Below are 72,089 nucleotides of genomic sequence, written 5' to 3' on the forward strand. Positions count from 1 at the left end.
CCCATGACAGAGCAGACTTCTGCAAGAACCATGGCCCATGCAGAGGAGTCCACACTGGAGAAGATTTTCTGGCAGGACCTGTAATCCTGTGGGGAACCCATGGTGGAGCAGCCTACTCCTGAAGGAGTGTACCATGAGGAAAGGACCCATGCTGGAGCAATGCTTGAATAACTGCAGCCTGTGAGAAGGACTCACATCGGAGCAATTCATGAAGGAGAATCTTTTGTGGGAGGAGTCTCACACTGGAGTAGGGGAAGAGTGTGAGTAGGAAGAAGCAGGGGATGAAAATTCATTCTCCATCCCCCTGTGCCACCTGGGAGGTAAGAGGTACAAATGTCAGGAATGAGGTTAAGCCTGAAAGAAGGAACTAGGTTGGGACAGGTGGTTTTGGATTTGTTTTTGTTTCTTCCTATACAACTCTATTTTTAATTGCCAAAAAACTAAATCAATTTCCCTAAAGATGAGTGTATTTTTCCTGAGACAGTAACTGGGGAGTCATCTCCCTGTCCTTATCTTGACCTATGAGCCTTTCTTCTTATTTCATTCCCCTGTCCTGCTGGCGAGGGGGAGAAAGAGAGTGGCTTGGTGAGCACCTGGTGCCCAGCCAAGGTCAGCCCACCACATTGCAGCATGGTGTATAGAGTATATATGGTATGGTGTCATGGAAAACATACTTTGTCATTTTTTATATGGCTGGAGTGGAGAGGTTCATATCGCTTTTTATTATGACTCTTTTGTCTAAGTAATAGTGACATCAGAGCATTTCAAATTTGTGTTATAAATTAATATGGCTTACTCTCTACTTTCATTAGCTTTTCAAACTACATTTAGAGAGCCGCAATTCTGCATCTCTCTTAGTCTTTCTGCGAGTAGTGAGTTCATTTTGTGCTACCTTGTCAAAGGTGACAACCATATGAAAAGCTTTGTGTAACTTGTCTCTCCTTCTGTTCTCTCTTCCATCTTTGATTCTCCCTCAAGTTCTTGAGTTGTGAGTTGTTTCACATCATCCCATTGCAATAGGATCATTTTGCAGAACATGGGTGGCCATTCAAGGACCCTTCACCTGGAGTTTCATGTCATTTTTATGGGATAAGGGCAAATGACCTCAGAATTAGAGATGGATGGCAGGGATTTTCTTAGGAGTTTCACAGAGTTTGGGGTATCTGGTGGGACCAAGCACATATTGTTATGTGCAGCAAGAAGCTGCTGGGAGTTACCACAGCTTACAGCAGGGCCTGGAGTGTTAAGGAAATCCAACCTGGTGTTCATCAAGTGGGCAGCTTTCAGGAGCAGCTCCATAGCAGCGAAGTCGCCTGTGAATACATCCAATACATCTCACTGTGTATTCTCACTGATTTCTAAGTGCCAAAGAGGGGGAAGTTTTGCCATTGATATCATAGCTTGTTACAGTTTTCCAATGAATAAAAATGGATTTTTTTCAATTTAATGGTGTTTTGCAATATGCAGATTTCAGGACAAATCCATAAACCTAATTTATAAGAAGGCCCAGATTACAAAACTTATGAATCAGTGCCTACATTTGCAGTGGGCGGCACGGCAAAAGCTTAAAATCATGAAAACATAACTCCATACTCCTAAGTGCATTCAGAGCTGTTAAATGTTTTAAACAGCTAGTGGCTAACTAGAATGAGAGCAGAAATGTGAAATCATCCAGATAAGACTTACAGAGTGAATACACTAGAATTCAGTGTTGGGGAAGATAGACTCTAAATTCAGTGAAGTTAATACAATTCTATTTCATGTTTAAAGAGTAAAATACTCAAAGCAAATGCTACTTGTACTCTATGAGGCATAGCGTTACCTTTCCTCTTTGAGAGATTAGAGTCTTGAAAGCCTACTCTGAATTTTACAACTCACATCGATTTTCAAATTAAAAACATTTAAGTGCAGTCTCTTTTGAGTGAGGGACAACATGATACTCAGTGTGTTAATGTATTAATACAACACGCAGTGCCAGTAGTACTTCAGAAGTACAAAATAATAATATGCAGAAGTCCATATGCTGAGACAATCCACGTACCTTTAACAATGCACAAAACACTCCTTAGCACAGAAAATTAGTGTACTTGAGTGGGTGTCAAGATGTTATAGCTGTACACTGGTTTTTCCCAGGTCAGACAGCAAACAGAACACATAGTCTTGAAAATTAAATGTGTTTTTTAAAAGTCCCAGTTGTCAGAAGCACCAGTGGAATAATTTAACTTTAATATGCAAATTTTAAATGGAAAGTTGGGTCTTCAAGATATGGGGGAAGGGTCAAGGTATTTCGAAAAATTCACAAAAATGCTTACTATTTTTTATGTGAAGAAGCATTCAATATGTGACATACTTTCAGCTAATGGAAAAGCTTGAGTTCCACAGAGCTTATGGGTTGCTATTCCGTGTGACATGTACATTCCTGATGTTCCATAGGATTTCTCCTTCAGTCAGAGATCTTGGCCTCCTTCCATGGGAGGGTTAAGGACTAGCATTCCTCCTTAAGGCTAGAAAGCAGAAATAAAAACTGACTGACTGAAGCTGATGTGCTTACTAATTCAGTCTTCAAATGTGGGCTTTTATGAAGACACGACTTCTTGCAGAACAAATAAAATCTTCAGTGAAGGGTGGTGATTATTTCTCTTTCACTTCAGAGAAAGACTTTAGTAGCTCAAAAGCTCACAAAAAAGCAGTAATAATCACCCTTCATAGATGAGACATCCTATAGGTAAAAAATGCACAGTTGTCACCTCTCTGAGTCTTCAGTTGTGGAGTTGACAACAAAGAGAAAGTCTAAGATTCCCCTTCCATTTAGACACATCCTAACTTCTTTATGTCTTTCTTTTTCCCTCTTCTTTTCTCGTAGCCTTTAAAGTGCAGATCAGCAGGAAGAGATTTCTCTCTTGTAGGAAAAGGTGAGAGATTACCTCCATGGAACCTCATGTGGACCAACAGAGCTTCTAAAAAGGTCTGCTGAAGGTCCTTTTCTCACTGTACAAAGTCTATTTTGTCTCCCTTTGGTTTTTGTGGCAACCATGCCACATGGGTGGAACAGTATCTCAGTGTTAAGGACATGTCCACTCAGGATGAAACAATTTCTCTAACAAAAGGGCAGCCTCACATCAAAATTCAAATCCTTTTGATAGCAAAAAAGGGCAGTGAGTAGAAATAACCAAGCAAGAACAAGTATGAACACAGGTTGGGGGATGAGCAGACTGAGAGCAATTCTGCCAAGAAGGATTTGGGGGTGTTGGTCAAAGAGAGGCTGGACATGACCTGCCAATGTGCCCTTGCAGCCCAAAAAACCACTCGTACTCTGGGCTGCATCCAAACCAGCAGGGCCAGCAGGGTAAGCAAGGGGATTCTGCGCTTCTACTCAGCTCTGGTGAGAGCCCACCCAAAGTGCTGCATCCAGCTCTGGGGTGCTCACATGAGAAGGACATGGATCTGTTGGAGCAAGTCCAAGGGAGGACCACAAGGGATGGCACACCTCACCTGCAAGGAGATGGCAATTAGAGCCTTACATTACCTGACTTTAAATAAATAAAAGTAAAAAGAAATATATAAATTTATCATACGGAAGTTTTCATATTTTATAATTGCAATTTTTTGTTACAATGCAATTTATCAACAATGTAATTATTTTTCTCTTTTTGTGTTAATTAAAAGCTACTTTTGACCCTGAACTTAGATTAAACATGGCATGTAGATGAAAACCTATGCATTTTTTATCTCCAAATTCTTTGGCTGTTTTGCTTTTGCTTTAACCTCAAGTCAAGATATTTAACATTAGGGAATATTTTTAAAACTTTATTATTAGCATATAAATATTTATTTCTGCTTAAAAATGATGTTGTGATGATTAGTCTATATTTGTAGGGCACTTTGGAGATTTTCAGACCAAGTATTAATTAAGTGCTATTATTTCTATGCCTAGTTTCCCTATTTTCTAAGCCTTTGAGGGTAGTAAATAAGATCAAAGGCTTTTTTAAGGAAAGTCTTGAGGAAAGACCTTAGGCCAGTTATGAAGACTGCATGCTTTTAACAGCTAGATAACTCATCCCCTAAATTCTGTCTATTCATGGTCACTGCTATCCCACTCTCTTCTCCATTATGGTGAGACTGATGTAATTAAGGTGGAAGAGATGAGTAGTTCTGCACGTTCTTTGAATTGCTTCACTTTTCAACAGCTTTTCTGGGTTGTTGATGTTCTTCTTGATTCAGCTTGGAGAATTAAATTCAAAGATGGTCAAATCTCTGAATTCTGTGAGAAAAATGCATCAGTTTTCATTTCAAAAGATAATCTTTCCTTTAAGCAATTTTTAACAATAAGAAATATCTTCTGAGAAATTTTGAATTTAATAGCAATTGGATTTGTTTTATTTTAAGTTGCATAACTGATTATATTTTCACTATTTCTTAACTAGTCTCTGACGGCATTGCATAAGACATAAAGCTGTAAATAAATACTAATACACCACAGTATGTTTAATAATTTAAACTCTCTTTTATATAAATAGAAAAGAAATAAATATACCTGCTACTTACTTTGAAATAAATGTCCTTATTTTCTCCATTAAATTAATTTCTGTTTGTATTGAAAAGTTTGGACAGAAATTAAAAGAAAACAATGGGGAAGTAAATATAGCTGTCATAGTTTATCTTATTTTATCTTCCAATCATTTTTCTATGTCAATGAAAATAGCCTAAATGAATTTTCCCCCTCCCACACCAAAGCCAAGACTCTCAGTAGCTCTGATAATTTTGTTGCTTCCAGTAACATACTACTCTGGGGAAGGAAGAAACCTCTGGTTATATTATTGCAAAGTTAAACAAGCTGCCATCTATGGAAGATATAAAGTTTTCATGAGTATCGCTCCATCTTTTACAATATGTATTAAATGAGACCTGAGGAGGTTTTTGTAAAGCAAGAAGAAAACCAATGGATCTTGAGGAAGGATGGTTACCAGAGCAACCTATAAAACATTGCTTTACACTATCAAGTAAGAATATAGCTTGCGCTGCTGATGATAATTGTTTTTACTTACAACCCAAAGGTTATTTATGCAGAAATCTTGTAACATGTTCTGGCATCTTGAAAAATATGTAACTTCACAACAGCTACCAACAGCCAAGGAATAGAATGTGATTCTGAATTATTTAGAGTGTGATTTCTGAACTAGAAAATCTTTTCTTAGAGAGAATTTAAGATTTTAGACCTTTTAGTAATGAAAGATCAGAAAGTGGAGGTAGAGAACATACACCTCCTTGAAATAAAAATAATATGTCATTATTGGTTTGGAGGTTAGGTTCTGTAATGCTTGTAAGATACCTGAGTAGACTGGATTGTTATGTTTCACAATCCTTCCTCATTCTCAACTCAAAGACAGTCTTAGAAAGTACCTCAAGTATTCACATCTTGTCCAATTTCTGGAAAAAGAACTGACCAGACCTAAAGCAATGAGGGTATTTAGAATGCCTCTGTGTGGGCCTTTCTCACTGAAACAAAACTGATTTAGGGAATAATCAGATCAAATTGTAGTATGTTGCCATGATTCTTGTCTTCTTAGCACCACACAAATTGGTACAGTTCAAGATCTCTAACAACCCAAGTTTACAGTCATGTTTATTCTAACTTCACTAGTCACCAACCAGCTGGTGAAGAAACACATGCATGAAATCTTGATCTCCAGTAAGCTATAATTTAGGCAAGTGCTGTTACTACAATATTCAGGCAGAACAGGAGGTAGAAGCTGTCCTTTCTGAGAGCACTGCCATAATTGTTATATCACACTAGTTGTTCTAGTTTTTTCATATCTGACCTGTGTGTTGTCCTTTTGGAAAGAACTTTTCTTCTGCTTGTGCTGCATCTGCTTGTGTATTCAGTGGGGACAATTCCTCCCTTTGTTTTGCTAGTTGTTTTTGGCCTCAGTCAGAGACAGCTTCTAAGTTAAATGGACATCTGGCAACTTTACTCCTCTTCAGAATTATCTGAGAGCAAACTCATTTAGCAGGTGCACGCAAAGCCACTGACAAGTCATTGACCAATGAAAAAGAAAGAGGTCAGCCTAGACTGACATGAGCACCCGTCCAAGCAAGAGTGTGAAACAGAACACTGACAATCAGAACACAGTGTCTGAAGCCAGACACATATTTCTAGATGTGCTATTTCATTTTTTTAAACTACAGAGATTAGTATGTCAGAAATAGAAACTAAAGACAAAGATGTACGAGTACTGAATTTTCCATTTATACTTCTGTACTCTGCTACAAAATGTATCGGTCTAAGAAAAAAAAGGCCAAAAAAAGGCAGTAATCTAAATGAGGCATCTTCAGTTACAGTTTATAAATTTCAGATATGCAATCTGCCTATAACACAGAATGTGTCCAGTTATTTATGAAAGAAGAGTAGGAATGGGACACCTGAGTTTGGTAAACAAAACTGTTTTGGAACTGTTAAAATAGGAAGAAGACAAGATTTAGGATAATGGTGGGGTTTTACATGATAAGTAGTATAAGAAAGAGTATCTTTAAATATGCAGGCAGCAGATTCTGATCATAGAAGTGATGGTTTTTGGTGAAAGCATTATTTCATGATGCACACTGGTTTTGGTGCATTAGTCAAAATTTAATAATAATTATGCAACAATAATTTTTGGAGCATGTTATACCAGATCCTGTTGACTGTTTTTAAATTTGAAGACATTCAGACTGTGATTCATACACTCAGCTATTTGATTCATCTAATGAAGAAAATCTGATCTTGTAATAGGCATGCGTTGACACAGAGGAAATAAAGTAATCATTGTAATGCTCTTCTAGGATGATATAGAGACATCTGCTATCAAAATCCTCCTAATATTGCTCTCAATTCTGTCTAGAACAAATATTTTGAAAATTCTGAGTTGATGAGAACACTTGGAGCTATGATTCATTCCTAAACACCAAGTGTTTAGAATTTTGCACGAATGTCTTCAGATGAGCTAAAGAGAGCAGAATGTTGCATAAAACTTCATTAAGAGTATAAAAATATGACATGCCATAGGAATAAGTGTGGCTTGGACTCTGAATGATCCAAGCATATCACAGAATAGTAGATCATTAAGGGGTTGGAATGGACCTTAAAAATCATCTAGTCTTTCTGTTTAGAGATAAATGTCATAGGCCTAGGAATAATTTCTCCTAGATGCAAGAAAACAAAAATTTTTAGTAGGAAAATTGTAGTATCATTAAGAAAACATTTATTCCTTTCCATTATCAGCTCAAAAGGAGACTACAAGGAGCGAGGTAGTAGTAGGGAAAGATGGTAAGAGAGTCCCTGTGGATGTTCCTTCCACAGAGAAGGACCAAATGACGTTCTCTAAAGTCAGAGCCCACCTAAATTAGTCAGGACTTGATCTAAATTACAGTAGTCCCAAAGTAAATATCTTGTATTTCTGTATGTACACACAAATGTCTCTATTACTATTATTGACACCTTTGCTACTAAATCCAAAGGAGAAATGGAGCATGTAAGTTTAATAGCCCTGTAAATGCACCATGAGACAATCCGGGACCAAATGCTATTCATTTGGCTCTCACTAGACTGCACCAGAGGGAGTTATCCCTAAGCAGAGAGAACATGAGCTCCTCTGTTCCTTTTTTGGGCCTGGAGGACCAAGCATGATCATCTGGAACCTACACATTTGGCAGTGTAGTGTTCTGGTACATGTGTGATATGCAGATTCAGAAAAAAAGGGCAAGTGAAACTTCTTTAGGAATGCAACATGATTTTTTTTTAGAGCACCTCGTGAAGTGGGGCTTTGTGAAAGAGAGAACTGGAAAGCTTTAGAAATGCAGTAACTAAAATTAATTTAAATAGACATATAGGGTTCAGACATGCAAATCTCAGCTAATCAGCCTGAACTTCCTTCAAAGACAGTGGGAAAAAAAAGGGACACTTGTAGATAGTGTATTATAGTTTGTTCTAATACCTCTTTAAAATGAAATAAATCACACTTTAGAAGTGTTCATTCTCTCCATTGACTGCAACTCACAAGCCTACTATATACATCTAGACAGTGAAAACACAGAATGTGTGACTAGCCCCATAGAATAGTCATGGAGAATGAATTCTCTCAGACAATAACTTGCTAGACCATTTTTCTAGATTACTGTTGAACTATGATTCTGAAAACCAATCTTTTCCTGGAGTTCCTCATGAGTGATGGTGTAGTGGAGTGTCTGTTGATGATCTTACTACCCGTACCACACGTCTACTTCCTGTAATTTGCAGAAGTTCAAATGCCTTTTCATTTTGTCTCTACAGCAGACAGAAAATTTTGGAAAATTTGTCATCTGAAACATAGGTGAAGCTTTCTTGGGGGTACTTTTTTAGGGAACCTACTCCTGAAAGTTCCTCAGAAATTTTCTGGAAGTATGCCTAACTGAAACTAAAATCTGAAAGGTTCAGAATGACCGTAAGTCACTGAGGACTACCTTAATCTCTATCCGTGCTGTTATTTTAAAGGTATCTAGAACAACTATATGGACAAAACTTGGGACTAAATTATTATGTTACCACTTTGCCTTTTCTAGTGCCTTAGAGTCTGTTGTCAGCTGTGCAGTGTCCCATGTGCTTAGGTCTAGATTTTTTTTACACATCAAGATAGTTGATTCAGTGACACTGCCAGGATCTTATATAGGTATCTTCACACTTTTAGTATTTTTCAAGTAGCTACTAATTTTTTATTCACGTCTATACACCTTTATTGGACATAGAAATATTTTCTTAAAATAAAATTATTGCATTTCATTGCCAGTTGTTCATAGTGAAGTGTCTCTTTATTTCTATTTACTATTTTTCATACCATAAACAACTCTTTAATTCTGAACTGTTAAGGACTTATGCAACTTCAAAGAGTTGAGTATAGTGTTTGCCACATTTTAAATTTTCTTATTTTGTCTGTAACTACCTGATTTATATTTATTTGGTTTTGTTGATTTATATATGTTCATCACTGATGTCAATTAAAAATCAATAAACTCATGTGATGCATGACTTCATTTGAGATATTGTTCAGTTAGAAATACATCTATACAGGGAAAGAATGGTCTAATGGAAGAACTAGTTAATGAGTCCTAATACAGTTTCTGGAACGGAGTAATTCTGATGGACCTTGAGCATTTCTATAAGGCTCAGAGTTTATCTACAATGAGAAAGCCGCCTTCAATGTATTGTAGACAGAGAATCTGGCAATCAGTCTTGTGTCTTGGTAGCAGTACAGCTACATTCTTCAGAGCTTACAGGGGGCTACAGTAGCCACTGAGAAGACAACTAAGTTAGCTTAACTATCAGCCTTGATACTGCTATAGCTATAGGAAAGCCATGAGAAACAGACCTTGCTTGTGCTCTTCGTGGAAGGTCATACAGGAAAGTAAAACATGTAAAGTATTATGTGATAGATTATACAAAATTCAGTGAAAAATTGTTAGTAGACTTATGATGTTAATAAGTTCATGTAATAGAGTAAGATAGACCATCTAAGTTCTGTATATGAGTTATTGTCATTAACTTCATCAGGTGAAAAAAAGGATATCTGAAAACAGAGCAACCACAGGCTGGTGAGTTTCAATTAAATATAATTTGTTACTAGTTTTCCATGCTTTTTATTTCCTGTCTTCTAACCAATATTCTATCTTTATTTTCTGTTTCTGAGGAAACTTCTTTGTTTCACAGTAAGCTGCCTCTGTTGAGAAAGACAGGTTGAGGCAGGGTGAGACTGTCCAACCCATATTGTGTTCTCCGCATAGAAGTAGAAAATCCAAGCAAAGTAGTGTGTGATGGTATCCTGGACTGACTTACACATGTGTCTACTGAATTAAAGAAGCTGAAAAATATTTCCTGTTAAGGTGCAAAAAAGCAACTTGGGAGCTTAAGTTGCCCCTAGTGTGCTTGTTTCTGTGAAGGCACATCCTGTGCTATATGTAAACCATTCCTTTTTTTTCTTCAAGGAGCAGGCAGCTGAGAGACAACTGTGGATCTGAATGTACCTCCAATGACTAGCTCTCTCTCTCCTTTTCTCTTGTCTTGTTCTCTTCACTTTTGGTTCAGTTTTATTCTAATTGCCAAATTCATCTTACCTGTTTCTTCACTCACTGAAAGATTATATGCTTGCTACAGGGGATTTTTGTATTGTTGGAGTTGAAAAATGTATGATTTACTTGGCACACCTAATGGAAAAGCACTTACATAAAGCCTGGTGAGAGAAGCTGGTTTTTGCATCCATACCCTGTTGTATTAAGAGAAAGGATGCATGGAGGAAATTTTAAGGCATTTGGAACATCAGCACATTGCAGGGAAAAATAAAATAATTTCTGTAATCTCCAGTTCTTTACATCTACTTCCATGTGCCTTCCTGATTTGACACTCTGCCAAAACACAGTCCTCCAGAACATGAAATGTTCGGACTTTCACTGCTTCTTTATTAGGGAAGTGTTGATTTGTCTGTCAGATTACACACATGGCAATCAGTAGGACTGTGTGACCTGTTATTTGTCAGACTTATTAAAGTGATTGATAGCTTAAAATCTGAGTGTATAGAAGTGGTCTCTACAAGGAATTGTTCCAAGAAATTCTGATATTGTACACATTTTTATATATCACCACACCATATTATTTCTCCATAGCAACTCCATTTATGCCTCATTAAAATTCTATTTCAATGACATGTTTTTCTAGTGCTCAGCTTCTTAAAAAGATCAGGTTAACTTGCATGTCGACTAGCAAGGCATACCTGAGGCAGTTATGAGCTATTGCATAACTCATAACCCTCAATTTGCATTTAACATGAATACAGTTAATCAATAATGTTCCTCAAACATGAATATTATGAACAAAAAAGGATGTCAGACACACAAATAGGCATCAAGCAGATACAATGAGCTTAAATGTCTATCAGTGGCTCAACTTTTATTGGCAATTAATATATCTATTAAGTCTATGTTGTAAATTTTTGGTACACTAGTAATGGTGTCTTTACTTTCAAAAAAATGTATTTTGTTTTAAGCATATTCACAGTAAGATCAATAGAACATAAACAATTTGTTTATATAGGACCAGAAACCAAAGTTCTATCATTTATATTTACCAATTCACTGATATTGTTAAACAAAATTTATAGTTCATTTTTTGCAATTCCTGTTTCATGAGTTTTGGGTTTTCATTTTTTTTTTTTTTTTTTATTAAGAGAGCAAACAGAAATCTTATAATCACTTAGTGGGGAATTCTATCCAAGTTCTCAATATTAGACACTACACATTTCACTAGTTAAATTATTTCTCCCCATAATTTTGTCTTTGCAATTCTGAGCCAATCTAAACCATGACAGTAAGAAAAAAATTTAAACCGAAAAATTTCATAAGAGAACATTTGGAAAATGATGTGACAAAGGCAAAAGGTAAAATATTTTGGTATAACTGTGGTTGCTTCTTTTTTCTCATATAGCCATTATATGGGTAATTATACATGTAGGAGGCTGCATAAATTTGGTACACAAATGTTTAGACAAGAACAAATGATGTGGAAAATTGTTGTTCATAATGTTAAAATAATAATGTTGAAATGGAAGGATTGTGTGGGGCAATCAAAATATCTGTCTCATTTCTTATTCATCACTGTGAAAATCAGTTTTCTTAGAAATGGTTTGTGTGATGTGAAGAAGGTTAACATAGGAGTTTTAGTGTCCAGAAATGAGCACTATGGTTGTTTCAAGCCAAATGAAACCCTAACTAAGAAAATATCTGCATGACAAAGTACTGTGGAGATTATCATAAAGAAGAAAAATGTGAAACTTGGAAAATAAAAAACTACTTTGGCCATGTTAAGTGAATTTCTAAATGGAGAACTAGAATGAGGTATTTAAAGGGAATTCAGTAGGAACTGAAGGAGGTAAATCTGTAATGATGAGGAAAATCTGCAAGTTCCCAAAGCCAAACCCTGAAACTGTAAACATGGCTTTTCTCAGGGAGAAATCCTGACAAGAAAATGCAAATATATCCTGCAGATTCCCAAACAAAGAGCAGAAGATTGACAAAATATATGCAAGCAGAGGGATATGAGTGAAGAATCATCCACAAAAGCCTTAGATAATCAAATCAACTCTGGCTTTTAAATGTTGATAAAAGATAGTAATATTTTCTATTTCAGCATTTCTGTGCTAAGAGTGCATAAGCAGTTTAAGAAACTGAAGAGCCAAGAGAAGAAAACAAAATGTTCTTCCAACTTTTCAGTTTAATGAAATCTGGTACTGAAAGCCACATAGTACAGAAATTTAAAAAATCCATATGTAAATAGACTCACTTTCTGTTCATAGAATACTATGAACAAATTACATGCTCATGGAGATCAGTGAATACTGCAGTCTCCCATTTCTGCATCTTACAAATATGATGATGACATGGTGTTGTGCCTGCAGCAATCCCATATACAAAGTATCACTTTCTTACCTGAAATATGGTATGAATTAATCCTACTTTATTCGGGAACTAAAGAAAGCAAACTGTATCTGAAATTCTACCACATTCAGATTGCACTTCACATGAATGGTATCTTGCCACTAAGTGTTCAATATGAGGCTGATCTACCAAGGCGAAATCTCAGAGGTATTTCATAGAATCAGAGAACAGTTTGGGTTGGAAGGTATCTTAAAGATCACCTAGTTCCACCATCCCTGCTGTGGACAGGAACACTTCCCACTAGACCAGGTTGCTCAGAGCCCCATCCAACCTGGCCTTGAACACTTCCAGGGATGGGACATCCACAGCTTCTCAGGGTCACATGTTCCAGTGCCTCACCACCCTCACAATAAAGAATTTCTTCCTAATGTGTAATCTAAACCTGTCCTATTCCGTTTAAAGCCTTGTCCTATCAGTACGTGCCCTTCTAAGAAGGGCCCTTCCTTCTCCAGGTTTGTTGTACCTTTTAGGTACTGGAAGGCTGCTATATTTCCATGGATTTACTCTTTTGTTGATGCTCCATCACTGTAAAATTTAGCACCATGTGCTTACTGTCATAGTCTTTCATTCTGATAGCAAGAATGAAGTTTTATGAATTCTTATGGTAGACTCACGTAATGGAATCCTTAAAAGGGAAAATTTAGAAATATTAGTAAGTCTTGAAGCAACTTAAATTTTAAAATTACTTTGACACTTTTCTTGAAGTACTTCTTAATATCAAACTGACTATGAATGAATGAAAGTAGAAGCAAAGAACACTGGAAGAGAAGTCCCTTTAAAGGTATGGGTAAAAGTGTCATCTCTATTTTTTTGATGCAGATACAAAGTCTATTTCAGTCCAAAGACTTTGTAATGGGTCTTCTGACACTGAAATGCCAGGGATAATATATTTTCATGCTGGTGTTTTATATATATTTCAGTTTAAAGGAATTATTTCAATTATTACAATAAGTAGTATTTCAAAACAAAATCAATTCAACAGTAAATCCAGCCTTCATAAGACCTTGGCAACCTATATCTTTAGACACATAGGTTAGAAATTTTGAATATTCCCCTTCTTGAGTCCATTGTTTTCTGTATCATTTCTGTGCATAGGATTAATGTCATCCTAGATCACCCACTTGGGGTGGCATGTGAGCCAAGTCTCTGAATTACTTTCACAGTTTATGTAAATCTAGTGATGTGGTCAAAAAGTTATTCAGTTCACCCTGAAGTAGACAGTGAATGGCATATTGGTTGCATTGCTCTTTAGCCAGTTTTTCTGAGCAGAGCTGTGTTAGAGAACAACAAGGAGGAGTTTAAAAAATGTCATGGTATTTAGTTCAATTAGTTTATAGACAGTAATTGATTGCTCCTTGACTGGTAAATCTGCTTTAAATTGTTTGCCCCTTATATACAGCAATCAAGCTATTGTAGATACTGTAAATTTGCACAATTCAGTAGTCTTTCACAGCTATTTGTTGTGTGTCCCTCCTTTGGACTGTGCAGCAGAGCTGGAGTTTTCAGATATTTCTCTGAAGAGAAAGTTAAAGTGCTGCAAATCACTTGACTCGGCAATTGCCCCACATTTCTGTTTTTGGTGATTTTCTAATTGTTGTCAAAGAAATTCCTGAGGACCTAAAAATTCTTTTGGCCTAAACATATGTTTTCTTTCTAATATACAGAAAGGAGTTACTGGTTATATTTTTTAAGCCCTGAATGGCCTTCTTGTTCTTCTCATGGTTTCTACAGAAATCCTTATTAGCAGTATAACCCTTTGTTTAAGTTAGTTGGTCTTTTTACAGTCTAGTGTAATGGTCAGAACATGCACGGAGAATGTGGGAGATCAAAGTTTTTATTCTGCCTGAGGAAATTCAAATTCCTCATATTTCCTGGTGGATCAGATAGTCAGTAGTGTACAGTTTTTTTTGGGATGTTCAATATTAGAAGCAATCAATATTGTTCCAGCTGAATCTTTACAGAGAAGAACTTGAGAATAATTCAGATAGGAAACACAAGGATAAATAGTATTTTGTTGACAGAGTTACCAAGTATTCACATGAAAAGGGGAATAAAGTTTCACTGGCTGATCCTAAGATTGTTCATATGTTTAGTTTGTGCAAATTACCAGAGCAGGGACAAGCACTCAAAATGAATCTGTAAGTAGTAGATGACTGTACTATATATCCTTCTATTTGTCTTGGGGTGACCTTATGATGTGTATCCCATATCGCTGCCTATGCCCAGAAATTAATTTTTGTGTCTTTCTATGCCTCTAAACTGAGCCTGAGAGGGGGAAGGAAAAAAACTGAGCAAAACTTTCTCAAAGCAGTTTGCAGCTCGTTCAAGGTTACAAAAAGATAGCAGGTTTTTTTTCCCCAGCTGGGGCAGGGGAGCGAGGAAGCACCCGGCTTGCTGCTTTCGAGTCAGCTTTTGGCCAGTTGTTTTCAGTTTCTTGTTCTCCAGAGAGAGACTGAGAGTTGGACTTTGCATTTCCTTCTCTGGAATTCCAGATTTTCTCCCTTTTCTACTGGACTGCTTGATTGCTGTAACATCAGAACACATCGGGAGGACTTTCCACCGGGGACAGAGGGCCTGGCCCCGGCCCAAGCCCCAGCTCCGAGGAGACCAAAGGGAGGACTCAAACACTTTCCCAGGTTTTTTCCTCTACAGCGAAAGATTTTACCATCCGACATTATTTTCCTTCCCATGTGTTTATTAAATAAATAGTTTTATCTTCTTCACTTTCCTTCGAGGAAAACTTATTTTTTCCCGAACCTGGTGGGGGAGGGGTGGTTGTGCCTTCTCTCAGAGGATATATTTCTAAATTTGGCCAAATTGGAACAGTTTTGTTCCTCTGTTGATACAGACAGGTAACAGATTTTTAGAAAAGAAGCACTTCACATTTTGTCATATTCAAGAAGAAGTATTTGTGGGTTTTCTTCCCTTGGCAACTATTAAAATATTTAGGCTAGACTGAATTTAAGAAAAATTTCTTCTCATTCTAAGCACACAGAAGTCTTTAAGGAAAAAGATAACATGGAACAATTACTATTAGTTGTTTCTAGTACTAATGATTTTAATGTCACCTTTTGACAGTGAGAGGATAAACGTGAGCCCACCACACCTACATATCTAGCACTAATCAAGCAAGAAACGTAGTGTATCATGGTGATTCTGTGGCTTTATTTCAGTGTCATGGGTTGGATTTATTGTAGTAATCAGCACAAGAATATTTTTTTGTTCAATTACTTAAGACTCTCCTTTCATGTTATGAAAGACTTGTTTCAATGAAAAAACAGTCCTTGTCTTAGGCAGCACCATGCTTTAGTTTGTTCTAGCCAGTTAGGGAACTGATTTCATAACTTGCTTACTTACACGAGTCAGAATGTTGATATGGACTTCCAGAATACGACAGAGCCTGTTGGTCCTGCCAAGTCCCTGCTTCTCAGTAGTTATTTATTGTAGAAATACCCTGGGAATAGAATGGGTCAAGGAAACAAAGCAAACAAAAATTCCATCACATTTTTGGTGCAAAATCTAGTCTTGGCAAAACAAAACCAAAAGACATTTTTGAGAAATTCTACTAAAACCTAAGACTGATTTTGGACAGGGACTCAGGAAGGGGAGTTGGCAGCTTGCCCTTGGGCAATGTGGCTGATGAAGTCTCTGCTGTGAGGGCTAGAGACTTCAGTTCCATAGAGCATCTGTGTCCTCCCAGGTATGACATGGCTCAAAGTGTTTCCATCAGACCTGTCTTTGTGACAATTAACGGGTTCAGCTATTCAGAGAGTCTTCTAGTTAAAGAAAGTATGCAGAGTTTGATTTTTTTTTTGAGAGAGAGATTGAGTATCTTTTATAGAGACTTTCTTTACAGTTGAAATCCAAGTTGTAATTTGCTTGATGGTTTGGGTTTTTTTGTTGGTTTTATTTTGGGGGGGGGGGGGGAGTTGGGGTTTTTTTGTTTGTTTTGGGTTTGTTTGCTTGTTTTTTGGGTTTTTTTCTTTTAAGTTTTAGGTTTCTATTTCCATTGCAATGAGACATGAAAGTTTTTTCAAAATGTTAGAAATTTCCACACACAGAAATTTTGGCCACTTCTCTGGGGAAGGACAGTATTATCTTTGCAGATTAAATTGACAGAGATACCAAAACAATGATTCAAGCTAAATCAAAGAAGAAAAGACAGATTTTATCCATTTGCAGAGAATGTAAAAAGATGAGATCCAAAATGCAGCTTTTGAATATTTTGTGCATTTAAATACATATTTGGATTAGAAAAGTTTTAATTAGACACGAAAACAGCAGACAAACTTGTAATACTTGGGTAGAAGAGAAAAAAATGAAAGAAGAAAGAACAAGTAATAAAGTAAAATTCTTATGGCAATAGGGGAGCTAGTTAATAGGCACACATTAGTAACTTTATGTTTACGTTATTGACACAATTGAAAAAAAAAATGTAAATTTCAGATAGAAAATACAGAATAGATAGAAAATGCAGATAAGAAACCATTTAGAAATTTTCACCTTATGGTTGCTGACTCTGCTTTAAGCAGCAGCATATGGAAATATTATAATATTTATAATTTTTAATATATTAAAATAGGCAAAGTAATAGTGCTTTACAAAAGATACTACAAAATCAGAGATGTATTATTACTCTCCTACAAATTAGATACATTAAGCGTCCCTTAATATCTGCTTGCCTTTGTCATTACTTCATCCTTTTAGCTTTACTATTAGAAAATTATGGCAACTGAGATCGATTAAGACCATAGCTGTTACTAATAAAGGCCATATAATTAAACAAAACAATATCATCATCTTGTGTTTTCAAAATATGCTTTTAAATTTCTTCTATTTTTCAACGTTAATTGTTTACTATTCTTCCTGGTTAATCAATATGTAAAGGACACAATCTTCCTATTTTCTGACTCCTGTGAATGTAGCAATTGTGCATCTACTAAATCTCATTTTTACTTCTGGCCTCCTTTCTGCAAGGATTGCCTCTCAGGTTTTCTTATATTTACTCAACTTTGCTAGTTCATTTTTTGGATAGTTATTTTTGTTGTTTTGCTTTTTTCTGACATTTAAAGTGAAGATTTTCAATTATTCTGTAATCCTATGTCTTTCTAAATTTCCCAGACTCTCTATTTCTTACAGGCATTAGAAGCCGTTGCATGACTCTCAGATACAATTTCTCAGTCATGCTTTACATTTCAGGATTGCAGTTATGGCAAATATGGGACAGATGGGTTTTGTCACCTTAGTTCTTTGTGTCTCTAGTATTCTCTAAGCTTATTTTCAACAGTTTTGTTCATACATGAGTTCAAATATGATTATATTTTTTCACTTTTGTATTTTATTCCAAACTCTTTAATAATTTCTGATTACACTTCAGCATTTGTGCATTCCTTCCTATTAAATTTCTATGAAGCATCATTGATTGCATAGTCAAAACAGGTTGGAAATATTTAATTGAATATTTTTTTAACAGAAACAGTGGACTTATCAAAAAAAATCACCTTGAGAGAAAGACCTCATTTAAGTGACTGTCCCGATAAAAGAAAAAGATTATAAAATATTCTATACTAAATTCTAAAAGTCAAAGTTTCATTCAACAATTTTTAATGTGAATGTTATTATATTTAAGAAACAAAAAATATTTCAAACTTGAAATTTTTCAAACTCCTTGATCATCTTTTCTAGTTAGCAGTGTGTTTATGGAAACTTCAGAGATTAGTTTTCTGTCCCATTTCAAGGTGGAAAAACCCTCAATTAATCTAAAAAATTTTCATGGACCAAGAAATCTTTTCCTGTGCAGAAATAGGCAGCTATGGCCAAAGTGAAATATCACAGGTGAATGAAGTGCACAACTTTGTCACCTCAGAGTACAGTGTGGTTTGCCAAGAAGGGAAAATATGTCAGATTTCTAATGGAAACTGCTCCTGAATTGGTGAGATAAGAAGTATTCTGTGGCAGACATAAGGAGCCCAAAAGTCCAGTGCAGTCTATGGTAGAGGAAGAAGGTCCTGGAGATTGGAAGGAGATCTTGAGAAGGGGAGGAAAGAGCATGGCTGCAGGAACTAGAAGTGTCCAGCTTGCCACAGCATTCTAACATTCTGCTGCAGTTCAGCCTGTCACTAACAGACAGAATAGTACAACTACAATTTGTTTCTAGATAAATGGAAATAATAGGAAAAATAAAATAAAATTATATATATATATAGAGAGAGAGAGGGCTTTCTGTATTGGCCATCAAAATCAGAAGTCAATTTTTTACCACTTTTAGGACATTTTGAATCATACCTATTATACATATATACCATTTTTGTTTCAATATTAGAAAGTAGTATAAAAATGTATAAGATGATTTTTAAATGTACTTTCAGTCAACATTCTAATAGCATAGAATTAAGATTTAGGATTGCACACACTTTTTTAACAGAGAGGTGTTAACACAGCCTGTTCATTTTTTATGGTACCTTTACAAATAAAATCTTTGCATATGATCCAATGCTGTCCCATAAAGTCTAAGCCAAAATAAAAAGCAAACAAAAGAACAAAACTGCAGACATAGAACTATCTCAAGAGAATTATCAGGCTATGAGAGAAAGGAATAAACATAGAGAACGTAGAACTAAATCAGGTTTTTAGAGGCCTTCAAAGGTTTGACCAGAGCTCTAGCACCACAGGGAAGTTAAGTTTTGCCTCTGGAAACAGTGATGCATAATGCACCTTCTGCTCAAAAGGCTGAAAACTAGCCCAACACCATAAATGCAACTTACTGCTGTAACACAGCCAGCTGACTGTAGTACCGTAAGCAGACAGAAGAGTGAGAGGGAAGGGAAAGGGGAGACTGTCCATTCTACAGTAGTGCAGGGATGTTACTGTTACAAAATCAGCAAAGGGGAGTTGTGACTATGGGACTATTTTCACCATCACTAGTGAGGGATTGTATCCTGGGACAGGAGAGGCTGAAGACAGTGAGAACTTCACAAGGACTGCAATGAAAATGGAGTTAGTTCTTTTTATGTCCCTACAAATCATATATCTACACAAGACAGCTGAGAAAACTACTTGTGTTGACAGTTTTTTGCAACAAGGATGAAGTAATTTTTTTAATCTACCATTATCTTTGTGATGCTCATTAAAAACAAAGAGCTAATTATTAGATGAGCCTATGAATACAAAATTATGCCACCTGTTATGCCTATTTTCCAAGGCAACTGTTCCAGTAAATGCATATTTGTTTATCCATCTTTTCAGACTGTATTAAGAGTGCTATAATCTGTCTATACAGAATACTAGCCTTTATGACAGAAACCAAAGTGAGAAGGAAAGATACCCAGCACTACAGAAGTTTGGACATGTGCTAGATTCTTGTATGGAACTGCTTTAAAAGATAAGAATTCGTATCATGTGTGAATTCTATAACCCGAAAGTGAAAAGGCTTAAGGCTTTGTTTAAACAATTTTAAGGATAACCTCTGACAAATTGAAAAGATTTATGATCATGCAGGATTATATGCTAGAAGGCAGGAAAAAAAGAAACTTTGTGGAAGAAAAGGTAGATGTTCCATACCAATTATCATAGAAAGAAATACTGTACTACAGTCTCAATCAAACCAGTCTGTAGGTCACAAGTTTAGGTTGTTCGGCTCTGTGGATATAACTGGGTTGACAGTGATCTACCACCTTAGAAAAAAATTATCGCGGTTGTCAGACTCCACAGAATCACTGGAAACTACCGAGAAGATTGCAGAAAATAGATTTGTCAACTTGTCTAAAAATAGTTAAATCATAGAGAAGAATGTGTAGTAATAAAATGTGGTTTATTTAATGAGATGAACTGTGTGATGGTTACTTTCAAGGGTGTTTCGATGTCTCCTCCAACTTATTCTAAAAAAAACTAGAAGTATATAATCTCACCTAAGGTCAAACTTTGTTAGTCTGTAACTTGAAAGTCCCCAGCTGGATTTCCAGGTACTAGGCATTGTGGCAACCATGATGGAAGTGTTTCTTTGAACTGGGAAGAATGTTCTTTGAACTGGATAGGTTTTCAATTCCCCAGCATCTTTGGATCATAATCACTGTCTTGAACACAACCTTCAAATCATGACTGCAGATGTACAATCATGTGGTGATGACAAATGAAGGTGCAATCTCTCATCTATGCAGACTTTTTGTGTTAGCTCCAATTTTGTGTTAGGCCTTAATTTTAATTTAGTGAGAAGGGAACACTCTGTTCCAATTTTTTTAGTCAAGATATGGTCACACAAAAAAAAATCCTGCTGAAATGGGACTAGGTAAACAACTAATCTTACCCAGAAATTGTATTTAGATAGAATATTTATAGATGAAGGTAAAGCCATCAGTATTACTGCTAAACAATATTTTATTTATTGACAGTAGTTTTGTTTCTTGAGGTGCAGTAAAGTGAAATATAAAGATCAGGAAAAATACAACTTTGTAGTGGAGTTTAAAATACATCTTTCCTCCTCCTCCTGTAAAAATTTCACCAGCTAAAGTTCTTTACACCAAGAGTCAAAATTATAAGATATATTCAATATAAAAAGTGGCACATGCTAAGATGAAGTAACTTACTTTTCAGCTTATCAGACTACTTTTCATTTTTCCACAACTCTAATTTACATTTTCCATTCAGATTTCTTGGTACTTTTCTACTTAGTGTAATATATATTATCAAAGAGTAACAATATGAAATGTTTGTCTTACAAGTGTACTCCTATTTCATATGAACAAAAGATATGAAAAAAACCAATATTTATTTCCAAATTTTAGAGGAAGGACTAGAAGAGTAAAAGGAGCAAACCCACAGTTTCACTCTGGGTTTTGAAGGGGTGGGGTGGGGGTTCCCTTAATACTGGGAAAGGATAGGGAACAAAAACTGAGAAAAAGAAAAAAAAAATAGATTTAAGCTGAAGACTTGAGAACTATGATCAGCCAACAGTTTGCACAAAACACACTTTGCCAGAATCTCCATTAGTGCTATAAAAGGACCAGCATCACTCTTATCCCTGGAAACTCATAGAAAACTCGAACCATCGTTTTGCAGTAGAATTATCAGAAGAAGTTAATGGAAGACAGATGTCTATTCAAAACTTACTTGTAGCTTTTAAGCTTTTATTCACACTGAAAATGAACACTGAGAAAGAGATGAAAAAGTCATTTACATCAGAGTATAAAACCAGGTGAGAAAACCAAACAATTTCAGCCTTGAGAGAAAATGTTACAAAGGAATAAAAAACGAACCCTAGATAGATTCATAGGAAAATTCATTAACTTTGCTTCTCTAGTGAGGATGTTACATTCTGTGCTGTTTTAATGGACAGGTTGGCAAGGAATATTTGATGATGAGAAAGTGGAAAGAAAAGGAAAATCATAGAAAAATATATCTAGTTTGAAGTATCCAAATTGCTATTCTTTGAAGGAATATAACTGAAAAAACAAAGAAACCATCACTGTGGCCAGACATGCAAAGATAGAAAATTATATTAATTCAGTTCATTAAGATTTGCATCCAAAATGATGAAATTGGCAAGAATGCTGCAAAAGACAATATTCTCAGATAAGAAATATAAGATATGCCAAAAGAGCTGGCCCATGCTTCAGAGATAAACATACTGTATTAAAAGTAATTTTTGTGGAAATCCTGATTAATTATCTCTGGAAGGATGATTTTTATTCTAATTAATTTCTGAAATAGTCTTTTTTGATCCTTGGATAATAATCATGTCTTGTGTGCGTATCTTATTGTGTAGCTACATTAAAATTAGCCTTCTGCAGGACAGAAATTTGAGAAACTGAGCATAAAAAAACCCCAGCCGCCCCCCACCTCCCGAAAAACAACACCCAGCCCTTAATTGCATTCTCCTAGTTATAAAGATCAGCTGTGGATACATTTTTCAATATTCTTCAGTCTTTAGTGAAGACTTTGGAACTGGACATTGTAACATCCCTGTGAATTGGAACAATCTGACTAATGCTTTCACCTAGAATTTCCCCCAGAGATTTGGAATTTGCCTTACCAATATCCAAACAGTTAGGATAACCTGTGCAGGTTAGTGTGGAAGAATTGTGTTCCCTCTTTGGCATCTTGATCTAGAGTGGTAGGCATTGTGATAGCCAGTAAAATATGGCAAAAGAGATATCTTTCCAATCATACCCCAGAAACAGAATGTCTGTAAATCTACCAGTCACTGTAAACTGGAAACATCAACCCCTGACAGATACAGCCATGCAGAGCCATGTCTCACAGGTGGTAAAAGAAGCTGTCACTAGTTGGGGTTAGCTTGGCTACAGATAATAGGGTGTACGTTTCAAATGGAATGTCTTCTGTTGACTGGGAAGCAAATTAAAGCACAGTATTTACCTCTATAATGAAAATATGTTTGCTTAAGATAAAAGTTCCCAGCTGCACTTCACAGACATATACAAAGTGAGTAAAAAGATTTATCTCACTGTTGGTTTCTGAAAAACATGGTAACACTGAGTTTGAGATGAATGACCTAGCTTTTTAGGACTGAAGAATGTCCTGATGAGTATCCAAAATATTAATTTAGAAAATTCTTACTTTTTCTAATAACACAGTATATATGCACTACCATCAAGGGCAAACTGACAAACTAGTGAGCTCTAAGGGTAATCTTTGGGTTTAGATTTCTTAATTCCCACTTCTTAGGTTAAAGCTAACCTCTTATGAACACATCATCAGTCAACCAAATATTTAATAATATTGCGGTATTGTAGAAATAGTTATAACTTTTCAAAATCCAGTATATAATTTCTGTATATCTTTGTTTTATTAAGCTTTATTAGAAATCTTATTAATTATATAAATAAATGAAAATTTAGCATTCTCTAGCAATATCTCACCAGACCAATGTATGGTTAATTTTATCTATTATACCTCTGCTTCTAATATGTTATGTAGCACTCATTCTAATACCAAAGGAAACTGTGCTTAATATTTTTGAACAATAAATTCCTTCCCATTTGGTTTGTGCTCTCATTCAAAAAGGATAATCAATGGATTGAATACACTTTTTAGAACAGTTTGTTTTGTCTTTTTTTTTTTAAGTCCTATTATAAAAGATAGCTTTTAACTTTTGCTATAAAAGAGGCAAGGGAGAAAAAAGAAGAATGATCTATGATGTGCTAGGAGTGAATGCCTCAGATATAAAGCACTAAGGAGTCTCTTAAAGATTTGTAAATCAATTCAGATATGAAGATTTTATTTTCTACTGCCAAGAACACACTGAAAATACCAAAACATGATGAAAATAGTGAAAAAAATAAAAACATCTACATAATACAACATGTTTTTAATTTTCCCGTAGTGGAGTCAAATCTGTTGGGTTTTAGATACAAAGCCTAATTCATTTTCAAAATGGTCTGCATAAAGAAGTCTACAAGAAGTAAAAAAACTCTATATGAATTATAGAGTTGATAACAAGAAAGACCCAGAAAGATGCTAAAGTGACAGTGTAATTGGATGTGGGACCAGACCCTTGTTTTCTTTTGACTTTTATTTATTTATGGTAGAGCAATATAAGCCCAAACGCCATTATTTTCCTTGCGTAGGGACAACCTAAAACTACATCCTCCTTCTAGGAAACAGATGCAAGAATTTTTTTGAACCACTGAGTCTAAGGAACGAAAGTAACAGCTGTGCTGCCTTTTTATTTACCTTTTTTGCTCCTCTAATTACAGGCAGTACTTATTTAAAGTGACAATGTAACCTGAAGTAGAATATAATTTGATTAATTTCAGGTGTATTTTACGTATTGCTTCATTGTAAAATTCATTCAATATATAGTAATGAATTTTCTTTAAGTATGCATTGAACATATGACACAATTAATTCAATCTGAATAGAAGGAAAAAAGGGCGCTAGAAAAAATAAAAAAAAAAATCTGGAAAAATACACCTAAAATTCTATTCCATTGGTATAGAAAATTATTCTAAATTTTAACTTTCAGATTAAGCATGCCTAAATCTCCATAAACTCCTCCTGCAATGATAAGTTTTTGTGATCCTATGTGGAGATAGCTACATATTTTAGGGATTTACTGAGACTTCATTGTACTGGGATATACCTTTTTGTTATCCCTTTTCCCTTTTTGGCTGCTTTGAAACTGAAGAGTCACAACAAACGAAATTTTTCCTAGTTGCTTTATTCAGTGACAATTAAATTAAAGTGGTTTGGACATTACGCTTCCTCTCTTATGATCAGCCATTTTCCTGCAAAACAAAGCAGAAGAATGAGGATATTACAGAAGAAGTTTATGTCTAGTTAAAATTTTTAGTATCATTAAGAAGAAAATTATTGACAAGCATGTTAACTTGAAGGAAAAATATGAACTCCTTCACCTAGGCTGTTGAATTTTGTCCGTAGTAGAAAAATAAATATTTCCAGAAGATTTACTATTCTGTAATCATTTAGATCCATTGGCATGCGCTAGCCTGTGTCTGCATGATTAATTGCTTTAACTCCCCAAAAAATGGCACTTGTACGCTGATTGCATATTGAGGATTATCCCTTGTCTTTACTAACTTCTATGAGTCCAGAACATGCCTGTGAGAATGCCTTTTGGTCCATTGCAAAAATCATGCCAGGGACCATTCTAGCAGTGTAAGAGCATGGATGATTGAGTTTCAGCATCCAGGAACATTATTCAGTTCACTAGTTTAGAGTAGCCAATATGTACAGCTAAAGGACAAATTCTACTCTCATGTATAGCTGTGGGAAACTTGAATTTTATAGGACATATAATGATTTTCTTTGTTGAAATGCGAGTGGTTTGAATGTTCCTCAACAACCATCATGTCAATACAAGAGTAGAGGCCAGAGCCTTGTCTCATCCTGTTTAGAGCAATTTAATTAAACTCTCAGGGCAAGCTATGGAGAAATATTCTCACTTTAGAAAAAGGCAAAGGAAATCAGTAGGGTCTTTACTGTTTACATGTTCTGTCAAAGTTGACAGAAGAAGAAACTAAGGTTTTGCGTGTTGCTCATCTGGTTAAACACAGACATCTACCTTTGAATAGTTATGTTATTTTCCTGTTTTAGCTAGCAGAAAGAGATGTTATAGACTGGGCTTTGTATCATCCTCAAATAGGCATTTAAAATAGGTTGTATGAGTCATATTCTAAAATTGCCAACATATCCCCTGTTGACTATAAAGGTAGCTGAAGTTTCTGGTTCAGCAGACAGTTTTTAGGTAACCTGAATTCCCACCTTTCCTCCACGCCAGTGCCTTGCCTGAGCTTTCATGCAAAAACAGCCTACATTTCAGCTCTGCATGCTTTTCCAGACTTTCAGAGCAGGAGAATGATACTGTTGGGGCTTTTTGTGTTTTGTTTTTCCGCCTTGTGGTATTAATGTAAAGAGCATCTACATTCAGGGACTTATCATAGTTTGCTTAAATGAAGCAAGAAAATTAAAAGCTATCCAATACATTTCATTAAAATTTGAAATGAGTACTTAAATTTTGCTTTATTGCAATTTTTATTCTTCAACATTTTAATCAGGAACATGTATCTTATTTTCCTGTCAAATGACTTGTAGTTCTGTTCACAAGTATTGCCACACACGAAGCAAATAAAATTATTAAAATGCAGCAATGAAGATTCAAAAACATAAGGAAATTATAATCTAAAGAATAGAAATAAATAAAGCAAGAATTGAAAACTTATTCATCTTATTATATAAGCATTAGATAATAGAATATACCAATGAGCTATCATTGGCATTATTGGCTTGTTCAGTTTCTCTGCACTACCTTTTAGTCTTACAGCAGATAGTTTGAGTCGTTCAAGTTTTAGAAAGAGACAAAAGAAATTTAGATTTAGAACCCTACATAATTTTTTAATCTGATGGTTTTTCCTGCCTTTTTTTTTCTGTTGGTGAGGGTCTTTTTATTGTGCGGGTTTTTTTGGTTGGTGGTGGTTTTTGTGTGTGTGTTTTTTGATTTTTATTTTTCCTGATTTTTTATCTGATTGTTTTGATGTTTTATCTGATAGTTTAAGCTAGAAACTCTGAAAGAACAAAAAATTAGGGCTGCAGAGGCCCCTGCCAATTACAGAACTTTACTTGATACAGAGCTACGAAATGATCTGTGATACTACAAACTGTCTGTTTGCCTTAGCTTTGCTGTTTGCCTCCTACCATTCATTAGTACATGTCTTCTTAAGTATTTCTGGTTAGTTCTTATCAGCTTTAACTTCAATACCAAATTTAGGACTTATCTTGGATAATAGAATGTTAAAAAAGCCCCAATCACATGAACTCAATACAATGTATAGGAAGCAGGAAGCAATCCTCTGACAGAGGTTTCAGTTAAACATCAGAGAAATGACCATGTCACTGTGAAGGCACTTGACTCTGACTCAGGTAGCCTGAACTCAACATTAAATTCCCCAGTATTCTCCTGGGCTGTCTTGGGAGAGCATTTAACATTGCTAACTATGTCTACACTTCCTATTTTCAACAGTTTTAAGTATATTCCCAAAGAAAAGTTCCCTGGCTTTCCATGATATTTTGAGACACATCTGAGCCATAATCAGAGCACCCAGGAGGCACCTGTTTGAGTATGTGCTTCAGAAGTCATGCAGCAGTCATGAATGGCCTTTTCATAACGTGCCTTAGACCCTTAAAAGTATGCTGAGAAGGATGCACAATGGGGTTTGTATCGTGCTGTCATGTTGATAAGGCAGAAGATTAAACTCTGTTTCTTTTATAGAGCATGCGCCTATGATTTCTGTGCAGCAGAATAATCCCCTCCATACTGTGAAGGAATCATGCTCCACATAATCAAAAAACTGTGAGCATAATAATTAACAGAACTGGAGTTTTCCCTATACCTATAGACTAATAAGCAGAGAGCTGCTCACCTGCCTCAGCAACACTCCTTTTTTTCTGATGTGGTGGCTCTGAGAGATAAGATTCCTCACTTTCTCTGCAAACCTTATTCCACTGCTAGCATTGTGTTGAGACCTGGGCTACCCAGCGCAGACTTTCCTAGGCAGGAGTAATGTCAGAATATTACAATCACATTACATTTTGAAGGGTAGTGTAGTGCAAAACTTGTATGTATCTCTGAAATCCTTGGTATCTTCTCTTTCAGCATTTAACTGTAGGCAGTGTGCAGTACAAACACAAAATGGAGAAAAGTTTAACCTTCTTTTCCTGGATATGGACATTCCCTCTGCTGCACATCTTATGACTCTTCTGCCTTCTCAAACAATTGCCCCATGCTTCCTATCCCCTGCACGCCCTGTCCGCAAACTGAAATGCTAAGGAAAGCCTGATAATCACATGACTTTTTCCATAGGAAACTTTGAACTTCCAACCCATGCTGACCCAGAAAATTCTGGAGTATGCCAGGTACAATTGTTAAATATTTGTGCTGAAAGGACAGAAATGGAAAGTGCATTGGATTATCTGCTATGCACACACAAATAAAGAAAAACTGATTAGCTGATGACAGCTTTGACTGAAGTGACTATGAAGAGGCAAAATTTACATTTTAAGAACTGCAGTAAGACCAGCTGCAGACTGAAGATCTCAGATTTCAGACAAGCAGATTTTGACTTGAGTGGAAGTCATGTCCCTCCCATTTTTGGGCGCAGTTAAAGCAGGGCTCCACTCCAGGGCAGGTGAGTTGGGAGTCACATGTGACCCAGTACTGCCTAGGGAGGGTGCTGCACTGCTGAAACAGGACACAGTCTGAGCAGAGCAGGGATAATGATAGCAAGAGATATTTTCAATGCTCCAGTGATCATGGGACAAACTGATGTGGTCAGTCAGGTCCAAAGCAAAATGGTGGCAAAGAAAAATGACTGTTCATAAACGGCTGGACATAGGTTTACTTATAGCATAGCTTCATGTGTCCGTGCTGGCAGGGCACTGGCTAGCTAAGGAGCTCCACAGAACAAGGCTCTGCTGACTGAATCACAAGTACATCTTGCAGAGATTAAGGCTAGTTGAATATTGGACTGTATTATAGGATTACAGCCAGCAGGTTGGAGGAAATTATTTTTCTTTTGTACTTACCAGTTGTGAGTCTTCATCTTGAATATTGTACCACTTATGGGCTCCCTGCTGCAAGAGAAATAATGATAAGTTGGAGAAAGCTGGTGGAGAAGTTAGCCTTGAGGAAAAAAATGCTAAAGGGGGATCTAATTGCTTTTTCCCAGTATCTACTGAGTGACTATAGAAAAAGTAGTGCTGAACTATTTTCAGGTAGAAATTAAAAAAGCAGTTGGTGAAACAAGTTACAAAACTAAAAATTCTGACTGGAGAAAAAGTCATCCAAAACTTGTTAAACACTGCAACAGATTGCCCCAGAAGGTTGTGGAATCTGTCTTCAGAGATATTCAAAACTTGATTGATTAAGCAATCTGATTTAACTTTGAATTTAATTGTGCCTTGACTAACTGACTTCCAAAGGTCACTTCTAAACAGTTGCATGGTCTTGGAGCAAGACAAATATCTAGGAGTAGATTGATGAAACCCACATAGAGCTGTCTCACATCCAAGCCAAATTTTAGTTAATTTATGAGTATACATAAGTAAGCTAATCCAGATATGTCTTGCACATGCTGTGGGTAACTTACAACACTTGTAGGTCAATACACTCATTCCTAGCCAGAGTCTGCCATGTGCCAACTCAGTTCTCCCACCTCTGTCACAGTCCTGCCCAGCAACATGCAGCCTAGCTTACATACAATATCTACCATTCAGGATGACTAAAAATATTGCTATCATCCTCTTTATGGTTCCTGGGATGCATCCCTTTTCCAGGGATGCAGCCAAACCAGGAGCAGATTTGGCGCTATCTGCATGCTAAGGATATCTCTTTTGCCACTGTGTAATCATTACTGAAAGTCAGGTGCTGGGCCAGTTAGAAGATTTTGCTGGCTCCCTCAGGGAAGTCCTGGCAGAGTAATGCTATTAAGAGGGGTGTCTGCTGCCTGCCTCATCTCTCTTGATCTATGTAGATACCTGCAAAATTATAAAATAACTGTATTGCCAGATTCACCCGGAAATTCTGAGGAATTCAAGACTTTGTTGACATTTCTAAAAATGAATTAATGCAAAATATATCCCCCAAGCACATTTTGTCCTGTGGTCGGCTTAGTTTAGGTAAATTTGCACACTAAAGCAACTGTTTATTTATGTACCATAGGCATGTCTGAAAAGATGAAGGTTATCAGTTTTTCATAGGTTTTCTTGAACACGTGCTCCAAAAAAGACCCTGAGAAATCAGAAACTCAAGCACTAAAAATACCTTCTGAACCTGCTTGGAGGCCAGCTACAGTTTGTGAATGAAGATTTTGCTGTACTAACTTTTAGAGCCTGAGGGAGGTAGAATGGAACTTCATTTTCTTTTTGAAAGGGCACTGTCTTGAACAGCCACAGAGATGGGATTTACCCTCCCATCTATGTTATTCCTGCTGCCTTTTTCTATATGGACATATTTAGAAATCTTCCAGGAGAATCTGTCTTTAAGATAAGTTTTGTTAAGACTTCTGTCCTGAACAGATAGCATTGTATCACAGAGGTTCCTGAGATGTCTGCTGCCTAGTTTAAAAGATATGCAGAGGAAAACCAGGATGCTCACTCTAGTGGGAAAAATCTCTGAAGATTAGTTATGGGAGTTTGCTTGGGAAAAGATGTATTCAGCTGGGAGAAGTGCTGGAATTGGAAAGAATGTAAGTGGGCATTAAAAAAAATCTATATGCAGTGAAAATAAAATTGGAGGGTTCACTCTAAATCCAGAAGCAGTGGCATGGCCTCATTTGGTCATCTGTGCCTTCAGGCATGCCTAGTTTTCATTGCTTTAAGGAAAAAACACCTTCAATTCCTTCTTTTCCCCTCCCTCATGTTTATTCCTTTGATGAGTTTTTAGTTTGTTTTTTCACCACACAAAATACAAAGGAGTTTGAAATTAAATTATCCCAGAATGAAACTCTGCACTGGAAGAAATTCCTTCTGACTCCACTGCAGTGAACAACTTGTGCCAGAGGCATGCTATCTAATTACCATACACTTTCTTGACTAGTATTGTGGGGAGGGAAAAGGTAGTGTGCGATCAACTGAAATATGAAACAATAAAACAAATTAAACTGCATGAAGTAAGAGGAGGAAAAATGAGATGGGAGTTGTTTTTGTTAAATGTTTACTGTTCATACACTGCCTGAGGCTTAAATTCTTGACTGTTAGAGGATTTTACAGTTTTATGGATACTATCAGAAGATTTAAAAGTATTGTAGTTTGTATTGCAATTCCTTGCTTCTCAAATACTATATCTGGTTTAGTGGTTTATTATGTGTTTCTTGAAAACCATCCTTCAGCCTTTCTTAGCTCTAAACCCAATCATAACTAGACTGATTCATCCAAAAAACAAATGTTACCAGAAACTCTCCATATTCCTTCTCACTTTTAAAGACCTTACTCTTTTCTTCTCCATAATTCACTTAGGAAAATCCTTTTCAAAGCCTCTGGTTTACAATAAAGGAATTATTGTAGTTGAAGACTGAGACAAAAGTCGGCTTCTAGTCATGTTCTTGTAATTATTTCCTCCAGCTCTGTCTTCTATTAATTATGAATTTATTTAGAAAACAGCCTGCTCATCAATAGTTTAGTAGCAAAGAAAAAGAAAGAATCTTTATATAAAGAAGAACATGTCTCAAAAATCCAAAATTCAAAAAAAAATTTCTGTAGTACAGATACAAGTCTCTGTGTCCCTTTGGAAAGTTAATGCACTCATAAGTCATTAGCAGAAAACTGAATTTTTTCCTCCATTCACCTACTTTCTCTCATCATATGCATTTCAGCTAAAAGATTGTCACATATTAACTGATATACACAGTACACATGCAAGCGAACATAACTAAACACACATACAGTATTTTGCAGCTCTGCAGAGAAGTAAGAAATAGCTTGCAGAGTCTAATGTACATTTAACATTCTTCAATGGGTCAGATAGCTCGTTTTTTACATGCAGCAATGGAAAGTAAGAGTCTGCAGAGCATTCCCACAATACTCAGTGTTTAGCTTTGTTGCTATTACAAGCAATTTGCATGAGAATGCCAGTATGATCTATCTTCCTGGCTACTTAAAATTTCTGAAAAATTTTAAATTTGGACTAAACTGGAGACACTAGGGTTTTTTTGCAGATAATTTTCTAAGCTTCCTCAAGATCCTAGCCAGAAGTCAGAATTTCAAGCACGTTACCTCACCCATGCAGCAGTGATGAGAGCAAACACCCTGAATGAAGGGCAGGCTAAAAACTCAGTTACAAATTGCCTGGACTAGACAACGTCTAGCTGGAAAAGCTTTTTTTTTTTTTTTTTATTTGACAAACACAGACAGAACTTTGCAATTTCATTTTAATGCCAGAGTAACAATATGCAATTAATTCACAGCTATATGACCAAGCAATCCTTTCCATTGTGAGATGCTTAATTAAAGACATATTAGAAAAAGAAGGATGTAACAGAAAAATATACACTCCCATTTTTACATAAAATACTAATTATAAGTGTTGCAGTGAATGAAGTTTTTTCCTGAGAGGTTCCCTTGGGGCTTAGCCTATGCTACTCCAAACCACCACTGCAGTTTCATTTGAAAAGCTGAAACTCTTGAAGTAAACCAATGCCTTCTAAGAAATCAAAAGAAAAATCAAGGGGTCATGACCAGAAGTAGAATAAATAGATAAACCACATCTATCTTTGTATATCTTGCAATTAATCTGGTCAACACTACATAATTTATGGGTATGAAGGTTGGGACATTCTATGGGCTAGGCGCAGCATCAGGCCGGAAAATCTGCCAGCGCAAGAGCTGTCAGCCTCCCAAGGCAATAGTATAAGGGAAAGAGTGATTTTTACTTCTTGGTCTAAAGTCTCCTTTCCCAACAATGACGATGCAACTGGTCCGCATAGAACATTGTCCTCTGGATTAAAGTTTCTTTCAGAGGATGAAGCAAACCCGTTCAGTACTGGTGAGTTAGGGCTGAATGACCCCATGATGGGCCATGGCAACATATTCACCATAGGCTAATAGTAAAGACAAATTAAAGCTTCATTGATCCTCTCAATTTTATTCCCTCTCTCCCAGCACAGATGCATTTAGTACTTTTTTAAGAGAAGATCTGTATTTTTAATTCGAGATTCATCAGTCCTGCTTTTCCAGGAGTGTCCAGACTCCTACAGTGTGCTGCTAGAGGCAATTAATTTAGGAAGGACAATAACTTTTAGGAAGGACGGGGGTCTGTTGAAGTTATAGTGCTTCTTCGGAATAATTATTTGCATGGGTTGCCCCACCCCACCCAACTTCCTTGACATTTTACAATTTTCTGAATCATTCTGTTTTGTATGGAGGTTATGTATGGTTATGTATGTATAGTATTTTTCTAAAAGCAAAATAGTAACTCTCTTTTCCTTCCTGACTTTCTGAAAATGAATTTAATGTGTTAATATGATCAGTGACTACTGTATTATAATCACTTTCTAATCCTTACACAGTTTCTCGAACAAAGCAATCTGGGAAAGTAAGAATTCCCTCTTATGCTGATAAATATCTATCAAAAACATTAAGCTGTTACTATATTCCTCTTAATTTTAAGATCTAAAAATGTGTTTTATTAAGCTTTTAGATGACATGTAACTAGCATGAAACACATAATGAAGATAATAAAATGAAATGGCATGCAAAATAATGCCACAGCATTATTGCCACTCAAATATTTAAAATAAATGTTTGCATTGTTTGCTTGAAACAAATTTTTAATTATTAAATGAAAATCTGCTATGGAAAGCCAGGAATGTTATTTTTTGATTTAATAATTGGATGTTTTACTTTCATTTCATAGCAACATAATTCTGGTTGTAGGATAAAGCTAGAAAATTTTGTGTGTTCCCAACTACACTCCTTATTTTAACGTTAGTTTTCAAAATGGTGTGGAATACCTGTACACAATAGTCATTCTTTTAATAAGACCTCTCATATGAGCAAACAAACTAGGATCCTGCAGGGATTTCTTTTCCTTTTATTTACATCATTAGCAGCACTACAAATTTGGCATATAAAGTCAGCTGGAAAAGCACAATATTTTTGTATGCATACCTTCTTCTTAATGAAGCCACAGGACAGTATTAAATTAGCTGTGGAATCTGGTACTTTTTATTGTAGTAGTTGATACTTTGATACTCTCTCTTCTAAGCTATGGTAAGTAAATAAATTACTGCCCTCCGTTTGACCACTTTTCAATACCTTACAAATGTGAGATGAAAGATTAAACTTAAATAAATTATTTTAGATTGCAAAAAGATTTTCATATGGAATTCTATAACACTAATACCAGTCTTGCAAAAAAGTCGTATGAAATTGTAATTTATATTAATGAGAAAACAAAGGAAAAAATGTCTTCTCTACTTTGATAATAAAGGGATGGTAAAACATCTTCTTTTATGTAGAACTCCTATTGATTTCAATAAGGACCTCTACCTAATGACCGACTGATAGTAAGAAAAGTGGATGTCATTATCGTTACATTAATTTCTGCAAAAAAGAGCCACATGTTTCTAGGTTACACATCCATAAGATGAGGAAAAAAACAGCAATTTATTATAGCATATGTTAAAGACAAAAATTCCTACTTGTTAACAAGCTATAGTACAAACAGAAAAATGTGTGCAGTTCCTCAGAAGAACAGAAGAAATCAGGGATTTCATCTATGTAAAATGGGAATAAGTAGGGAAAGGTTGTGTATGAAGCTCTTAAAAATAATGTAACTAAGATCACAGCCACATGCCCACTTCTTAAGCTCTATTTAGCCTGGAGTGGATGCAAAGAGGAGGACAGAAGAGGAGAATGAGAAGACAGGCTGCAGTCTCTCATGTCTGGCAAGGAGTCAATGAGCAGGACTCCTCCAGATAACAATCTACCACTGTGCCTGTCTCCATGTACTGCCAACAGTTTCTAACCTGAAATCTCAGGATTGTTTGTAAGCCTTCTTTAGAACACAAGTTCTTAGATTTCCTACGACATCAATTAGACAATGCTGGGTATTCCACCACCCACATGACAGAAAAAATGACAGAAGAAGATGAAAATGCACAGCAGCCAAAGGGATAGAGCAGGACAATTGTGTCAAAACCTCACAATATGTTCAAGCTTAACTCCACACTTCCTGCTAACATGTTTATGCAAGAGAAAGATGCTGTGATGTGATTGGTGACGCTGAGCTCTTTCTTAAGTGCCAGCAATGGTTCCATTTGGTCAGACTGCAGCTCAATGAACTTGAGTCTTGTGAGCTTTTGGTTCAAGCCAGATGTTATTGAAAATGTAAGGCAGTAACTATTCCATTTTCCAGTCTTATCTATCTTTCTATCTCTCACAGAACATGTCCAGATTGCCTCTTTAGTGCTGCCAAGAAAGTAATGTATCCCTACAGGTCTCCCTCAGAATTAACAGTGCAGCAGGAGTTTCTGTCCTAGAAGAGATTTGCAGTCATAACTCTATGTCTTGGCATAGTCAGAAGCACCTTCCTAGCCAAGAAGTTAGGGCAAGCACTGGGACATATCTCCAAGCTACTGCAAATTTCTGCCCCTCCTTTGGCATGCAGAATTTACCTTTCTCTAAAAATTATGTTAAATTCTTCATAGATACTCTAAGGTTGCCCCAGGTGTCTGGAGGCAATGTCACTGATTTTCAGGATGACAAAGGCCTGTTCTCTAATGGACCAGATCCATTGGCATATGCCTCTGAATGAGTCAGAGCATGACAGAGTTTGGAAAGAATGGTTGTGGCCTTTTGTCAAAAGAAGAGAAAAGGTGACAAAAAAGAAGGGTTTGGGTAAGAGTGCGTCATGCCTATAAGCTACATAGATCAAGTTGTATATGACATGTATATATCATCTATAGAGGCCTACTGTGTTTACTGAGGCTCAGCAGCACGGCCATGTGTATTGCTCTCACCACCCAAATGTCGAGGCATTCTTCCTGAGAAGCCAGCAGCCTCAGGGTTTGATAAGATGCAGTTAGGACTATGTAGATAGTGCTGACTGCTGAACCTCAGGAACTTGATTCTAATGTCTACAGCCTTTCCCATGGATTGCAGCTTCTTCAGGGCACATTCACCTGTGCCAGCATGGAATTCTTCATGGACTGCAGCACGGGTATCTGCTCCAGTGCAGCCCTTTCTCTACCCTAGCTACTGGAACACTAAATCCCTTTTTTCTTTCTCCTGGTATTTGCAGGGCTGTTTCACACATTTTTCCCTCACTTTTTTCTACTGTGTGGTGTTCTGCTATTTCTTAGGTATATTTTTACAGAGGCACCACCATCTGAGGTCTGTTGGAGCCAGCTGGAATCTGCTGTGTCCTGCTCAGGGTAACTCCTGGCCTCTTACTCCCAGACGCCACCCTGCCACCAACTTCTGGACACCTACACCAAAACTATATAATATATATGAAACATATATTATAGATAATATATAATTATATATCTATATATAAAATAATAGAATCTGTATGGGATCATTATATTTAATACCACATAGATTAGATACAGATATTGATCCCATCAATCATTATCTGTTCAAACTTTATTATGTCATATGCAAACACTTTGTAGTGTTTCCATGAAAAACTGTCTTTGACTACCCACCTTGCTCTTGTCTAATGGAGTTTTGCTAAACCTAGAGACTAAACAAATAAATATTGCAGTGCTGTTTTCAGGTTTTTATTGGAAACTCACTGTTGTCTTGTGGACCCCACTCCAGAAATGCTTGAGGAAGGGAGTGCTTACTGATTCACAACAGTTTTAAGCAACAGCTATGTATATGGCAAAAGCATACTGTAGATATGACAAAGTGGTAAGTGAATTAGTCTGAGAGACTTGGACTGTCCTTACTAATCATGTGGTGCAAGTATGGCAATACTGACATATATCACTGCCTGCTAACTGAACTTAACTGCCCTGTGAATGCTGATGCTACACAAAGTCCCAGAGTCTGAGGGAGCTGTCAAGACTGATTTCTGCCAAGCACTAGGATGTCTGAAACATCATAGTAGATGGGAATTATGTGCTGCTACATGAAGATCAGTGAATTATAAGATACTGCTAAAACCAATACCCTCAGCACACAATTAGTAAGCAACCTGTGGACTGAAATATAGCTGCTTAAAACATTGCATTAGAAAAAAACTTTAAGATCTAAGATAATTTTTACAAGCTGAAAGTTTTGTGTTTGGAGTAGGAGAGAGGTTAAGGTTGCTGTGGAAATGGCCTACAGCAAATAACTCCGTATAGTGTATACTGTAAAAGATAGTTTGTCTGTGGATGTTGAGGGCTGTATCAGCCATCTGCAGATTAAGGCTTTAATAAAATGACTTTTGTCTGACAGTGTAGGGTGCCAGAAAAAGTATGATATGCTGCTGAAAGTTACCTTGCAATGTTAAATGATCTCTACAAAAACACAGGAGTTAAGGAAGCCAAAGCTCAGATGTAGTCAAAAACAGTAAGAGATGTGTTGGGAAAAAAGGAAGGATTCTTTTGAAAAATGGGCAGCCAAAAAAAGGCTGAGACAGAGATTCTCACGGCCTGCTTTGCCTTACTTTTCATTGGTAAGGTGAAAGCTTGCTCACAGGTCTGGTGGCAGTGCGTGGGAACAAGCACTATGCAGAGCAATGATGGAGTAAGATGGAGTGAGGGAACAGTGTACATTTTTGGGCCTACTCAAGTCTATGGGATCAAATCAGTGCATCCGAGGGCGCTGAGGGATGTGGCCAATGTCACTGTGAAGCCACTATTTATGATCTGAAAGATCATGGTGACTGGGGGAGATTCCTGAAAATGAGAGAAAGGAAAAGCTCCCACTGATCTTCAAAGAAGGGCAGAAGGGGGCATCTAGGGAGACAGACTGCTCAGCCTCACTTAAATACATGGGAAGATGATGGAGCAATTAATGCTGGAAGTGGTTGCCAGCCTTGGAGAAGGCACGGAGGTGACTGGAATCAGCCAGCATAGTTTTATGTAAAGGAAATAGTGCCTGACAAAACTTACTACTTTTTCTGCTAGATGACGCACTGAGGGCCAACAGAGAGCTGTGTGTGTTGTTTACCTGGGGTTTAGTAAAGCCTTCTATGTGGTCTCCCTTAGTATTTTAGCAGACAAACTGTCGACATATGAACTGGATAAGTTAGCTAAAAGGTGAACTGAAAGCCAGCTGGATCATCAGGGGCAAAATGTTGTGATGAGCAGTGCAAAGTCCCAGTGGTGGATGGTTAACACTGATATCCCTCAGGGATGAATACTGTTGGTAGTGATTTTTTATCTGTTTATTGACAACCTGGATGATGGGGAGAGTGAAAGTCTGAGCTTGATACAGAACTGGTGAAGAGAAGGACTGCTATGTTTCTGTGATTTGGAAACAAGTAAGGAAAATCAAGGAGCAGCAGGAGTCTAATGGCTGAATGAGGAATCAGATGCTGAGATGAGTGTCTGGGGAGAAATTTGAACTGCAAAAAGGTACTAGATTCAAGAACTGTGAAAACCAGAAAAAGAGCACTGAAATGGGTAATCGTTCAGTTTACCTTGATTCTAAATGACTTGTTCATTACACCTTTACTTTTGCATTTCCTACCTCTTCAATGTTTGATACAGTAACCTTAAGAATGCTCTTTTTCATGTACAATCTGATAGACAAAGGTTGTCTTTCTATTACATGTACTAGAAAATACTTATCTTTTAGTATGAGATGAAAGCCAAGCATAGTCATGTTATCAAAATGTTTATCTCCTACATTAAACCCTCCCCCCCCCACACTTGTAATTTGGAGGCTTTCATCTTTTATTTTTTCACCCAAGTATCTTTGAAATATACAATAGAAAAATAAAAAGCAAAGCTAGGCTATACAAAATGCTTATAATAAGACAATAAAAGCAGTTTAGTAGGTGGGAAAAAAGATCTCTTGTTCACTGATACCATATAAATTAAGTCAGTAATACTATGTGTCTTGAAGAGGTCTGTGAATATCATTGCGTTATAAATCCATTTATTGGCAGGTGTTTTCCCATAGTTTGTAGCAATCCACCAGATTTTGCTTACAATAAGCCATTCTTTGCAGGATTCAGCTTTAATACAACATTTAAGATCAGAAAATGTTTTCCAAAAGTGACTTAAATCAAAAACAAAGAAGACAGCTGGTGGATAAACAGGTCAATTTTTCTCATTAAGGTACAGAAAAACCAGCCTGCTGCATACAGCCTGCCCTTCTCACCTACTGCAGTGAAGGCAGAACAGTCTCATCAGGTAAGGTCATTCTGCATGGCAGCTCTGCAATTTCCGTCTCACCCTTCATTAATCCACAGGGGTAACCAGTGGGAATCCAACAGCTCTTCATCACTTCAGTATCAAGAGGCATCAAAACAGGTTGTCAGGAGCCTCATCTCCCTTCACCCTACAAGTAAGTAGGAACAGTAAGAATCCAACAAAGTAAAACAAAAAAGACCCAAACCCATAACCAGTGGAAGTTTTACTGGTGAGAGCTGAGTGTTTATTTTTTTTTTTAAATTTTCATTCTTTCTTATTTTTATCATTGGTAATATGATCCACATGTGTATTTTATCTAACAGAAAACTGAAAAAAAATACAGTAACTTCATCACATTTTTGCTGCTCAAAACTCTTCTTTATAGACTTATTGTAAACAGTTTTCTGACACGAATTTAAAAAAAAAGTGTCTTTGCTTACTGAAGCAAATATTTACCTCTTCTTATAAGAAGAATATGGCAAAGTATGGACATTTAAAACATAATCACCATCATACATTTTTACAAAAGAGCTTCTGCCTTTTAATATTTCCATGAACTAATAGCTTAAAATAAATTTTGGCACAAGATTTTCCTTATCAATCAGTATTTCTGGTGTGATGCATCATATCATATGACAACTATTCTTAATACTAAAATTTCATACTAGTAAAGACATAGTATTGTTCTGGATTTCCCTGTTTTACCATCGCAACTCAGAAGAAATATAAGCAAGATAATAAGAATCTGCAACCGTATTTGGGCAGAAATTGTTGCCTGGCACTAGAGAAGAAAAATCACTAAGAATATCCTGATAAATTCCCAAATCATCTCCTGCTTGTAGCAGAACAATGTGCTCTGTGTGTTTCTTCCATCCATGATGTTTACTTCAGCAGCCCGATGCTCCCCAGTGATTGCACATGAATAAAAGACCAAGCAGTAAACTTTCAATTTATCATGACTCTACTAATGCAACCTTTATGTGGTGTCCTAGTACTCTTTTCTTCCTTGATGGTTCTTATTTATGTTTCAGAGTATTTGCCAAAAGCTGTTCAAAACTCTGCTATCCCCAAATATTATGTAGCTTACCACAGACCACAGAACTCCAGTGGAGACTGTATAAACAGAGCACAATTTGGCATCCAGTCAACATAAATTGTAATAGGACACAATGCAATTTTATAGCAAACAGTTTGAGTTTTGACTTTAAACTTTTTTCTATTGGTAAATAATGCAAAATATAGCTTAGCTGACAATAAAGGTGAAAAGAAAAGCTACATAACATGGGGGTTTTTAATCAAAATTGGGGAAAAAAAAGTCAGCAATGTAAATGTTGGAAACTTTTTGCAAAAGGTAGAACCTGGATGAGAAAGATGTTCACATCAAACAGTATAAGATTAAGCGGTTTGAGAGAGTATGCTAACAGCACCAACACAAGGCCAAAACTATTTATTCAATTTGACCTGTTTGGTGTTTTCTCTTTGCATTGACTCTTCTGTGAACAAGTGAAAAAGAAGGAAAAATGAAAAAAAACCCAACCAAAAACTGTATGAATTAAGCAAGTTAGAAAAGATCTAGAAGTAAAATTAATTATGGTTAAAAGTCTTTATCTCAGCCCCAGTACACAGATGTTTTTCCTGCTTGAGTAGCCACAAAGCATGTGTCAATAAAATCTTTTATGACCTAATATTGCTCCAGTCAAAAGTCAGAGCAGAGAAAGGAAGATTCAAAATGGATACTTGGAAGTTTTCTTTAAAAAATCCAATCACTACCATCATATTTTCTTTAATGATCTTACCATAAATGCTGCAGGATACCTTGTAAGAATGCACCGGGTGCAGGGGTATGTTGCTTGCCAAGTATCCTTAGTTTAGGCAAAGAATAACAGTTACCTTATTCATGTAAAATTTAACTGGACTTTGTAAAATAATTGAGATTTTTTTTTCCGTATGGCTTCATCCATGGTGTTCAAAAACTGTGCCTTGATTTCATCAGAATTTCTACGCCTCTGGCAATAAACCCCTGCAGAAACAGTAACTGTTGGCCCACAGCAGTTTATTGCTAGTTGAACAACCTTCTTTGAAAACTGATGTTGACTTGATACCTTCGTCTTACCGTCAGTGCATGGCAATCAGAACTTCTTTCATACTTTTAAATTTTTGATTCCTTCAATAATTCAGTCTGTTGGGATTCATTTATTTTGTTTAATATAGAAATAATTTTAAACTGGTTTTACCGATGAGAGCTTTGAGTTTGAGCCTGTGTTTTTTCTTTGCTTTCTTGACATGGTGCTATTTTCCATCATTTTCATAAAAAGGTATATTTTTTCATTAGTGGGCTGTCATTTAAAGCTTGGCATATAACTCCTAATTTAAGAAAAGCGAAAAGAAAAAAAAGCTGAATGGCCCTAATATTAATCTGATTTAACCAACTAAAATTTCAGTAGTCATAATTTTAAAAGAGCAGGGATAAATATTAGCAGGGCCTGTGGTCCAGATGGCTGTGTGTTCTCAGTCTTCCTGAACCTAGCTTTGCTATGTCAGAGAGTCTCTTGCCGCACACCACCAGCTTTAGTGTGTGAAGCAGAAAAAGCAGGGAGTAAAGTAGCAGGGAGTAAAGTAGCAGGGAGTAAGTGCTTATGCCAGTTCATTGCACACATAACATACCACAAAAACAGGAGATTGAAGATGTTACTTCTTTTGTGACTACTTTAATGCCAGCAGGTCCTTTGGTTGTAGATATTCCAGACCTTCCTCTGTTGAGCACAGCAGGTACACCTCACCTTACCTGGATGCTATTTTCAAACTATCCTAGCTTATCGAAATGGTAGATAAGAGCTGTAATTATAGGGATCTTTATGCCTCTCTCTGAACCAGCACTTCTCTGTTGATCTCATCCTATTCAAATGTGATTACATTTGAGTCTCTGATTGTCAAGGGAATATTTCAGGAAATTTGTTTTGCCTATTTACCAGCCATTCCATTCTCCACTACTCATGGGTTTTGGTAGGTTATACTATAGTCACAAGTCCATATGCATCCTGCTCCAAGCAAAGTTTTTTCCCAAATCTTTTTTCCTTTTTAATAACACATGCACAATTTGGATCCTTAGGAATAGAAGGTATTTTTTTCCTTTGATTTAAGGCTTCCATGAACCTGACTTGTGCTTAATGAATGAAAAAAGAACATTTTTCAAATTTTTAAACAGATCCTGAAGATACTTCTTTGTTTCCCCCCTGCCATCTAAGTTTCACTCAATACTTCTGGTGAGTTGATCATATGTCTTTAAAAAGCCCCAACGTATTGCTAATAGGTTTTGCAATTTCCCTGAAGAAAGCAAAATTTTCTCTTCTGATTTTCCTTTTGTATTATTCTTGAATATGCATCACATTTCCATCGTGCTGTTTATTTTTCACTGAGACAAACCTTTTAATGGCCTTCATAGAACAGTAAAAACATGTATTTCCAGATTGCAACCATTCAATTTCTATAAACTGATAGCAAAAATGCCACACATATACGATGTAAATGAAAAAAATTTCTAGTCCTTATAGCAATGCCTTAGCAAGAAAAAAAATAAAAGGAATACTTGAGCTCTCTTATACAACATCTTCTAATAAAACTGTCTCTAAAAGACTGTTGTGGAGTAGAAAGCCTACGCTACTGGCACATTATCATGAGATGAAGTGAAATGACAGCAGGAATGTGAACAGCATGGCTTTAGAGGATTGTCTGGATGACAAGAGAACCATTTCAAAGAGTTTCACGGAGGGTGCTATGTTTTTCTGTTTTCGCTGTAACATTTCAGGTAGGGGCTCCCCCAACAGGGATTGAGTGGCAACAAGGATAAGGGACATTGACTGTCAAATCAGCTGTCTCCGTCTCTGTCCCTGTCTCTGTCTCTGTTTCTGTCTCTGTCTTACTTCTTCTAAGAATAGAATAATCCCATCTTTTCACAATACAGTGACATTGCTCAGATCTTTCATTATGCCTGGATTAATGAAAGACGAGGGTGGAGCTGTGAGGGGAGAGCAACTTCAGTTTGATTATTCTTGTTCACCACCTTCTCTCTTTGTACTTTCCTGTCTGACTTGGGATGCAAACCGACTCCACCTTGTGTTCTATTAGATTTAAAGGTTATTAACAACTGCAACATTAACCTGCTCAGACCTTATTTTCATTATCTCCAATAGGATGGCAGGATTAAGCTAGCTGGAAGGAGCATGATGTTATTTAGTTCTATTTGATGCTTCTACCTTAGTAAATGTCAGAAGCAGAGAACAGAGTATTAATAATCATTTGCATCCAGTATGCTAACAGCATATCTCCAAGAGAATGCACTCTATAAAATAAAGCTCCAAGGCAGCAATTGCACCTCCTCCAAAAAATAAATGAAAACAAGCCCATTCAAGACATATCTGACAAATGCAGGGTTAAATAAAAACACTAGTATCTATTTAAAAGCAGAGAAGCAGTTTGCTGGAGCAGTTATTTCATGTTAATCACTTTGTATTTACTGCAGCTTGAGAAAGACACATTTGTTATGCAGACAGTGTTCATTGTCGTAGCTTGATCATTAATGCACTGCTGCCAGCAACAAAATGAATTAGCTCTCTGAATACTAAACTGGGAAACCAATGTTGAACAGAGAGTGGCACAATGACACTTACAGGATTAAAATATACCACCCAGCTATGAGAGGGTGCATTTGTGGCCTTTGTTAATGACCAACTATTTTTAAGATTAGTATTAGTAGGAAACCTCTCTGGAATGGTTGAAAATTGTAGGACAAACAATAGTGATCATTTATGTTCCCCATGGGAGTTTATACACTTTCTGGAATACAAATCTGTCATGGATTATTTCCCATGCTTGACCACAGCCATTTTTCCCCATCAACAATTTATCATTTATCCCTTTACATGCATGCTTTGAATTTCTGCAATTCCTAGCATACTGTAGATCCATAGCAGCACTGTGGAAATTGCATGAATACAAAACACGAAGGAATCAAAGCCCCACTGTGTCTATGAAGAGATGTCACAGACATGTGCAAAAGCACAGTAACAAAGCAAATGCCACCTGTCACTCACAGTGTTTTTATACAGCTTTTGATGTCCCTATATCACAAGAATAACAACATTAATCTCAGAATGGTACGTTGTTACTTTACTGTTAGCCGTAACCTGCTCTGCACAGGTCACTAAACTAGCAAGGGCTGATTGTATATTTAAAATCAAAAGGGGGGAGGGGCAGGGTCAAGGAAGAATAAAAAGGAAGAAAAATAGGAGCAAAAAATACCTCAATCAGCAAAATATATCTATTTTTGTGAGAGCTTGGCACTTTCCCTGTAATAAAATGTATTGAAGTAAGAGCAGAAGGATGCAGCCTCCTTTCTATCCCCTAAAATCTCTGGGCTTGATTCCCTGAGATGTTGAAGCACAACTCTCAGACATTTGAAAGGGAGGAAAGGCACTAGGAAGCTATAAAACACTTGTTATATTTTTTTAGTAAAAGTATCATGTGCATAAATGGGTAATAAATCTAAGCCTAAGGATCAAAAATCCTGAACTAAGTTCCATAGAAAAAACCCAGATTCTTCTTGAATCTTGAAGTAGTCATGTTCTCCTAGAAAGGAAAACAAATAAGCAGCACAGTAATACCTACTCCTTTGGGAGTTCTTTCCCTTCCAATTTTAAATAGAAGTTATTTTAACATTTGTATGTAAAACAAAACATGCCAGAAAACACAACATAGCTCAATCACCTGATGCAGAGAAATAGTTATGTACAGCTATCATACAGTTGATGCTGATGGCTGATTGTTTTTGTGCATTAGTATATTTTAAAGCTAATATTTTATAATTTAAATTATAATGGACTCAGATCTTGTTCTATTTGCATATGTTCTTTTTAAGAAATGTCCACTTTCAGGTTTAGAAGGTAATTATTCAAGATTAATCTTCAAGCATGAAAATAAGTTGTGGGAGTGGGAAACTGTCATCATCATTATGCAGCTTTCTGACCTCAATGACTATTATATAGAATAATAATAGTATGCATTTACTAGTGAAGTAACACTCTGAAGTTAATTAAATGTTTGTACAGTACTATGAAATTATTAAACATATACCATAAACACCATATTTTCATGAAAAAGCAATGTCAAGCTCCAGAGAAGTTCCTCTGTGTAGTTTTTCACAGTTTTCTAGTGGAATGTATCAGCTGATTAACAATAGAAGGTGTGACTTGAAGTAACAGAGGATAATAGAAAAATTATTCTTTTACTAAATTAAACATAATAGTAATATCTGTAAAGAGAATATAGCTATCAAAAGTTGAATTTGACACAGTTATAGTGACAAACTGTTAAAGAGAGACATTTTATAACCAATAAACTGGAGTGAAAAATATATGCTGAAGAATTCTCAACGGTGAACCTTGTGGTTTAACCTAACCTCAGCTGTCAGATGAGCCCCACACAACTGCTCACTTGCTCACCCCTGGTGGTGTGAGGGAGAGAATCAGAAGACTAAAAGTGAGAAAAGTTGTGGGTTGACATAAATTTAGTTTAACAGGTAAAGCAAAAGCTGTTCACGCCAGCAAAACAAAACAAGGAATTTATTCAGTGTTTCCCATGGGCAGGTGGATTCTCAGCCAGGCCACATATAGTGGTGTCTTGGGAAGAAAAACACTATCACTCTTAACATTTCCCCCTTCCTCCTTCTCACAGGTTTATAAGCTGAGCATGATGCCTACAGTACAAAATATCCCTCTGGTCATTTGGAGTCAGCTGTCCTGGCTGTATTCACTCCCATCTCCCTGTGCACCCACAGGCCCCTCACTGGTAGAGTGAGAAGAAGAAAAGGCCTTGATGCTGTGTAAGCACTGCTTAGCAGTAATGAAAACACTCCTCTTTCAACAATTTCCAGCACAAATCCAGAACACAGCCCCATACTGGCTACTGTGAAGAAAATTAATTCTGTCTCAGCAAAAACCAGCTCAATGAAGCAACCCATTTCATTGTAATAACTCTACTATAAATGCATAAATTTATAAATGACACAAGGATTTATCTTTATAGCATTATAAGGTCCTGTACATGGGCTGGGGGAATCCAAGCATAAATACAGGCTGGATGGAAAATGGATCGAGAAAGACTCTGAGGAGAAGGACTTGTAGGTGTTGGTTGACAAGAAGCTCAACATAACCCAGCAACGTGTATTTACAGTGCCAAAAACCAACCATGTCCTGGGCTGTACCCAAAACACTGTGGCCAGCAGATTGAGGGAGGTGTTTCTGCCCTTTTACTCTGCTCTGGTGAAACCCCACCTGGAGTCCTGCAACCAGCTCTGGCGCCCCCAACATGAAAAAGGCATGGATATGTTAGAGTGAGTTCAGAGGAGGCCATAAAGATGCTGAGGCACCTCTCCTACAGACTGAGACATTTGGGATTGTTCAGACAGGAGAAGAGGAGGCTCCAGTGAGATCTTATAGCACCTTCCAGAACCTAAAGGGGACCTACAAGAAAGATGGAGAGAACCATTTACAAGAGCATGTGGTGATAGAAAAAGGGGAAATGGCTTCAAACTGAAAGAGAGTATGTTCAGATTAGATGTTAAGAAAAAAATCTTTACTGGGATGGTGGTAAGGTACTAGAACAGGTTTCCCAGAGAAGTTATGGGTGACCCATGCCTGGAAGTGCTCAAGGCTTGGTTGGATGAAGGCTTTGAGCAACCTGGTCTTGTAGAAGGCGTCCCTGTCCATAGCAGGGAGGTTTGAAGCAGATGATCTTTAAGACCCTTAAAGGTCTTGGTAATGACACACTGCTAATGATAAAAAGATAAGAATTTTCTTCACTGAATAGTTTATATACTTTCATAGTAGTGATTGGGCTTTGTCCCCACTTTTTTATTAAGGGCTCTAAAATTCAATGAGTCATGTCATCATTTGTAGTTTTAGTTACATATTAGGCATCTTGAGACCTACAGGCATTGAAGACATGATAATAAATTCTATTGAGAAAACGGACTTCATATTTATCTTTCTCCAGATAGACTTAGTGTTTGAAAGGGAAAAATAAGTAGTGTCAAGGTTGTCTTTTTGTATCTTAAATCAGAAATTAAGCATTACACTGTTTACAAATGCCCGTATCACTGAAAGGAAAGAAATATAATGCTGGAGGCTATGCCACTGTCATTTTGCAGGGAGAAATATCCCTGCGTGGTAGGGAACAGGTTTCCTTATCTCAAAGAAAATTAGGCCCACACCTTAACACTACCCAGAACTGTGTGAAATAAGAGAAAATAAGTATGAAATCTACTGAGCCTATTATTCAGCACAAGAATGATTTCTTACAGATCTTTCTGCATCTAATGCTGGAGCATCCACTGAAGTTCCTGAGATATTCCTTTGGATTATTTTGCCTAATCTCAAAAGTGAATCTAAAAACCACTTTGTAAATATACATTTTTTACTTTTTTTTTTTACACAAAAGCCTCCATATTTGCAGCCTTAGAAACAAATTCCTCTATCTCCAAATTTTTTAAAAAATGTATTTTTGGAAGAAACATTCCTGAGTTTCTCTTATTTTTCTCCACCTTTGGCAAAGGCAAAAATTCAGTTGTCCACTTTGGTAGTTAGGGGTTGTGGTTTTTTTTTTTTTTCCCTTTTCCACCTCAATTGCTAATTCTTGGCTTTCATTCATTCTAGAACTTTTAGAATTTTTAAAGAGGCAGATAGACTACTGGCTGAGACAGTTAGGGTCTTACTCTTTATTCTTTCATTAACACATTTTCATGTTTGCCTTTCTTTGCCTTTTCAGACTGTTACTATGGGTCTCCACAGTATTAATTTATGTAGGACTTTGTCTTTAAATATTCTAAAATATAATTACACTGCATTGACTTTTTCATAGAGTTTAGTATTTGTTATCCTTTTTTTAGTACTGACATCATAAAAATCCTGACACTTTTGTTTTGTTGACATAAAGAAAAAGTAAAAATATTTCCTTTAGACTTCCCATCCATACACGAATTTCTACCAGTTACCTTCTGTCCGCCTTCCTTGTTAACCATTTCAAGTTTAGCAGAACTTCTCTTTTCTTCTCCATTACAGAGTTTTGTATAGGGGATTTGTAGACTGTCCTATCTTTGCTTCATTAGGTACTCCTAAGAAGATCTTTCAATGTCTTCAGTCTCATAAATTTTATTACTTCCTGTCACTGCCCCATTACTTTTGCTCTTAATTTTCCAAAATTTCCACTCATGAAATCTAACTCACTTGTATGGCTGCATGAAAGAAGTTAACTCCCTCAAGGGAGAAAAAGAATTGAACCAAAGTTATCTCCCAAACAACTAAAAAGATTTAATTTGGGTCTATTGGGTAAATTCCAGCTGTCCTAGAAATACTAGAGGAAGAGTATTTCTGTAAGTGGTTACTTCACAATGATTACTCAGTCTTACACATAGAAAAAATCACAAGTTATGATAACATTTTTATTTTATGTGCAGGTTCTGAGAATACCTGCACCTCAGCAAACACCTGTTTTCTACATCCCATTTTAAAAAGTCTGTTTGGAGCAGCTGATGAATAAATGCTAAGGCTACCGGCATGCTGGCAAGCCATTATTCACCTTCTCTGCTGTTGTATCTCAGTGTTTATCCATCTCCACTGTAATAAAAGAGGTGCTTGACCAAGAAGAGAGACTGAGGGAGAAAGTAGAAGGAGATATTAGAATTAATGGAAACACTGAGAAATATTTCCCACTGAAAGAGTTAAGAAGGATTATTTTTATTTTCCCACTATTTTTCATCACAAATTATGTGTCTGCTACTAACCATACCACCCATTTCCTTTTCAGACTGAAACAATGTTCTGATGAGTAGTTCCTGGTGAAGCTCCAAGCATTCAGTTGTACAGGAATTTCTTTAAATAATGCATATTTTTATAATAGAGAATCAAAATATTTTTTTGCATTAAGAGACAGAAATGATCTGTCTCTGAATTAGTCAATTAAATACACGAATACGTGTGTATGTGATTATGTGTGGGATCCTTTTTCTGCAAGAAAGAAGCAGAATAGAAAAACTACGAGAAGAAAAACTGAAGAAAGCAAAAAAGAAAATTCCTTGAATAAATATTACAAATGTAAAATTAATTCCATGACTTACAGCACTGTACACCAGCTGTCTTACTCATTACAATGTGACCTAGATTCTAATGGCTATTTTTACGATGTAACAATTAGGGCATCACATTGGCAGCAAATCTGTACAACACACACTTGACATGCACACCCTATGCATTCACTCTTTGGAATGGCCCAGTAGTCCCTGGGATTACTAATAACATCATTGACCACAGACCCAGATATAGCTACTTGCACTGCAAATATTCAATATTACAGGAGATGGAACCCACCTACAATCCATGAAAATCTAATCATCATATCCTCATTTGCAAAATGGACCAAAGTTTCTATGTAGCTAGCCAAGTCTGCATTTCATGCTAGGCATGTGCTGTGCTTTCACTAACAATTTTTACTGTTACAAAATATTGAGTTCAGCTTGTACTGTTTGTGTCTTCTGCTACTGAAGATCACAGAGGAGATGTCATCTTCACCAGATAATAAAATTGTCAGATGTAGTCATCCACAACATCTGTACAGGTATTTTATTCTTTATAGCCAGTTTTCCCTTGATATCTGTAAGTCATTTCACACCTATGACTTATTTATTGCTTAAGTATTAGCAGTTATTTGTCTTTTTTGCCACTATCACTCATACAATATAAATGTAGTTATGTTAATTGAAAGTTAGACTGTTTTTCTTCTTTTTACACATAAAACTTTAGGAGAAGGGAGATTGTGATTTCAAATAAAAGCGTGTGCTGTTGTCGTTAATCTTTGGGGTTCACTTAATAGATGCGTTCAATGAGTTGGTCAAATTTTTAAAGAGCAAGAGAGAATACATATTTGCACTACAAATACAACTGTGCCTTTATTTGCCAACTATATTTAACTATAACCAAATGTTATAGTCAAATATCCCTTTCTCATATAAGTACCCAGTTTCTTTGAGCGATGTGAATAGTTTAATATATTTATATTAAGTGATCCTCTGAGCCAAGTACCAGGTGAAAATCTAAAAGTGACAAATGGTAACAGAACAAAAAATTTCCTTTTTCTTTATTGTTAGTTTAGACAGTCATCCTCAACACTAAGCCTCATAAATCTGTATATCTGAGTGTTCCTCTTTTATTTATTTTTTTGAAAGAAATTTCAATTCAGCATCTGTCACCCATTCTCACTTAGGAGCACTGCTCCACACAATTTATTTATGCTCTTCTCATCACCACACAGCTCTAAAACTTTTAGGGAATCTCTTCTCATATCACTCTGTGAGGTAAGACAGTCAACAGAAACATGAAAAAAGGAAAAGGATTATGGCATTAATTTCACACACCTTTATTCATAAGGCAAGTTAAGCTATCAGTTTCAGTTAGCAGTTTAGGTTGTCTGCATGGCCAGGGACACTGATAAATACTGCTGGACAGTGGTTCAGACCTTCAGTGAGGGCTGCTGTGTAGATTGCTTCTCACTTCTGCCAAGAAGGACCTGGGAGTCTTGGTGGATGACAAGTTGATCATGAGCCAGGAGCATGCCCTTGCGACCAGGAGTCAGTGGTACTCTAGGGTGCGTTAGGAAGAGCATTGCCAGCAGGTCAAGGGAGTTGATCTTGCCCCTCTTCTCAGCCCTGGTGAGGCCACATCTGGAGTTTCCAGTTCTGGGCTCCTCAGTACAAGAGACACAAGGATCTACTGGAGAGCATCCAGAGGAGGCCACAAAGATGATTAGGGGTTTGGAGTATCTCTCCCATGAGGAAATGCTGAGGGAGCTGGGCCTGGTTAATCTAGAGAAGACTGAGAGGGCATGTTGTCAATACTTGAAAGTATCTCAAAGGTGGGTGCCAAAAGGATGGTGCCAGACTCTTTTCCTTTTTTCCCAGTGGCAGGATGAGAAACAATGGACATAAACAAAAAAACAAGAACTTTCACCCTAACATAAGGAAGAACTTTACATTGAGGGTAGCAGAGCACTGGAACAGGCTGCCCAGGGAGTTCATGGAGCCTCTCTCTCTGGAGACTCTTAAAACCCACCTGGACACATTCCTGTGTAACCTGCTCTAGGTGACCCTCCCTTCACAGAGGTTTGGACTAGATGATCACCAGATGTCCCTTCTAACCCTAATGATTCTGTGATTCTGTGTTTCTGACTGTAAATACAATGTACTCCATCCATCTGAGTATTGACTTCGGGTGAAATGGGATTGCAAGACATCTCTGTTGGCACTGAATAATGATGTGTGGGAAAGTGAAGCAAACCCTAGATTACTACCTTGAAGTAGGTATTTAAGCATGAGGAGGTCTGCTGTTGTTTTGAACAATTTCTCTGGCCTTAAGAGCCCTCTCTCTGTCCTGTCCTGTCTTATCTTTCAGACCTCTGTGACTATTTCCAACACCTTTAGAAATAACACAAATAAGATGCCTATATTTGTTCTACTGAGTGGTTTCCTGGAGTTAAGTGTGCTGAATGAGTGAATTTCTTGAAATAACAAAAAATAGTCTAGATAGGATGGGGGAATTGGAATCTTACCTTAGTATCTAATCAGTGAACTGTATTTCCATACCTGATTCTCATTTATAACATCCAAAATTTCTTTATTACTCTACCTAGGAGTAATACTCCTAAATAGGTCACTTAATCTCTCAGGAAGTTTTGATTACTTGAAAGAGCTCCTACAGAATAATTTCTTACCTCTTGCCATTTTGTTCTCATGTATTATCAGTCTCTGCTGTAACAGCTCTATCTAGAGAAAACAAAGAATAAATGAGATGGATCTGTGCTCTACACATTCCCCTTTTTTACCCGCTTTACCTGACCTGAAGACTCGGGATTTTTCAGTCTTGGATTTAAATGCAACTAGATTAAATTACTTCTATAACTTAAAAGATAATAGTGCTGAAATAAGTGCACTAATATGAAAACTGGATGACAGTGCATTTGAAAAGAGCTAAGTTTTTTCCATTTTGCCTCTGATTTTTTTTAAGAATAAAATTACTAATCCCATTGAGAAGATCAAAGCTTACATTTATAATTATTATTTCATCTAATAGTTATAGAAATAAAATGTGTACTTAGGATGGTACCAAAGAAAATCAAAAGGCACATTTCTTGACAGTGGAGAATAGAATAATCATAGATGTAGAAGAAGAAATAGACTGGAAATTAGAGCAAGGAGGTATTAGGGCTGTTGCAATATAATTCAGTGGTGATTTAGTTTACAGTTTGAAATAAACAGGCCAGAAGGGGCAGAAAGAGCAATTGATAAAATCCATGTTATGGGAGATGGGGAGTGGATTCTCACAGATAATAAATGAAAAATCTATTCATGCCTTTTAAAATTATTTGTAGCTCCAATCATCAGGGGTTTTTTTTTGATTAACACCATTGATAATAGCAAAAGTAATAGCCTAGACAAAAGTGAAATCTTAACACAAATTACTTCAGTCCTTTGGTCCATATGTAACTACTTTTATGATGCTGCTCTGACCTATCAACTGCTGAAATAGTGTTCCACATTCTATTCAACTAAGTAAAAATTACACAATACATTTAAAGGTCTTTTTGTTCCTCAGATGTAAATCATTTTATTTCATTGACTTTACTGCATATATGTTATGTTCATCCATAAAATAGAAGTAAATTTTCATTAGAAACATAAACATTTAAATTTGAGTTTCTATTTTAAATTTGCATGATCAAACAAGCTTGTGGAAGAAAAAATATAAACAAAAATTAAAATACTGACACAAGAAAAAGAAATAAAAATATTTCCCATCAAAATGAAATAATATAATGTTCTGGGGAAAAAACTCATTTTCCAAGAAGTCTCTCCTAATAGGTTTTTGAAAAAATTTTTTGAACCTAACCATATGAAAATACATTGTATGCTAGGACTCTTTTTTTGAAAATAATTACTGCAGTCCAGTACTACATAGTGCAATGAGAAATGAAAAAAAAAAAAAAATGAAGAAACCTTGTGTCAGGCATCCTTGTAACAATCATTAATTCTACTTTCAGCCACTATTTCACAGGAACCAGTCTGCTGTAGTTAGAGGATGTCTGAAAAATAAAAGCATTTAACCAGATTAATAAATTTTTTCCATATGCGGACGTACTTGAAGAGTACTTGGTAAAACTCCTGTTATCTTGGTGACAGGAGCTGTTTAAGTCCACTAACTCTATGTAGTAAATTTCAGGCCAGAATCATGCAGTACAACATGAAAAATTTGGGATTTAGAGGTGTTATCTAAGCTGTTCAAATTTATCATAAAATATAGTAAATATTAATATTCCAGTAACAAAGGATAGAAAAAAATATTATTTCAGCAAGTTTCTGACTGTCCTTCTCATGCACCTGAAAAGGTTGAAAGATGTAGGACTGCTTTCTTAGGTCCATACTTCATAAGACAATCAGGTAAAATAATTTTGCTTAGTATTTATGGAGCCAAATCCTGTGGGTTTCTACATGTTCCTAGGAACAGCTGGCAGACAACAGTGTGCTTACACATTCTTTTATTATTTTAAACACACTTAAAGACTAAAAAGGTTTAGAATGCACCAACGCTAATTTTGCAGTGCGTATCCTTCATTTACTTTCTTCATACTCTTCTATTTGACTGCTGTGATTTACTGAACACCATGGCTACAGCATGATTTGGGAAGATGTCTTTGCTAGTTTTCCATGTAAGCAGTAAGGAGGTTCTGTCTTTAGAACTGTAGTTCAGGGACAGTAAATTAAGGTGCAAACTCCAAAGAATATTTTTTAGGCATATAGACTGATTTTAACACTTACGAAGATATAAATACATTAATTTATTTGTGCTTACTCTTCTGCTTTATCTTCTATCTCCATGTGATATATTCCTTTGAGGAAATACTCCATCAAGCCATCTAGGTAGACTCCAAGGCCAATGGTACCTGGCACCAGAGTGAAATTTCCTATGGGTAGCTTAGTGGTAGCAGTAAATGCTTTTTGAAAGCTGTTAGAACATAACCAATAGTAGTTTCTTATCCGCCCATCAAGGCTAAAGGGGTTCACCATGCCAGACATGAAGAAAGCAAAATATATACAGTTCACTTACATGTGGTGAAATTATAATCTGCCATTAGAAGGGACTGGAAGAAAATGTGTTTGTTCCCTGTTTCATTAAAATCTTTACGGTTTTGTGTTAGCACCCAATCCTATATCATGGATGGTTCTACAATGCCATACTGCAAAGAGGAGATGAGTGAAGCCTTCAGCGTGTGAAGTATCAACACAAGCTAAGTAAAAAGCATGTGTGAACTGAGATTCCCATGAGGTAAAATGTAATGCCCAGAATGAACAAATAAAGTTTGAAAGACTATATAATAATTTAATTCTGTTAAGAAATAATTATTTCATTTTTGCATAGCCAACTGTCATAACACTGTTGATGGTAGACTTTTTTTTATACCACATGACCTCAATAAAAATTTTATTGCATTTTCATGTACTGTGACATTTCAGGAAATTTAAGCAATCGTATAATCTTAGAATCATTTCCATTGGAAAAGACCTTTAAGCTTTTTGAGTCCAACCATTAACCCAGCACTGCCAAGGACACCACTAAATGATGCCCTTAAGTGTTACATACACAGGTCTTTTAAATGCCTTGAGCAATAGTGACTCCACCACCTCTCTGGGCAGCCTGTTCCAGGTTCCCTTTTAGAGAAGACACTCTTCCTAATATCTAATCTGCTATAGCATGAGACAGATTAAGTTCTTGCTGGTCTTCGGCGCTTCGAATTTTCACCCTCCATAATCTCATGATAACCTTGCAGTCCCCTGAGTTTGCTGTCCCCTCACACAAAGGTAATAAACTCTCCTAAATTTCTCCAGAGTTCGAGCCAAAGCCCTGTCTTCAACCAGGCCAGTCTTGTTCTGTGATGCCTTGTCTTTTGAACACATGGGAATGCTCCTGTACCTTGAACATTTCCGTCTTGAAGAATGTCCAGTCTCCCTGAACTCCTCTGCCGTACTCGACTGCTTCACAAGGAGCTCTATGAACCAGTCTCCTAAACGTGTAAAAAGTCTGCACTTCGGAAGCCCAAGGTAACAGTTCTGCAGACCCTGCTTCTTACTTCTTGAAGAATTGAAAACTATCATTCTGTGATTGCTGTGTCCAAGATGACCTCCAACCATCACATCACCCATCAGTCCTTCTCTGTTCACAAACAGCAGGTCCAGTGGGGTACCTTCCACAGCTGACTTCCTCACCAACAGTGTCATAAGTTTTACAGAAGTTAAATGATGCCATTAAGAGCTGTACAAAATTATGGCACAAAATTAACAATAACTTATAGCAACAAATACTTCCAAGTCCATCCCCTCAGGGAATGTTACCATTCATGAAAATTACTCACATAGTAACACATTTTCATTGCTTGTGGACAGGCTATTAAAACCTTACTCATTAAAATCCAGTAGAAAGCAAGTAATGGCATGAGAACTTTGTAATGTTTAAGCATTCATTGTCTCAAATATAGTGTGGTTAACAAGTGCATGAGAAGTACATATATGCTGGGTTTTTTTTTGAAATTAAAAAAAAAAAAAAAAAAAAAGAAACAAATGATAATTCCATACCTAATCTGGCCTGCAAAAGCACACTGCCTCCTCCTGTCCAGCCTCTCCTCCACCACCACCCCCAGTGACATGGAAAGTCCCAGGTGATTCAATTCAAATAATTCCTTTTATACAGTAATATCAGGTGGGTAGAAAAAAAAGAAACACTTCTCAATGAAAAGATAAGAATTAGAAGAAAAACACCCATAATCATTTTAGATGCCACATTTTATTCAATTGCTGTGAGCTCTGAATGGAAACAGGTTTGTTATTAAAAAGAGGTGAACGAATGGAGCTTAGATACTGTATAAATGAACCATCAGTTATGCTCTGTCACATTTTCCCATTACTTAGCTCATGTTTGCCATAGAACTTATTTCTTTGCTGATTTTTTTCTATGTCTGTGGTTTAGCTGCACAAATTTAAAAATATAATACCAAGTAACAAGTTTGATTTCTACACATATTTGACTTACTAATTGTTTACTAAATGATGCTTAAAGGATAAAAATTATATTTTCATGCCAGTGGTTATAGTTTAAGCTCTCCAGATTGTATTCTTATTGTCACTGAACATACTGTAAAATTATTTAAAATATTTTTGATAGTACATTGTACTCACAGAACTGAAGTGTTAAATCCATTAGGCAATTGGAAATTGGTTTGCGTCAGCCGTAACTACTTGTCATCTTCATACATATTCTCAGGAAATCAATACAATACAAGCAGATTTCTAGCTATTGATCTAAACCACTTTACATATAAGGAGACTTGATTCTGATAAATTATAGTATGAAAGGAAGAAGATGTGTAATTTGCTGTCATTTGACAGCTAGCATCTATATCATTCCTCTACTTACAAAACAAAGCAGATAAGTCTTTCAAACACACTTGAAAAATATCTGGTATTTTAATGCCTGTGGATATTAAGCAAACTGGTGTGCATTGCTGTACATAACCTCATAGCCCATGTCATTGACCCTGTGAGCACCAGAGATCTACTGGCATGATTCTTGTGCAATAGTTGGTGGGCACCCTCTTAGATTCAAAGATCATCCTTTTGTCAATACTGAGGTCTTTCTCTCAAAAAGTTATAGAAAGGCTGAAGTGACTTAAACTGTCAGCTCTGTGTTTTCAAGTAACCCGTCAAAAAGGCAGATACAATCAAATTAAGCTTTGAGGATTTTATTGTTGAATGCACAATGATTACAGACAGAAAAAAAATATATCGACGGTGTCTAATTATGACAGACTTCTGTTTCCAAACTACATTACTTTCAATTTTTTGTATCCTGAAGATGACAAGACTTTGATTTCTTCCTCTCTCAAAAGTTTCACACTGATTGTAAGTAATTACTGTAAACTGGAAGATGAATTCTCATTTAAGACCTTTCAGATTTCATTAACTGTCACCAAAACCAAGAAAGGGAGAAGGAGAGACTAGTTTATAGCTGGCAGACTTTGGGTCTACCCAGTGTATGCTTCAAAAAGGTTGGCTTCTGAAAGCATGAGGTTCTGGGGCATTCTGCCAAATAGTCTTCTCTGTAGTACAATAAAAACTTCAGCTGCTGTTACTGGATATCAAAGACTGTTCCAAAGCCAGCATATTCCTGAAGCAACCTGTCCTCCATTCTTAGCTTACAGGTCTCTTTTTTTCAGTCTTGAGCATTTAAACTAGCCTAAATGTTACTTCCATGAATAATCGTACTGATTTTCCACATAAATATAAGTGTATACTTCCCTTCCCCTTATGTAGTACATCTATGGATTTTTCCTGACAGCAGGATAATTCACTGGGATTCAGGGCTTATGGCTTTGAACAGACATTTCCAGAGCTATGCTCTTCCTCTGAAGACTCTCATCATCCATGAGAAAAGAAACCTAGCAATCTCAGGAGTCCAGGTGTTGTAGTCTGATGAAAATCAAATCCATTTAAGTGAAAAAGGTTAACTATCTTTCAAAGTACCATAAATTAAATTATATTAAGATTTTAATAAGTCATCATAAAGGTGTTGCATATGTATTTGTATTCTTTAAATACTGCAATGCTACATCAGTTTTCAGGAAACTGTGTAAATAGCAAATGTGAAATCAGGGAATTCAGAAGAATATGTATTTGGCCAAATATACACTGAAGCTATATTAAACCACACTTGAAAAAATGTGTGGAAGACCCCATGTTTTAAAAGAATGTAAATGTGCATTTGAGAAAAAAAAAAAAAAACAACCTTGACTTCACAGATAGAAAGGTTATCTGAGTAAGTAAACAGTCCATGTATAAAGAGGCTGTGTAGAAACAGGTAGAATCCAGAATAAGCATTTTATTTAAAACATAAACAGCTGAATAGCCCATATTAAAGATTATGAACCACCTTAAACTGGATATAAGTGTTACAAACCCCACTTAATTTTGCATATGCCTCTTCTCTTCTCTACTGTCATTTTTAGATCCAGTACTAGCTGTGATATAAGCAATTTTTGTTATTATTATTAAATGGATTTCTTAAGTATCTTGTTGAAAATTTTGTTGGTTGTGATCATCTGGTCTATTTAGGCTCCTCTGAAAGCTGATGTATAAATCTGGCTGAAACACAGGAACTTTCTACCTGGTTAGCAACATGGGGACTAAGACTAAAGAGCTCACAACCCATGTGGGTCCTGCAGATTAAATACAGATTTAATCCTGATTCTGATGTGAATGTAGGACTTTGAGCATGAAGCCATAATGTTGGTGGCTTCAGTGAAACCTTTGTCACTTATTTATATTCAATTTCTTGACCACCCAGAAAGGCAAGATCCAGAGATATGCTGGGTACAGTATAGCCAAGAAATTGTTTCATTTTTAAAAGCTCTGATTTCTCAGTCTCTGCTTCTTCTTCAATTTGGTGATTCCCAGGAAAAAATTATAATTTTTAGTAAAATAGAATAAACACTAATAAAAATATAACAAGAAAACAAAGTGACAGTTTTTAAAAGTGTCTTTGTGCCTTGCATTGTCCTTGCAAAACTGTTGTCTTAATCCACTTTTCCAGTCACAATTGTTTTAGCCCTTAACAGGACTTCCCTCGTTTCTTCCACTTAAACTTGATTTTCCCTTAATAGTTGAAGGACGCTTAGACAGCATCACATTAATTTCAGTGGACATTGAGTTTTATCTAATTCAGCAAGCCAGCCTTTGTTAATTAGGCCTCACAGGGCGAGTGATTGTAAAGAACATCTCTAACTGTCACTGATCAATACCCACAGCAGAAACAGTTCTAGCAGTCAATTACTTGTGTTTCTGAGAAGGAAGAAGAGTCCTATTCTTGTTAACTCCCTGCACTTTTTTGAAATTGCAAGGCCCCTCAGCCTACCTTTCTACCAGGTTCAACCAGATGCATACAAATTATATTTCTTCCTCCTAATGCTGAGGCAGGCTCATTGGCAATAAAGTCCTCTGCAGCCCAGCAATGTGCTTTAGAAACTTCTTGTGCTTCTAAAACCATGAGCTTCACTGTTAGGAAAGTCAACACTCCAACAATGCTAAGAGAGATTCACTGTTTAGGCCTAGAGGCATGGGCACTGTTTGATTAGGCCCCAGAAGAATAAGTATATGGAAAGCAATTTAACATAATGCTGCACTGCAATCCTTCAAATATAGAGTAGGGAAAAAACCAGATCACAACCATTAGCATTTTCTGGTCATTTATTTTAGTGAGGATATATAAATATGTATACATTTGTATAAAAATTAGAACTTCAGGCATCTCCAATGAAAATATTCCTTTCTGCCCTCTAGAACCTGTTTTTTAATAAGCTCCTATTCTTCTCTGGGAAGAATAAGAAGTTGTCATTCTTGTCATTGAAGACTTAGGGTTAAAAACACCTGACTTCCTAAAACCATCACTGAGTTGTTTTAATACATGATAAACAGCTAATCACTCCAAAAGAAATGGGTGGGAAAATGTTTTCTCTGTTTATGAGAAAGTGCTGAGAATTTAGAAATCTTTGTACATCACGCATTTTCAAAACCAATTGGTGACATCCCAAAGTGAAGAAGTGTAAAGAGACTGGCTCTTCACTTATACACTGTAATGTATAAAACTGAATTTAACAGTGGAATGATACTTTCATTTTTTCCTATAGGTCTACTTTGTTGCCTCCTCTAAACAGCTGTTATTAAAGGCATACAGAAAAACATAGCCTGTTCAGTTTAGGTGAGAGATTTTATGTTCTGTTGCAATACTAAGTGTAGTTACTAGGAGAAAATCTAAACTTCCAGTGGAAGTTTGGATGTTTACATGTGAGTGTGTCCAAGTGCCTTGAAAAGTCAAAGGATAGCTAACCAATACGCTTATTGACTTTAGAGCACAATTCAGCCATGAGACAATTCAGTTGCCTGTTGTCTGTTGCTCATCTCTCACTCATGTCTCTTTAGCCTTTTTTCCCAGTCTGGTATCACCCTTCCCCCACCACTGGAATGATCACCTATCTCTGATAAAGCCCCAAGATCATTTTCTCTGAGAATCCTCTCAGCCATTTATATGTAATTTTTTAAAAATTTATAATATAAAGAATTACAAATATATATAATTCTTTATAATTTTTCCTTACAGATTATCTTTATTATGCCTATTAGAGACTCTAACCTATGCATGTCATAGAAGAGCTTGTGACATCATTGTACTAGGTTTTAGATGAAAAAAAAAAGAAAAGAAAACTGGAGACTGTTATTTAAATTATCAGTAGTTCTAGCAGTTCTAACCAAAGCATTTTTTAAGAAAAAAAAAAAATATGCTGTTCAGCTGTTCATACTTGTGACATTTATTAAAAAGTATTTTTTTGCAAATGAAATGATCTGCCTCTGCTTTATCTATGTTTAACTTAAGACAAGGGTGTTTTTTTCTTTTTCTCAATGGTTGAATCTTGCAAATACCTATGACGTTGCAAAGAAATGCTTCCCTTATTTTACATGCCAACACCAATTAGTCCTAAACATTAACACAACCCCATCCTTCAAAAACTTGAAACAAAATGACAGTTCCCAGCAATTAAACACTATATTGAAAAGTGCCTGTAAAGAACTCTAAGCAAGCAACTTATTTTTATACTGTACATTAAATGTTTCAAATCCAAGTTGACCTTAAATTGCAATGCACTATTACAATTGCAAGTAGAGATATTACACTACTTACAATACTTACTGAGACAGAATACATGCTCTTGAGAGCCTGAGAGATTTTAAAAATTCTTTGCCAAGTCACTGCTGGCATAAAAAGTTATCCTAAAAAAAGAACCAAAAGAGACTGTTATTCATTATGATAATGAGCAGAGGTTTTGACGATAGTGTCAAATGTTTCACACCTAATATAAAAGTTTCTGTAATTCCTCCTTTAAAACAAATCTAATTGTACAGTACTGTTGTTATGCAAATTACATCTATTAAAAGCACCATTTGCGACTCCAATACAAAATCTTAATACATAAAGAAGTGAGGGAAAAAAATGTCGTATTATGTTCCATTATGTCTTAGAAGTTCACAGCGTGGTAAAAGCAAAAAAAAGGTATTCTAAGACGTTGTAATTTGAAACAATATATTCTTTTTACAGTTTCAAGAACATTAGGACCAGAAAATGAATATAATAAAAAGCAAAACACAAATAATTCATAGTGATTGTGCAAAATTGATTCCTTGGCATTCAGTTTTGTGTATGAGACAATATACACATTATGACTGGAAAAGCATCCCAATACAATTATGAAGTACTGAGATCTTAGAAACATTGTTCGCATCTAGCCACAGATAATACAAGTTTAATTGTAAGATGTCTGCTTCAAATCAAAAAGCAAAATTTTTAAACATAGATTTTCTATAAATAAATATGTAATAAATAAATATATGCATTCAAAACAATAAAGGAATTTTCATACCATTTGAAAATAAGATTTTGGGAATATAAGTATGGTAGAGTAGCTGTTATTTTAATCAGGTCTCATAAATGATCAGAGCATTGTGACATGAGCCAGAACATCATAGCATTTAAAATACTGAAATAAAATGTATCCTGTAGAAACTACACATCCTAAAACCCCAGCCCACTATCCAAGAATTTTTTCTAAAGTGATTCTGACTTTCTAAATGCATAAACAATACATATAAACTTCAGCAGTATGGCCAAGAACATGTGTAGCACTCTTGTCTATTCTTAGTTGCCCTGGGTTCCAAGAAACTAATTCTGAAAATTTTTATAAGGCAACAAAGGCCTTTTATGGGTGACTAAATCAAAGTAGATAATCACAATAAAAGGTTTGTACAAAGTAAATCTAAAACCCGTGAACATTTTAACAGGACATCAAAAAAAGAAAATTCAATGAACATGAAAATCTGCCACAATAGCTTCCTTGTCTTTGAAAGCAGAGTTTAAAGGTTCAAACAGCAAATCATCATTCAACAGAAAGGTCTGTGTGGAATGATTTGTCTGACAAATCAGAGAGTAAGTAAGGGTGCTGGCAAGAGTGGAAACAGCACAGAGGTTTGGCTCTGATCAAAATAGATGATGTCTCATTGGAAATGGGCCTTGTTTTCAGGGAAGGTGTGCTCCTGCAGCCCACAGAGTCTGCAGAGATCCACCTGCAGCCCGTGGAGGAGACCCATGCTGGAGCCAGTAGGTGCCTGAAGGAAGGCTCTGACCCCGTGCAAAGCCTGTGCTGGAACAAACTCCTGGTGGGACCCACAGACCCATGGAGAGAGGATCCCACACAGGAGCAGGTTCCTTGAGACCCATACTGGAGAAGCCTGTTCTTGAAGGACTCCATGGAAAGGAACCCATACTGGAGCAGCTAGTGAAGAGCTGCAGCCTGTGGGAAGGATCCATGTTGGAGAAGTTCATGGAGAACTGTCTCCCGTGTAAGGATTCTTGTCCCTGAGCAGCGGCAGACAAAACCTGTGATAAACTGACCATAACCCCCATTCCCTGTCTCCCTGTGCCACTGGGGGAAGAAGGTAGAGCCTGGGAAGGAAGAATGTGTGGGGGTAAGGTGTTTTTATTATTTATTTTACTTCTCATTATCCTGCTCTGATTTTAATTGGTAATAAATTCAATTAATGTCCCCAAGTTGAGCCTGTTTTGCCCCTGACTATATTTGGTGAGTGATCTCTCGCAGTGCTTATCTTGACTCATAGACTTTCAATAAATTTTCTCTCTCCTGTCTAGTTGTGGAGGCAAGTGATAGAGAAACTTAGGTGAGTATCTGGCCCTCCAGCTGGGGTCAACCCAGAGCTTAAGGCATTTTGATTAAAAAAAAAGTAATTACCACTTACTTCTTTATAGTATGGTATTATCTTTCATGGAATCATGCATAAAAAGATCAGAAAATTACCATCACAGGTCCAAGTAGCTGACCAATTGTGTTAAGATTCAACAACAATATTTATATAAAGAAAATGTAGCCTTTTGGTTGAGAACTCAGCATTTGTTCTCTGATAAAAAATATAATTTGCAGAGATGTTACTAAAGAATCACATGTGGTCTGTAACTATGAAGACATACTGCATGAAAAGCATCTTATTGCCATTGTCTCTTTATTGCATTACTTTCTTCTCTGAGGACATAGCAACTTATTTCTCCACCTGCTACTGTTTATACTGGATTTAAACTATTGAATGTCCAATTTAAAAACAAGAACATTGCAAATAGGTACTAAATTTATTAAAATAACTGAAATTGTCATCTTTCTTTTTATAAGATTGTGTAAAAAGAACATAGAATATTTTTCATTAGAGTAATATCCTCAAGTAAGGTTTATCTTTCAATGTTATTCATGATTCTACATTATCCAAAAAACTTCTCATAAATAAAGATTATTATCTACTCCACATACCTTTGATCAACTCAGATGTTATAAGAAAACTAAGTATACATTTTTTATCCTTGATGTTTTTTATATTGTTTTTGCTTTAAACCATTTTCAGAAGTTGCTAATATTCAGTGGAAAATACGCCATGCAAATAGACAAACCTTTGTCATTTTCTTCAATAATATTTAAGAAAAATACAGTGCAACAAACACTTACCATGGAGCAACAAGATTATTTTGAACAGTTATTGAAACTCAGCAGTTCCAAATGCACACACTGAGCAAATTCTAAATAAGGTTGACAGAGTGGAGAAAGGTCTGCAAAGATTATCAGTCTGATGACATTGTTTACACTTTTCTTTCCTCCCAAAATATCTGTGATGCATGGAGTTAGTAATACAATATAGTATTTTGCCCTTATGCAGCAGTTTTCATCTGAGGTGTCAAAGAAGTTTACCAACATACAATTCATCTCTAACATTGCTTCAGTAAATCTTGTTCCACTCAATTACTTAAGGTGAACGGAGCCTCATAGCTACTTTGCAGACACAATGAATGGAAAACAATGCATGAAGGTATGCTAGGATGTAGCTGTACCTCTAAATGCACTGTCAACTATACCTGCATATTCCCAAGAAATATTTATCTATTCCATTTTATTATGCACGTATGTTTCCTGTCAAATACTTTACTACATCACTGGATAAGGTAATTTGTTGATTAACTAGTTTTGATTAGGAGGTTTTACTTAAATGTCAAAACTAAATACCTCTTGGAGTGATTGATTTCAACAGCTACTTCTGTCTACTTTGAACATGAAAAATAATTAATTCCTCTTATTTTAACACCTTTTTAGTTTATTTAAAGCTGTTACATCCTATTTTGGTCTTTTGTTTCCTGAACTTCTGTTGATCATTCTTTTCATTTTCCTAGATGTTTCAAATTGTTAGTGTTGTGGTTTGACCTGACCAGATGCCAGGAACCCACAAATGCCTCTCACTCACTCCTCTGCAGCTTGACAGAGGAGAGAAAATATAATGAAGGCTTCATGAGTAGGTAAGGTCTGGGAGAGAGATCACTCATTAAACACCATCATGGGCAAAACAGGCTCAACTTAGAGATACTAAGTAAAATTATTACTAACAAAATCAGAGCAGGATAATGAAAAGTAAAAAAAGCCCTTAAAAACACCTTCCCCCCCACTGACAGCACAGGGAGAGAAGGAGTAGGGGTTTACAGGTCAGTTCATCACCTGTGGCTTCTCTCACTGCTCAGGGAGAGGAGTCCTTACCCTGCTGCACTGTGGGGTCCCTCCCATGGGAGACAGTTCTCTGCAAACTTCTCCAGTGTGGTTCCATCTCATGAGCAGCAACTCCCTGCGAACTTTGGAAACCTGAGTCCCTCCCACAGGCAAACAGTCCCCCCAAAAACTGCTGCAGTGTGGGTCACTCTTCCATGGGGTGCAGTCCCCCAAGGACAGGCTGCTCCAACCTGGAAGTAGGGGCCTTCTCTCTCCACCATGTCTCCCTCTGGATCACAGCCTCCTCCAGGCATCCACCCACTCTATCATCGGCACCTCCCCCACGGGCTGCGGGTGGATCTCTGCATCCCATGTGGACCCATGGGCTGCAGGGGGACAACCTGCTTCACCCTGGCCTGCAGAGGCATTTCAGCTCCAGCACCTGGAGCACCTCCTCCCCCCTGCCTTCTTCACTGACCTTGGTGTTGCCATGTTGTTTCCCCTCACATATTCTCACCTCCTCTTCTGTGGTTGAAATTAAAACTGCATGCCAAACTTTGTTTTCGTTTCTTCTTAAATATGTTTTCACAGAGGCATTACCAACATCTCTCATTGGCCCAGCCTTGGCCAGTGGCATGTCCATCTTCAGAGGCATCAGGAATTGGCTCTGTCTGATGTGGTGGAAGCTTCTAGCAGTTTGTCACAAAAGCCACCTCTGTGGCCTCCCCACTACCAAGAACCAGGCCATGAAAAACCAAGACAGTTGGCCTTTAGGCTTCAAGTATTCAGCCCAATCTTGGTACATTATATATTTTTCAATAATATTTGTATCTGTATATGTATGTATCACCTGATATTTGTTTCTACACAACAGCATGATATTGCTAATGCTGCAAATTACTATAACCATTAGATTGTTTTCTATTAAAAAGACCCTGATAACATGTAAGTGGTAACTACCCTGACTAGATAACCATTTTTATACCCTTTCAGAAGTCTAATTTAAAGTATGTTTCTGCAACCAATAACTGTAATTATTCTATTTACCTCTCTTAGTACCCAAGGGTGATTTAGTAACACTGAGATGATTTGAGGTCTTTTAACTTACCAGAGTGCTTTCTTACCAATTTGCTTTGCATGTGTGGCTCAGGCCCATCACTAATCACAGCTGAAAGTAGTCTCAGGAAAAGTAAAAACTCACTCAACCTTTTGGCCACTCAGCATAATCTTCAGCTGCTTTACATCTTCACTGTGTAATAAACTATCCCTTGGGTTTTTTTCCTCAAATACAGTAAGAATGCCCTTTTGGTTCTCTTGTGATATCCTTGGCTAGAAGTACCTTATTTTGTGCCTTAGCCTTTCTAATGTTGCTAACATTTTGTTATTGTTCAATTACTATATATTCTTAGCCTTTCATTACATCTATTTAGAAATTTTATTCCTTTAGTCATTTAGCCTACTACCTAAGTTTTCTCAACTATTTTTTTACAGCTTCAGGTCATGCAAGATCCTATGCTTAACTCCATTTAATCTCATTGTATGTCCTATCATTCTTCCTCGAAGTGACAGAAACAACTGTAGCCAATTTCCTGCTAAGCAGGTTTATTAACAAAAACTAACAATGGAGCAATCAAGGTTCCTAACAGCTGGCTAGCTTATTCCCAGGGGGGAGAACCCAACCCACACTAGATACCTGAGCAGAATCAATTGGTCAGAGACTCAGATTGCTGGGGGAGTCACCTTTTATACCCCTCCCGGGAGCACCATCCCCCTCCCGAGGGTCTTGGAGACAACTTGATTGGTGTTGGTCGGCTTGTTGTCCAGGTGATTGGCATTCAAATAGCCAAGGTAAGGGCTTCAAGTGATTGGTGAAGTCCTGGTCCAATCCGGGTCTTCGGGTTATCCCCTTATGCTAATCACAGTTGACCTCCTTCTTCTAGAAAGTTCTCACTTCCCTTCCTGTCAATCAACTCCAGGCCTAGTACTAATACAAGAAACAAACCTAAAACTAATTAGCCCCATTTCCCAAGTTAAATACACAAGCAGATTTAACAGTTACCCAAATAACAAAATACCTGTTAACCATTTAACAGTAACTTGGAACCAATTAGCCATTAACTGTTATAACAAATTATTAACAGAGAGAAACTTTTATCATGGAGGACTACAAAAGTCAACCTTCCACCGTCATTTATAACAACAGCAATTCCTTGTCTTTCTGTTCTTAATACTGCTTTTTAAGGAATCATTGACTCTCTAAAACACCTTATTTCTTAGACTTTTTTCCTAGGGGACCTTGCATGCCAGAGTTTCTTTGACTCTGCAGAAGTCTATTGTTCATAGTTTGCTATTGCTTTCATTCCTTTATAAGGATGAGGAATTTTTTAATTTCAAAATTATTCTCATTGAATTTACTTATACTTAAAAATTTCCAAAATTTTTCCCCAGTGATTTTAGTTAAGCCTATGAAAACAATATTTTTAGCCTCCATTTCTCTTGTTTCAGACTATAAAAGGAATATTAATGCATTTTGAACACTAGGCTCGGGTTGTACCTATATAGACAGAAATACTCCTTGAAATGTGTAAGATGTATCTGTTCAGCTGAGAAGACCTTCATACTCCAGACACCATGACACACTTGTGTAAATGGAGGAATTGATGCTTGTCTTTAAGACAGCCTCCTGTAAGCTGCCAGGTGTTCAGTTACCTGCCTCCCTATTTCTGCCACCTCTGGACAGGTGTCTTGGACAACCTGGGGTGCTGGTTCAAATGGTAAGAGGTACATATCTGAAGGGACTGAGTTAGTATATCACTACACTGAGTAGATGTCCAATAGCAACAGTAGGAATGCAGACACCTAGCTCATGTAATACTTAATCACATGCTGACAGCTACATTATAAGTGTATGAGCCTCATCCATTGCCTCCCATTGCACAATTTAGCTGCAGAAACTTAAGTAATCAACCTAGTATTAATTCTGGTGCCTTTGCCTGCTGACCTTCAGCTTCTGCCTCAGAAGGGCAGGGTAGTTCCTATGTTATGTTTAACAGTCAAATGCTGCTGCCTCACACATAGCAGAGTGGCTTCAATGGCACTGGATACAGATATTTTGGGAAATTTATTTATTACTTATTATTAAGAGAGATAAATCTGTTCATTATTCTTCATCACACCAAGTAAATTCTAATATTGATTATATATTAAGGATTCTACTTCTTCCTATAACTGTTCCTCATCCTTGTCTATTGGTAAATAAAGAGCTAAGATTGGCAGCAAATTTCCTGATTAACCCTTATCTTCCTCATCTTATAATCAAAATTACTATATCTCTTGGCTTGTAGACCTTTGTCCAGAATTCTGTAGGGCTTATTGCAGTATTTCCTTATCTGTTACAATTTTTATTATCTCCTCATTGGGTTCATCTGTATTTCTGAATGGTGTAGCACAAAGAGGGAATGACAAGTGTTAGACTGGTGTTTGATGCTCTTGGATCCATTAAGGTTCTAACATCGTATGGAAAACTGCATATTTACTAGCAGTGAAATCTACAATAGTGTCCAGGGCTAGATACATATCACGTCTACAGCGTGCAAAGGGATGACAGTAGATGGCTAATGCCAAAAAGATTCCCAAGTAGCCTCGCAGGTTGTCTTGCAACTACTGCCAGCATCAGATCACCTTTAGTTGCTAATGTTGCTATAGACCTCTATATTAACTGTCTATGTAGTGCTCCAAAATTTCCTTTAAACTCATGAAGCACTCATATTTCCCAATGATTCTCAGACTGGCTTCTTGCTCTGACTTGTGCTCCAGCCCCTGATTGAGAGAATCTATCACCAACATGTAGGTATGCCAGATTTTTAGCCTACTCTTCTGGGGACATGATGGTATGAAAATCTAGGCTGAAGACCTTACAAGCGCAGACAGAATCCAAGCTAAGGCAGCAAGGCTTGGGTATAACTGTCACAAATATAGTTAGAATAATGGATAGGAGACAAGGTCCTGGCATTGCTACACACATTTAAACTTCTTGCTATGAATGCTGTTCCTCTCCTCAGGTTTCTGCTGATTCATTCTCTGTTGATTTTGGATCTTATTTCCGGGATCAGGCATCTTTTGTCAAGGAGGACAATGGCTTCTTCAGAAACCACTTCATTACAATACAAGAAGACTTGAACTTGTCAGCAACGGGCCATCTTAGGTACTGGGACCAGTCTAGGTGTAGGAACAAAGGGGATAACAGATTAATTTAGTATGAGAAGCAGAGAAGAATATGTAGGTGCATTCATGTAGACATAACCAAAGAGAAAATAAGTGTCTTTTTCCAATTTGGGTGACATATTCAAAAACAGAAATTGTCCTCCTTAGATGTTAGCAATTAATTAAAGCATAATACATTCTAGGCAAGTGATACACAAGGGTTACAAGTTTTTCTCCAAATTTGATCAGTTTGTCAAAAATTTGAGGTTCTATTTTCCGATAAGAGTTAGAGTGTTTTTCCCTTGTCTGTTAACTATTCTGTGTGGCAAATATTTTATTGTTTCTGTTAGGAAAAAAAACATACTTGGGGATTAATATAATCTTCACTATATTCTTTCCCTTTGAAGTAATCAAGTGGGTTTTGCTGGGTTTTTTCTTTTGGAGACTCAGAAAATTATTCTCAGAACATACTTACATTTCAAGTCTCCTATCCTCTTTATAATTCAGGTTACGATATATCAATAAGTGATATAATATACAAGTTTATACTTAATATAACTCTATGCTAATAAAAGCATAAAAGATGTGAAAATTTCCCTTATATAATTGTGTTGAGAAATTTTAATCAGACTGAGGGAAAAACGAGGTCTATGAAGTTTGAAAGACTGATGTAGTACTTCCTACGTATTGCTAATATTAATAAAAGTAACCGGAATAAAAGAATCCAGGTTGGATATTTTTTTGCCAGTAACTACTTCTGTCCTGACTTGAACATGAAAAAGGCCTCAGAGAACAAAGTGAAAATAAGACCTCTTTTTTCTCTTAAACCACTCCACTGCAAATATAAAAGTACATAATAACTCTAATTCTTCTCTCATATATATTTAGCCAGTATCCATGAATCTCACTGGTGTTAGTCTTGACTTTTTGGACACCAGGAGAAAAGATGAAATGTGAGGGCGAAAAGAAGTTACAGCAAGTAATGTAGTATTTTTGAAGAGATAAGGCCACACTTAAAAGAAAAACGTTGTCTGTGGCCATTTCTCTATATACAGCAAGCAACCATGAGTCATACTTGGGTCATGAAAATGTTCTCCAAATCTCTTCATCTTCAGTGACACTTCCCATCTGCCATGATAAGGGTAAGTGACAGCAATTAGGGTACCAGTTTCATGCTTCCAAACTGAAGTTGTGTGTTGTAGTCCATACCTTTGACTTTAAGGACAGTCTAAATACAGGGAATATATCTAGACTAATTCTATGTCTACCATCAAAGGAACATAGTGTTTTTGTAAACAAGTCCATACTCCTTGATTTCAGAGCCAGAAAGTAGTATTAGTTCTTTTTATTTTATACAATAGATGTAACTTAAGGAAAGTTTCATGGTTGTAGATTTGGTTGTGCAGTCCATTTGTATTCTGGTCCCATATCTGATGAAATCATACAGCAAACTGTCTTCTGCATCATCCATTCTATACTGTTCAAAATGGTCTCAGAGAATATTGTATGACTTTAAAATACAAGTAACTTCGTTTTTCTCTGGTTTTGACAATTGTTCTGCCTGTTTGTTCATAATTTACTTTTTTGTAGGTTCTTCAAGTTCTGATGCAATTTTTGCATAATTCTTGTTTTTCTTCTGTTGAAATAAGTGATTTCTGTTCTGATTTGGATATAGGAGTTTTTCTTTCAGCAATGGAGAGGCAGAGTTGTCTAAATAGCTTACAAAACAAACAAGCAAACAAAAACCAAAATACCTTTTTGTTCTCCTTAGTTTTCATTTTACTAAAAGTGAATCCTTTAAATTTCCCTGTCACAGAAGGAATGGACAGTTCATTCGACATGCTCTTACTTGTCCCTTCATTTCTGACTGGCACCCTATGAAAGGATATTAATTCACTAATGCTACACTCATTAGATGAATTTTGTACTTTTTACTAAAAGGTTGCCTCTATTAGTCTAGTTTGATCACAAGCCTACCTTTGATCCCCAAACTTCAGTAATTCTATATTTCGTACATCAGATCTCCTGACTTTGTTAGTTCTATATTTTGCCAACCCAGATCACAGAATCCTAGAATCAGATAATTTTGGGCTGGAAGGGACCTTAAAGATCACCCAGTGCCAACCCCACTGTGGTGGCCCATCTTTCCTGTGTGTTCCCTTCCAGTACTGGAAAGCCACAATTAGGTCACCCTGAAGCTTCTCTTTTCCAGAAAGACAGAGACTATTTACCAGTGGACAAGATGACAGGACAACGGGGAATGGGTTTAAATTGAAAGAGACTAGGTTTAGATTAGATACTAGGAAAAAAATTTTTACTGTGAGGATAGTGAGGTATTGGAATAGGTTGCCCACGGAAGTTGTAGATGGCCCATCCTTGGAGGTTTTCAGGTTGGGAGGGGGTTTTGAACAACTTTATCTAGTGGAAGGTGTCCCTGCCCATGGCAGGGATGTTGGAACTAGATGATCTTCAAAGTCCCCTTTCAACCCAAGCCATCCTATGATTCTATGATTCTTGGAGGCTCCCTTCAAGTACTTTGCTGAAGGCCGCAATTAGGTCATCCCAAAGCCTTCTCCTGTCTAGGCTATCAATCTGAATTCTCTCAGCCTTTCCTCATAGCATAGGTGCTTCTTCCCGCTAATCATCTTGCAGTCTGGATTCTCTCCAACAGATTGATGTGCTTCCTGTGCTGGGGACCCCCGAGCATGATGCAGCACTCAAGGTGGGCTCACACCAGAGCAGAGTAGAGGGCCAGAATCCCCTCTTGCCCTTCCGGCCACACTGCCTTTGATGGGGTGGCTTTCCCGGCATCCCAGCCCCGTGCTGTCACACTGGGGTATGGGGCAGGGGGTCCCTGCTCCAGAGGAGGCCTGGAGTCCCCATCCTTTCGTCACCTCGGCAGGGGATGCAGGAACAAAAGGCACTTCCCGCACTTCCTCCTTCTTTAAATATGTACATCACAGAGGCATTACCAGCATATTTAATTGGTCTAACAACCTGAACTACCAGCTCTGTATCAGTCACAGAAGCCCTACCAAACTTCCAAACCACCACAGCAGCCCAGGATACAATTGGCTTTCTAGGCTGCAAGGGCATATTTCCAGTTCATGTTTAACCTCTTGTCCACCAGAACTTCCAAATCCTTTTTAGCAAGGCTGGTGTCAATTTGTTCTGAAATGTACATTACTTTGCAAGGGACATGCAAGTGTTGCAGCCCAGAAAATGACCTCTTGAGCTGTTTTAAGATTATCTTTAACACATTCAGTTATCATTGCTTCAGTAAGTTTGAAA

The 72,089-nt window shown here is 36.7% G+C and overlaps 1 long non-coding RNA gene across 1 annotated transcript; it reads left to right on the forward strand.

Moving 5' to 3' along the window:
* Positions 1 to 29,370: 29,370 nt before the first annotated feature.
* LOC116436829 lies at positions 29,371 to 50,970 on the forward strand. Its single transcript, XR_004237083.1, has 3 exons — positions 29,371 to 29,381; positions 40,472 to 40,474; positions 50,861 to 50,970. It is a non-coding gene; the product is annotated as an uncharacterized LOC116436829 (long non-coding RNA).
* Positions 50,971 to 72,089: the final 21,119 nt, after the last annotated feature.

This window comes from Corvus moneduloides, chromosome 2, assembly GCF_009650955.1.
Source record: "Corvus moneduloides isolate bCorMon1 chromosome 2, bCorMon1.pri, whole genome shotgun sequence".
Classification (NCBI taxonomy): Eukaryota; Metazoa; Chordata; class Aves; order Passeriformes; family Corvidae; genus Corvus; species Corvus moneduloides.